Source organism: Triturus cristatus, chromosome 1_2 (genome assembly GCF_964204655.1).
Source record: "Triturus cristatus chromosome 1_2, aTriCri1.1, whole genome shotgun sequence".
NCBI lineage: Eukaryota > Metazoa > Chordata > Amphibia > Caudata > Salamandridae > Triturus > Triturus cristatus.
In genome coordinates, this window is record NC_140580.1 from 375,572,444 (window position 1) to 375,644,532 (window position 72,089).

Here is a 72,089-nt window from a genome sequence, read left to right on the forward strand (position 1 = left end):
TGTCTCTAGGCTCTGCCACTGAGTTGCTAAAGATGGAAATCTGCAGAGAATATTCAGGGGCATAGTTTTGGAGGCTGTTTGGGGTGTGAGACCCCCCATAAAATGCATTCTTGGCTTGGGAGTTGGGTCAGGGGGTCCTGAGTCGTGTCTTCTATGCCTTTGTTGGTTTTTCTCAACTTCTTCCTTTGATTAAATGGTTTTAACTTGTTATTTTTTTTTCTAGACAGAGGCCCACATAATGCAAATAAGAATTAAACCTGTTCCTCATGGGAATAGTGTATCCCCAACCTTGGTCATCTCTCCACTCTTCCGTATGTTGTTTATATATTTACACCCCTAAATCTCACTAACTAAACTACGCCCCTGAGCATTTGTAAAAGCATTTACATTCTTTAGTTTTCATTCTTGGTTTATTTTTTCTCAGCTCAAAAAGCATTTTCCCAATTCCCCACCACTTTTGAAGGTGTTGCCTCCACTTCCTCTACTTCCAATTGCTGGAAAATAATTTACTCCTGGATTTGTCAGAAATACGTTTCTCACCTTTTCCGAGGTATGATGTTGCGAGCGCAGAAATCTTGTAAAAGTTTTCCACAAATTGTGCCACTTTAAACTTACTAGAGAACCTGGAAGTTCAATGCTTCTCTAGGTCGCTGAATCCTTGCCACTTTTTTTTAGAATAGACTGAGCTTTACACAACAAATACATTAATAATTGAATTTGTTGTTCTGTCAATAAAGAGAGGTTTGAGTGAAGTTTCAAAAGTTTATTTTCTCTTTTTAGGAGATTAGTCGCTATTTTCGTTCTTTTTGCTCAAATTTGTGGCAAATCGAATACAGAAATAATAAGAAATAAGACTGGTTAGAACAAGCATAGAGAAATAAAAACAGCGTGCTCCATTCAGAGTATAGACAGTATTCTAAACTAAAGGACCTATCTTATCCTAACAAAAACCCATAAAGAGTTTCTTCTTGAAAAGAGCAAGTAGATTTTGGAGCAAAATCAGATAACTAAGAAAAAGATCTAACTACCCATAAAGGGTAGTTCTGGAGACTCAGCCGAGTACTCTGGACAATTGCAGTAGCAATCGTCTATGCAGGTGTGAAGGAGCGAATCACAGCTGTAGCTATGAGCAGCATAAAACAGAAAGTCTCCTCACAAAGCTTAATGAAAACAAAGAAATCGCCGTAAGCAGTAGCTAATGGAAAATAGAGCTGGCACAGCAAAGTGCTAAGGGGCATGGCAGGGTAGGTATGCAATGAACGCCACAACATGAGTGCCTCTCTAGCTAGGAACACATACTCTATAGAAAGCAGCTAAACATGTTGCAAAAACAGATGAATGTGACATCAGCATCCAATGGGGAGAGATCTTTCAATAGTCTGTCATCTTCGTCGTCAATTCCCATGGTAAACCTTCATGTCAGCATGACATTAGTTAGAGATGGCTACGACGTACTGCAAAAAGTTACATCTTTGAAGGTCCTCATGAGAACCTTCTGCAAACCTTCTCTGTTAGCTGTCTGGTGTCTCATCGTATAACAATGAGCTACTCTATGAAATGAAACATTAAAATTCTGGAACTTTCTGGTTAGAGCACAAAATGTAAGCTGCAGCATGCATTTTCTTTTTATTAATACTCTTGTTCATTATGTATATGTGGAAAGAAAACAATGTAAACACAGGCAAGTCATACAGTGTGAGGAAAGAGGAAATACATTCTTTCAGGAAATGGCACATTTCACAAAAGGTCAAGCCCTAGAGTTCTATTATAACCTTAAATCAGTATTTTATGAAAAACATTTTGTTTTCCTAAAGGGATATAGTAGAATAAAAAGAATAGTGCAGCCTAGTAAGTGGAGAACGCATAAACAACATTTTTCACGTTTGCACATTAGATAAAGGCACATTTTTCTAACATTTAACTCATTATGCATTGTTCATGCTAATATTTAGTGCATTTCTAGATTATTGTGTGGTGAAATTTTCTTTTAAAAAAGTTCAGCTTCCACAAAGTGGTCAGAGAGGAGTATATGAAGACCCACAAATGTGTAAGTGAGGCTGTGCACAAATTTGCATGCCATTCCTTCTCTGAAAAGTCCACTTCAAGTCCCTATGAGTAGATTTATTCACATTCTCCATTGAGCAAATGCATTTATAAGTGCAAAACCAAGTTTTGAAAGAGTTGATTCACTGTTAAAACAGACTGTTTGCACATGCAACCAACACTCACATGTGCATAAAGCTGTGTGAATTGGACCTTCTTTGCATTAACATTTTGTGTGGTTTCATCAATTCTTGTCATTGGGCCAGAAACCAAAGCCAAGAACACCCTCAGCCCTAGTGGGAGCAATGAGGGAAACTTGTGAAATTAAGGGCTCTTAGCCAGGGGATCACCAACATGCTTGGTAGGCTGGCCCTTTCCTTAAACTCCACATGGTGCTGCTTGATGTAGGCTGTGCTTCTCTGGGTTACTGAGCTGTGGGTTCCACTTCTAGAGAGTGCTGTTCGGTAGTGATGCTTCCTATATACCTTCTCAGTTAAACAAGTAGGTTCCTCCCTTCAAGGATCTTCCACGTAGCACTACTAGGATGATGCAGTTCTTCAGGTTGGTTTTCCACTTGACAATGAAGCTTGTCATCAAGGAACTCCTCTACACTGCTTTGCTGAGCCTGGACACTGGTTCGTATTGTGCGCAGTATTAATCCTTGTTGGGCAGATTCAGACCTGTATCTCAGAGCGAGCCCAACCTTGCATTGGGTAATGTCTGGTTTCAGGGAAGTGGCATATTTCACACAGTCTTTTCAGCTACATCTTTTCTGATCCGAATCTTTGTCATAAACTGGATAGATTTGGATGCTTCCTGGCTGAGGATAAAAAACAATGGCACAAAGGGAGAAGGATCCTCCTAGAGGCTACATCAGGAAACTATCTGCAGAATATGTCTAGTGAAGAATGAAGCAGGGAAGAAGTAGGAGTTGTCCCTACGCCTTGAAAGGGGTTACTGTCCCCTCACCCATTCATGTGAGCCTCTCTTGCTTTAACTAGCCTAGGAGTATTCCCATCGTTGATACCAAAACACTTTAATTGGATTCTTACTTGCCCACATCAAAGCATTGCATTCATGTTCCATTCTGCATCCGTCGCACTCTCACAGAGCAAATATGCTAGCGCCATCCATGTCCCCTATAGATGGAGCAAAGATCTTGCTTGAAAAAACCCAGGAGCACTTTCAAAACAGGCCAGTCTGGTAGGCAACTCTCCTGCTGACAGCAAAAGAGAAGAGACTCTGCTCCTTCTTCTGTAATTAGTTGCTTCCACCACTGACAGTTCTTCTCACCCTGATGAGAGAAAAAAGGAGCATACTTGGGAACACATGCACTTAAGGGAATCGCAATTAAGGACTCGCAAAAGCCTATGCATGTAGGAATCGCAATTAAAATAGCGATTCCTTAACATTCATTAATTGCGACTCACAAATTGCGAGTCGCAATGAATGGCTTCCCATTCATTCCTATGGGCCTCCAGGCCCATAGGATTGCATTGGAGATTGCGGGAGCAATTTGCGAGTACCAGTAGGTACTCGCAAATTGCTCCCGCAATTTCTAGGGTGCAAGGGTGTCAAAAAGACACCCTATTGCACCCATGTATTTGAACTCTGCACACATGTTGCATACACACATGCTCTAAGGGCATGTGGGTGTGTAACAGGAAACTTAGAAAAAAGCAAATAAGTGCATTTTTCTAAGTTTGAGCAAATTACCATGAAGTCCAGCTTCATGGTAATTTGCTCCCGCTAATAGCAAAATCGCTATTTTTTTAACTTTAATGCATTGCATTTAAGGAATCTCAATTAGGGATTCCTTAAATGCAATCGCTATTTAAGGAATCGCTATTTTGAGATTCCTTAAATTGCGATTTTTGCTTTTGGGATGATGCATTCCAAATGCAAAAATACCGGTCGCAAGGGGGCAGATTCTGAGAATCTGCCCATTTGCGACCGGTTTTGGGGTTGATGCATGTGCCTGTTAGCTTTTTTCATGTCACAATTTGCGACCGGAAAAAAGCATTTTGCGATTCTGTAACCTATTACTGAATTTCAAAATGTGTCAGCGCATCAGTATTAGGAAGGGGGGAGAAGTTAAGGGTGTCCCTTTCTAACAGGGACTTGCTGTGGAATGTAAGATTATTTTGAAATGAAATGCGGTCACAAAGCATTCGCATTTAACCCCGAGCTTGAAGGTGGTGGTAACCCATTTGCAAACGGGAAGGGGTTACTGGGTGGCCACTTCCACTTTGCTAGTCTATGAAAAAACGTTTTTGAAAAGCAGGCAGGACCACTGCCTACTCTTAATAAATACAAGAAATCTTTTCATTTTGTTTTTGAAATGCATCCCATTTTCCGTTAAGAAAAATGGATGCATTAAAAAAAAAACATTTGCTTTATTTAAAAGCAGTCACAGACATGGTGGTCTGCTGTTTCCAGCAAGCCGCCATCCCTGTTTTTTTAGCAGGTCCCAATGGCGGAAAATTGCAACCTACCTCATGAATATTAATGAGATACGTCATGTGCAACCCCATTAGGAATCGCTAAATGTGTCAAAGTCAAATGAGTACATATGTGTTTGTGATTACGAACAGCAAATCGCATAATTTTGCTATTCGGTAAATGCAAAATGCAACCTATGTAGATGTGGCCCTTGGTGCTTACCTCCAGAGCCTGGCTCTGAGACTCGCACTATTTTACAGATGCCCTCCGTGAACATGCGTGATTAGGGTGTGTGCTGATAGGAAACATCTGAAACTTACAGACATTCTTTAATTGAACTTAAGGGCAGAGGTGCATGCTCTACTGTGCAATGCAGGAGGACACTTCCAACCCAACAGATGTCTATTACAAGTAGCTAACCATCACTTTGTCATTCCCCTAGACACTGTAGAGGCACAAGATGTAGACAATAGTTACCAAGAGTCAAAGAGTGCATGATCTCACTTTCACTACCCCTAACTTCTTGATCAATCTGTGTTTGCAGTTGTGATTTACATTTTGACTTAAAATGTTTCTCACTGAATTGAGTTAACAGTGCTGTGATTTTGAGGTCGGTGTCCACAACTTACTGTTATTTTTTTCTTTATTTCAAGATTTTTTAAATTTCTTCATTAAGGACTAATAAATAATTAAAGGGGAGCACATCATATAAACACCACACAGTTGCAATGGCTTACATACAACTTACACCATGTAGTTCCAGGTCTAGTAAAAATACCCGGAAACAAATTATTCAATCTGACACAGACCTTAAATATACCCACTATAGATGTAAAAACATGGGACAATATTTGGAAATTTCCACACCTGTCTGAAATACCCTCGTTATTGATGCAATGTAGATTCTAGTCAGTATATAGGTTATTGATTTGGACCCCACAAAGATTATAAACATTAAGCGTATTTGATTCTGATAAATGTTGGAATGTCGGTGAACAATCTGGTGACCTAAAGCATTCGACATTTTACAGTAAGCTGGTGCATCTGTTCTGCGAGAAGATCCAAACACGTATTGAAAAGATCTTTCACACACACATACCATTGGATCTGTCAACAATCATTCTTGAAATGTCCGCTCTATCCCCACCTCCACAGTTGAGCCATCATCTACCATTAATGTCAAAATTGACTTATGGTATTTCCGTTTGCACTCAAAACCTTGACCACTATAAACAAATCCTCACTCTAACTTGCTACACACAAAACTAAGCCCTGTTCCAAACATGACCTTCTTGGCCATGACCTGTTCCTAAACATGCCCAGATTTCACTGCATTGGTTGAGTAAACTAGATGCTATATATGGCAAATGCAACAGCAAGGATGCCAATTGCTAGGAGTCTGCACCCACATTCCTTATGCATCCAATGACTAAGCTGCTCCCTATTTGAAAATTACTAATGAATAAAAAAAGTTGGGATTCAGAACAGCAAACTGATCTTTTGGGGATTACAGTCTCAGCATCTGCTACAACTTTTGTGCCCAGACCTCAGAGGATCTGAACTGTTTACAGAAAGGCTGTTAACTCCTTTCCCAATATTAGACAGTCCTTGGGCTGCCTGATTTTTGAGAAAAGGAATTTGAAGTGAGAAAGCCAATGTTACCAACCCAAGAGATTATCTGGAACCTTTCTGCTGAAAACCAAACTAGAATGACCTAAAACCCATACTGCCACTATCCCTAAAGGCCTATGGTTGTCACCCTGGAACGCATATTCTGTAGCCAATCTCCTGCCCTAGCTCAAAGCTCATGTGAGGCTACACATTTCCAAGGATGACCCAGAATCAATAAGCAGTATCATTCTCTGGAATTATGACGTGTGAGGCTCAAACATTTAGTATCACACAAATTAGAGCACGCTATTACTCACTGATATAAGAGATGGGCCTAGGTAAGTGCTAACACACTAAGGTGCAAATCTACTAAAATTGTGTGCATGGTTTGCTTTTTAAAAGTGAGGGAAACCATCACAAAATATTTAGTTGGAACTGACTTTCCAGTGCAAAACTTTTTTTGCAGTGGAAAGTTGCCCGAAAGTAATACAAAGTTTACTTTTTGTACTGGTTTGCATTACATCACGGAGGCATTTTATGAGTGGGGACATGGGTGTTACCATGCAAACACCCATGTTTTTGTATGCAAATTACTATCTATTATCAATGGTAGACAGGGTGTTGTGTCAAATAATAATGCCCCTTTGAGACAGGCTGTGAAGAGGTGCAATTATTTCTCCAAGCACTTTCACCTTTACATGTATGCTGTACTGTACAGAACACAACCAAAATGGCAAAAATATAAAAGCCTGTCCAGTCATAGTATTTTGAACAAAAAATGTATACTTCTAGTGCAGTACCCATGCTAGAGATAGCATAGACACATTTGCACTATGGCTAGGCAGCCTGATTGTGCACCAGCACTAGGGAGTGAGCAGGACAGTGCCATATCTTTAGCAATGCTTTATTGGGGTCAGAATTCAAACCTCTGCATTTAGTTGAGGATACACAACAGTCCTTGTAAGGTGTTTTCATCAAAGGATCCAGTCTCCTGTGATATCCTGATTATCATCATCGGATTTATGTATTTTATACTATAGGGTGCCTGGCAAGATATTGATACTTAAATGGTGTAAATGCTTTTACCTGTAATTTTATCTTTTTATCTATCTCCTGACAATTGCTGCTCCTTAACTGGCACCTTATGCGTAGATTAACTAATAGCTCTACCTTATTAAGGCTATCTTAATCCCTTGTCGTCCTCAGGTGTGGAAGAAGTGAGAAAACTATGTCATTTATGTATCATGGGTGTACATGTCTCCTTTGGCCGGAGCAAATGCTGGTATGCATTTGGAGACAGCATGCATAGCTGCACGAGAGGGGGCTTCCCTCACCTAGTCTTTGTCCTTTGTACGGATGTATGGCATGATACATGACCAGTCTCTCTACTGTCCTCTTCACTGAAACCAAAGTTGGTGGCAGACCTCCCTTTAAAATCTGCACCTCCCGCTCTTCTTCTATTGCTGTTGATGAGCAAACAACACCGATGTTTGCCAGACTCTGACACAGAAACACAAAATCATATTGATCAATTTGTTCTAGTCTGATTTGTGACTCCTAAATCCAGAGGTCCAAAGAACTGATGGAAAACAAAAATGTTCTTCTCAATGATTGGAGGAATGGTTTGAATTTTGAAAAAGTCAGCCATCTGTGGGGTGTGACTTCCCTCAATGGCCACCACAGGACTAAAGCTAAGGGCAGACATGAGCTAGTACTTTGTTCCTCGACTAGACTTGAAAAGGACCATGTCGACTAGTGCGAAGCATTCATGATACCCAGTGGGGAGTTCTTGGTGGGTGGCTGCTCTCTCTCCAGGCTGCACCCAGGGAGACTCCTCCATGAAGCTTTGCCAATGCACCCTTTCAACAGAATAAGAGCTACCCTTCCTGCAATCAAGGCAGGACGACACTTTCCAGGAAAAAGGTTGCCCAGATTTGCCAATGGCTCTCATTATTTCCTCTGCTAATGCAACTCGACCCATCTAAGGGCGATGAGCGGCCATGTTTTCAGCTTTTTGTAGTAGCTATTCCACTATGCTATTCAGCTTTTTATTCCCTTCTCTACCAGATGTGTAATACGGTATGCCCAAATGTGAGATGCTCTTTAGAACTGTTTTTTTCCCTTCTCTTCCTCTTCATTCTCCCTCCTTTTTTCTCTTCCCTTCTTTTATCCCAGTCCTTCAAACGATGTTGCCATCTCTCGTCCTTCCTCCTTTCTCTCTTTCAATGGGAAGATGTAGAACCATACATACCATTATTGTTTGTAGAATCATTATATCATGGTTTCTGATTGTACTCCTTCTTTAAATGCAAATATAAAGAACATTAAAAAAAAAGGTTTCCCTGATTCCTGGAAGATCTGAACAAGGTCTAGCTAACTGGAGAATGTGTGGGGAAAATGCTTCAATAGAAAAAGAACGCCCCGGAGACAGAAGATGCCGGCAATTAGCCTAGAGAGGTGAGGAAAAAACAAATGAACAAACACCTACCTCTTTCGGGAAGCTGAGCTACAACGTTGCCTTCACCAAGCTGGTAAGTGTGCTCTGTGGGAGGCCATCCTGATTCTAAAGCAATTCGAACCATCTTTTTAGCACATACAGTTCAGGAGATATTGTTCATTTATTCACATTTTGAACCCTAACCTTAAAGTCCATTTCCCAATGGTAGCTGGTAAAGCTGTTAGGTTTGTAAGTGCCCGAGAGCACAAGAAAGTTCTGACCATGATCAGTTGATTTTGAGGTTCAGTTAGCCTAAAGTTATTTAACCCTACGTAACTTCAAATGAGGTGTTGGTCCACTATTAAATTACCCATGTTAAAAGAAATGACAACCAATTGGGTCCTACACTGTTTTTTCAACTTTAATTTGAAGGCTTTGATGACCAGACACAAGAAAACGTCACCTTTGATTTCAATGCTGGGACTCAGGACAAACCTTGGACTGCAGCATTGGCATCAGCGGATGGGGCGGGACCTTGATTCATTTTTTGGGGTTAGATACTTTTGATTTTTTTGGGGTGTGGAACCTGATTGGCTGAGGTTGCTACATTGTATCCTTTTTGTGAGGAACTTCTGCTCCTTTGACCGGAGTATCAAAGAACACTGCGGGAACATTTTAGCGAAAGACTTGATACGTCTCAGAAGTTCCTCCATCCCACACTGTTGAAACCAGTCGATAGCATTTGCCATAAGGCCAGTGTTACCAATAATGTAACTTCTAGAATTATAGAGCTGTAATGATATGCATGCGTCTTATTTTGGTTGCAATAGGTGTTGGCACCTTCAGGTGTTTTTGGGTATCGTATTTACGTATCTACCTTTAGTTGACAATCTTCTCGGAAATTATAACATGAACTGGTCTTTGATCGTATTCAGTATTATTTACTGTCGTTCTGTATGCGATAAGACAACAATCTAGGTAAGAGATTGCTAAGACGAAATAAGGCTTGAAGCACCCCTATAATAAGGCCTAAAAGCATTAAAAGCATGAAGCCACATAAAAAATCTGGGAAAAACGCTGATGGCTGTGTACATCATACAGAAGAGCATGGCATTTCAAAATGTGCCATTTGGATCGTGTGCCCTTTAAACATTATCATTGTAAAAATGTTTGTAAAATTGTGTTAGAGATGCTGACATTTATTCCTATAAAACATCATAAAAAGTCGAGCAACTTTTTAAGCACTTTACGCAATTACAGAAAAAAAACATACCTTGATGCTTCACCAGACTTGCTATCTTAAGAAAATAGCACCATGTCAAAAAATCCACTATTTAGTCTAAAAAAATCCCTAGACAAACAATCCTATTTAAAAGTTTGGTCGTCAGGGAAGCCTACTAAAACAGTATCCTGTCTGTAACAGCCATCCACCAGTATTATAATTGCGTTATAGTCAGGGCCACTGGATTTATGCGATTGTGAGGCTGCTGCGACTTACGCATAACTATAGATTTGCCACATAATCCTTCACCTGCTGCAAAATCTGCAGATTTTAACAAAATCATTTTTTCTTTCTAGCCCAAAAGGTTCAAAAGTTACTAAAAACGCAACAACACATGTTGCCACGCAGTTAAAGGCTCCTTGGAAAGTAGGACTGGTCACCATTCTGTTGCTTATTGCTATGTTTGGGTGTTAAACTGGCACTATAAATGTGCAATAAATGCCCAAACAGTTTTAATAAGTTTAAAATTGACAAAATAATGAAGTCATGCTATAGAAAGAAGTGCAGCATAATGCTGCATTATTTGCCTTTTTCTTGCCGCATAATTTACTCAACCCTGCCGCATAATTTGGCCCTCCACTGCACATAATTCCAGTGGCCCTAGTTATAGTCGATGGCATTCTAAATACTGCACAAGGGCTACCGTCCCGTTTTCAGGGAGTGCCACCTGTCGAACTCTACAGAAGGACCACAGTAATGGGTAAACCCCAAATTAGATTGCCAAACAGCCCCCCAAGCCTTTGACTCGAGGCAGAGATTCCAATGCTTATGCAAGGATCTGGGAAGGGTTACACTCTAGGAATATGATAGATACACACCAATACTTCTTAATAACTGAATGTACGGTCATTGCCTTAATTTATAAAAGGAATAGTACTTTTGTACACACAAAGTAAAATATTGTACATGAAATAGTAATAACCGTAGAAAACCTGACCTGTGCAGTTCCTTCGTAGTGAGAGTTCTGACATCGAACTCTGTTATGGCACTTATGGGCTAAGCACTATTGTTTCTGCCAACACAAGTGTCTATGGCGAATGCTAACCTATCCAAGATGTCGGCGATCAGAATCGACTTAATGAGCACAGAATCTATGCTCATGGGCTGATGACCATTTACTTCAGTGGGGACAAAGGCACAAGGGTGCTAAATGTTTGTGTCTCAAGAGACAGCAGAAGTCCTACCCCAAGAATGTACAAGATGATCAGGAGCTGGTGCAACACCCTTATAAAAGATATGTTTGTAAGGATGATTCACTTTGTTACTCCTCAAAGGGAGATGTATCATCTCTCGTTGAACAGCACAGATTGACGTTTCAGGTCATGTTGTAGGAATCTGTATGAGGTGTCTATGCATATGATACAAAACATCTCAAGTCCAAAGTAAAGAAAAAACCACAAGCAAAACCCAAACAATATGGCCACGAAAGCCCACCCAAGCCTAGCAACTTGAAATTTGTCAATAAAAAGAGTTCTGGAGTAACATCCAGTGCCCACAGCAGTTCCCTAGCCTACAGAGGGAGACTACGGATGATTCTGGTGCTTACACACCAACATTCCTATACTAGAGGACACGAGTCTTCAATGCCCCATAAAACCACCGATTGCAGCAGAGATTTTATGGTGCTAGAATAGGCCGAGGACACAGACTCTGGCAACCCCTCCTGCAAGGGCCAAGCTGGAGGCAAGTAACTGGGAATTCAACCTAATTTTGTGAGCACTTTTTATGACTTTGTATTTTTGTGCCAACACATCAACAATGTGCAGTATGCAGTTAAACACACAATTTCATGTGCATAGACTGATTGCTTTTGAAACACGTATCCTATGATGTGTAGAAGTGCGTTTTCTTAATGTATGTTATCTAGGTCATATTTCTGTGCAAAACGCCATCTTGACTAAAATGAAAGCCCACTCTGTCATTAGGATGGAATTAATCTCTCTCATTCATTCAGCACTTTCCCCCATGCACTCACTCTCCACACCACTTCCACAGCACACAGTCAATCTGAATTATATTAGGATATTTCCACATGCATTGCTGTTCTGTTCAGTATACAATGTCTCTGGCTCGGATGTAACTTGCAACATGCCATGTATCCCTCATATTCATTGAGACCTATTCCTTTGCATTACATGTTATTGTTAATGTATCTTCTGCTGTTCGAGCATCCTTCGATGATATTAGCATAGAGGGTGCTGAATTATCATTCATGTAGTGGATTAGTACTTAAGTGTTAAGGTAATAGCGTTTATTGTTATTGTGCTCTGATTTGCTGAAAAAAATATATATTTGTTCACAGCACGATGATTCTGCAAATTTTCATCTTCTATACAAGAATTGTGTATGAATACCCTTGATTTTGGGAGTGAGCCAGAAGACTTTACTATTCTGCTAGGGATTCTGTCTAATTCTTTCTTGAATATGCTACCCATTGAGACTTAGAATGCTTCTTGATTTTTGCCTATTCTGCATAACTCTACATTTGAGAGCCTTCATGGTACTGACTGTAGCACTTATTTTTTAATTTTTTAATAAAACCGTTTAACCTTCTTGTTGATTTAGAACTCAATTATTGATTGGGTCCTTATCATTAATATGAATTATTTATTGAATTGAATTTCAGATTTTTGATGTTTGGGAGGTTCCTTAAGACAGGGAAGTAATGTACCTCATAGAAATGATTTTTAACACTGTCTCCGATTTAGTAACTGTCGTAAAAACTGATATAGGTACATTTTGGGGTGTCTCAATTTCGGGGTACACTTTTACTCCCACAGTTGTCTCCAGAACTTCTTGACAGTTTTCAATATAGTCAACTATTCAGGACATTGGGTGGCCTGTCCAAGCAACCTCTCTGAATCTCCAGGCTGGTGGTTGGAGCAGCGGTGAGGGATCCTTGAGTTTTCCGGAGGCAAATTGAAGATGCGTACAGGTTTCCTTGTAGCTCTCTCAGGGCAACAGAAGAGAAAGGCTTATGCTTATCAGCAGCAGATGGCCATGGATCTTACCTGGGCCCCATATTATGCAGACAGATGGTGCAGGTGGTATGCTCAGCAGATGGGTGAGGAGACTACGTGCTCCAAAGGTGGCGGAGTACCAGAAAAGGTGCTGTCTAGTGTTGTCTTCTCACAGGTAGTGGCATCCCTCTTACAAGACAGGCACAGCAGCTTTCTTCTTGAGTTTCTTCGGTCCAAGATTATTTCCAAATTGAAAATAAAGGCAGTCACCAGCAGAGTGTTGCACATGGAACTTGGTGTGCAGTTTTGCATTGGAAAAAACCTCATGGTCCAGATGGCAGTATTCATGGCCAAAGTTAGCCAATCAGCACTTCTGCCATGTTTACATTCTAAGGGTTTTCCCTAATCACAAAATGTATGGATGTTGCATGATCATGTCATTCTAGGGTCAGGGACAACAGTAGTCTCTAACCAGCCCAGTCTGGTTTGTATTGAGTCACGGGCAGCAGGCAACATCTCACAGAGGAGGCAAGCATGGCAGGAAAAAGGAGAGGGGGGGCTGGGAGCACTATAGCAGAGATACTGCTTCAAAGTACAAAGGATGAAAGCCTGACACCCATAGTAACAAGGGAAAATCATATCATTTATGTCTTTCCTTTGTAGTCGATGATAAGACAAAGAATATCAGTCACATGAATACAGGATCCAACTTTAGGATTAATTCACACAATTAGTTTTTTATTAATTTCTTATTAATCATTTTTATTTTTTGTCTATTTTTGATTTTTAGTTGCATGATTAATATTAATTCACTTTTGATTGAGAGAGAGATTGCTTCACTGTTAATAATTTGCTAAGTTATTGTAACTCACAGCAATGTTCATGTTCAGTTATCTTAGACCTCCTTTTAGTGTATGTTATCTTAAAAAAAAAAAGATTTTGTTAGGTATGTACATATTAAATGAATTGTCGAAAGAGCGTTTAAACTCTAGATCACAACTATGTTTATATTTCTTATTTTAGTAACCACTGGTATGAAAATCCTGAAGAAGGCTTTGCCGAAACGCGTTGGTATTTTATGAATACTGCCAGTGTCTTCAAATATGGCTTTGATCACATGTTCATTTGCATAAGGACAATGTAGATTATTATGAAATTAATAAACTGTTAGATCAGATATATTTGTATCTTCAAGTTGTAGTCATGATATATTTTCCTCAGGTTATACCGCAACTTAAATTGACAGGTGGTTCTAATTTGTATAAAAAATATTTATAATGTGTATTCATTCATGTAGTGAAATCAATTTTGTATGAATTGTATTTATAAATATATATATTTTCCAATTAAATTACTTTTTTATCTTCAAAACAAAAAACAAAGAGAAGAGTAATAAAAATTATATATTTTTTTCAAGATATCTGTCATGATTTTTGTGTCTCTAGAGTTTACATGCCCTTTTAGGTTACCATAGCACTTAACCCGGTGCATAGTGTTTTCCAAATAACCCATAGTAACAAGAACACTGTATCGTTTACAGGGGAGAGAAAAGGGAACACATAGAAGAAATCCTCCAGGTAACAAAAGCAGCCTCGCACAAAATCCTGTGGCATTTCAAGTTGCCACACACAAGGAGCCAAAATGGACCCCACACAGAGATCATACTCTACCCTCAACTCAACAGATGTGCACATGTACCCTTCATACATATCCAACATATGAGGATGGAAAAAAGCGTCAGGTATGGGACACTGGCTGAATCTTTTAAACGGGGAAGGCTAGAAATCATCTTCCTGGAAGGGTACAAGGAAAAACGCCTATTCTTTCATGATGTATCACAGTCCGACTACTGCCAGTCCCAGCTATGAGGGTTCAATACATTTTTAATTATTGAGCCGGCATGAGTGTGGGGTTCGTAGGAAAAATATGACAAAAATGAAAGAAACCTATAGGGAAACAACAGACGGCAGGGTGGGTCTCTCCAGAACCATGAAGGATATTTTCCTTCCCTACCGAAGCGCTGGACCATGGTACTGCTGATGTGCCTGAGAGATTTCTCATTCATCAATGCACTCCCTAATGTATCTGTTACGCCTCCAGATGTCATAGCAAAATGTTTGGCATTCTTTTTAACAATAACTTGTGTTTTGCTGTTTATATCTGAATGGCGATTTGAAAAATGCCTTGTGCCCACTAAACAAGGCAGCATTTATAAACACACTAAACATAAACAATAGAAGACGTGCATGGATAAATAAAAATCCACTCATGTCCGATTAATATGAGCTTCATCCATTTGGAATTGCTGTGCATTTTACAGCTCTGGAATATGACTTGGGAAGCCAACGAACTGGTTCACCCCTTGTAGTCACTGTTCTGCAATTTTCCAGATTGGCCACTAAATTGTGCATTAAAGATGGAAAATTGATGGTTGCCACCAAAAGATCTCTGGTCTGGTCGTTTAGGAGGGCACAGGAATTAGTTGCTAAACTGCATAGACTGGAACTGTTAACCCAAGCTGAAACCCTGACTCCCTCAATTGATTCAATACTTTCCCCTATTTGATAATATTGTTTTTGGTAATGGGTAATCATAATAATAATAAAAGCATTAATAACAATAACATTATTATGATTATTATTGTTATTATTATTAATAATAATGATGATAATTATAAGAATAGTTGCCATTATTTGTATTTCCTTGAATAAAATTAATAAAATAAAACTATTATAATAATAATAACAATACGCATTATGATAATACTAATAAGTATTGTTTTGTATTATTTCATTGAATAATAATAATAACAACAATAATAATTCAATAACAACGCCAATGATAATAACATCATCATTAGTATTATTATTGCTATTATAATTATTAATAATAACAATAATAATAATAATGACAATATTGGTTGTCGTTATTTTTTATCATTTCCTTGAATAAAAATTATAAAATAAAGCAGTAATGGTAATAAGTATATTATTAATAATAATAATAATAATAATACTCAACAATTATTCTTATTAAGATCATTTTGATTGTCATAAGTCTTGTTAATATTAATATTGTTCATCGTTATTATTCAAACCTATGATGGGCCAGTATAAGAGTTCTTCGCGTCCAGCTCTCAGTGTCTGCGAGGATACCTGCCTCTGCTCTCATAATGACCACAAGTTTTCATGCCTGTGACGGAGGCCTTACTATGTGAAAATACAGCTGCGGCCAGAGCCATTCATTGAAATCCATAGAGACTCGTGCCTCCAATAGCAGGACTCTTGGAGCTCTTTCTCAAATAGTGTTGTAGGATGTTTATTTGGCTGGACACGTTTTTAGTAGACATTTTGTTCTGTTTGTTTATGGTTACTGGGGATCTGTGTTTGTTATGTCACATTGTGACAATGCACAGAAGCTGTGGCAGGCTCATGTTTCCTTGCTGTGGTGTATTATGTCCATTTGGAGAGTGGGGGGCTGGTTGACTACAGAGTTGTGGAGCTGTTTTTCGTAGTCTGTGCTTTTTGTCACCGGCCCTGGTGAATGCTCTCTTGGAATGAGTAGGGCTGTGCAGGATACATGCCGTACCACGGTTTGCTTGATGCGTGTGACTTTTGTATCAGATGTCTGGCATATACTGTGTGTTGCATCATGCCTGAGTGTGTTGTGCTGTGTATCATGGTTTGGCAGTTGATGTGCACTGCTTCATGTTCGAGTGGGTGTTTCGGGGTTCTTTGGTTGCATCAAATAAGGTTGTAGAAGAATAGCCCTTTCTGATGAAACCTGTGTGTGTGATTTGTCCTGGGCCGCCTGAATCTTCTTGAACTCGAATCATACATGTTTTCGGGTGACTTATGTAATGTAATGTAATCGTACACTTGTAAAGCGCAACTGTCACTCCAAGGAGCACAATGGCGCTAGGTGGATCGCTGAGTTGGAACTTAATCTGGGCATCTGAGGGTGAAAAGAGGAGTCAGATAAGTGCTCTGCATAAGGCGTCAGAGTATCCAAGTTTTTAGGACCTTCCTAAAGAGAGTTTCAGATTGGATATGACGGAGATGGTTGGGGAGTTGGTTCCACGCTTTGGAGCCTATCACTGCAAGCAATTTTCCTCCTTTTGAGACATATCTAAATGCTGGTGGTTTTAACAGATTGGTGTTAGATGATCTAAGGCATCGCAGAGGTAGATAATGTGCAAATCTGGACCGGAGATATTGTGGTCCTGAGGAATGAAATATTCTGAAGGTGATGATCAGAATCTTAAAAAGGACTCTTTTATGGATAGGTATAGTGTAGTGGTGTAGTGTTTCTAGGGCCGCCCATGCAGATGATCTCCTGGGCCATTTTGGCACTAGACGGGCTGATGTGTGTTGAACCATTTGGAGTTTGTGTAAGACTGATTTGTTGGCCCCTGCATAGAGGCTGTTGCAGTAGTCCAATCTAGACATGATTAGGGCCACAGCAACTGCCTGTCTACCTGTAATGGAGAGAAAATCGAAAAACCTTTTGAGTGATTTAATAATATGAAAGCAAGACTCAACTACTGCTAATGATTGTCGGTTGAAGGATAGGGCAGCATCAAATTTAATTCCCAGGTTTCTAGCTACTTTTACTGTGTTGGGGGGTGGGCAGTGTCAGCTGGCCACCATATATTGGGAGAGAAGGCGTTCCCTTGTTCCAATGGTAGGATTTCCATCTTTTCTGAATTGCACTTTAGATGGTTGGTTTTCATCCATTGGAAAGTTGCCGTGAGACATAAGCGGACATTTTCTTCTGCCTCTGTGATGTTTTTATCTAGGACCAGAATTAACTGAGTATCGTTTGCATATGAGATAGTCTCGATGTTAAAGGATGATATCAAACTGATCAATGGGTCCATGTAGGCATTTAAAAGCACCGGGCTGAGAATAGACTCTTGAGGGACACCGGAGAGCAGGGGTTTTTCTGTTGACTTGTATTGGCCAAGAGTGATGACTTGTCTGCGGTTCTGCAAGAACCCTTTAAGCCAAGCCAGGGCTATGTGGGAGATGCCTAATGATTCGAGACAGTCTAGGAGAATGACAAGTGAGACCGTGTCGAAAGCGGCCGATACATCTAATTGAACTAGAACCGCATTCTTTCCTTGATCAAGGGCGGCTTTGAGAGATTCCGCCATGTACAGTAGGGCTGATTCTGTTGAATGCTGGGATCTGAAACTGGATTGGTTAGGGTGTAGGATTTTTGCTGCTTCCAGGTAGGTAGTGAGTTGGAGGTTTTTTGGTGGCTTGCTAAGACATGGGAGTAAAGAGATAGATCAGAGATTAGTGAGGATGGTGGGGTCCGCAAGTTGTTTCTTTTGTAATGGCTTGACTGCTGCAAGCTTCCATTCTGTAGTGATTTTTGCTGATGAAAGAGAGGCATTAATTATTTCGTTTATGATTGAATTTACAGTATCAATTATAGCGTGTAAAATTGAGGGAGGACAGGGGTGGAAGGGGGAGCCAGATTTAATAGCAAGAATCGCCTGGCGAGATTGGTCCAGGCTAATGAGCTCAAACGTTTGTAGAGTCTGTCTATCTTTGTCTGAGACGATGTTGTTGTTGGTGGAGGGACCAGGGGATACAGTAAGATCTAACTGTAATGCTTTAACTTTCTGTTCAAAGTAGTCTGCTATGCTATCGCAAAGAGACTGCGATGGGGGAATCTCTTGTTGCAATGATTTTGGGTTAGTAAAAGCGTTAACTATCTTAAAGATAGTTTTTTTATTTGAGTTTGCCCTTTTAAGCACATCTGGATAGTAGGCTTTTTGGGCTTTTTTAATCTGGGAGTGGTAGCTTCTAAGAGCTGTTTTAAATGTGGTTAATTTTGTCTGCTCATAGTTCTGATGCCATCTGCGTTTTAGGGTCCTACAATGGGCTTGTAATTCTTTCAGAATTTGAGTATACCATGGGGCGGAAGCTTTCTTTTGTGGGCGTCTATTTTGAGGACCTGGAGCTGCGAAATGGTCCCTCAAGGTGTGCATCCACTGCGTGAAAAGTTGGCTGTCAACTATTGGGTCTCCTGACAGGTTTGGTGTGCAAACTAATGCAGCTTGATGTGAGTCAGGGTGTGCTGTCATCTCCTTCCAACTGGGTGTGGCCTGTTGGAAGGTCGTGCGCCACTTGGTGTTTGACATGCGCTGGAAGCCGAATCTGATTTCTAAGGGAATCATCTTATGATCAGACCAGGTTAGTTTAACTGGGGGCTTGACTCCGAAGGTTTTAAGGTTGGAGCAAATACTGTCATGCGTGTGGCCAGCGTTGTGAGTGGCGATAAAAAAATCCACTGCTCCAGGCTGAGTGTGTCCATGATTTCCTTAAAATGTGTTGCCCTTGGGTCATTGACTGTGTCAAGGTGGATATTGATCTCTCCTAACAAGGTAAAGTTGGAGAATCTGAGGGTGAGTGAGCTCACCAATACTATCCAAAAAGGATTTGTAGGGGCCTGGTGAGCGGTAAAGCAGGGCTCCTGCGAAAGCAAAGGAGTCCTATAATTGGAAACAGAAACAAATGCCCTCTGCTCCTTTGAGGTCTGGTAATTGGGATACTGAACACTTCAATGAGCTACGATAGATGATTTCCAGGCCTCCCCCAAGTTGTTCTGGTGTATCTAGTCTATGGATAAGGTAGCCAGGGGGAAGGGCACTGACTATATCTGGGTTGCACCAGGCCTTCAGCCAAGTTTCAGTTACAAAGAGGCAGTCTAGTTCGTCGTTTATTATTAAATCATAGATATGTTGGGCATGCTTGCACAGTGATCGAGCATTTATAAGACCCTCTTGTAGGCAAGGTAATTTAGCGCTATTTTCGGGTGATATGTCCTGTGTATGCCTGAGGGTTAGTTTGCAGTTTTTACAACAGATTGGCTTTTTCCAGTTTGCGACATTCAGGGAGTTTTTACATTGTATGTGGTTACTGTTTAGGGCTAAGAGAAGATCTCTTTTGAAGCAATTACCTGGTGGAGAAAGGGCAGCATTTCTGGCGCTGGATGCGTTCCAGACGTGGACGGGTGCAGACGGGCTTGCCTTTAGCGTGCCTTTGGCGCGCCCGCGGGGCACACATGCCGTGCCCACTGCGCACGTCCGCTGCACGTCAGCGCCATCTCCCAGTTTAATACTGTGAGGCGGGTCGCTCTGGGAGGAGACTAGACCGTCTCCCTCCGAAGATAGCTTCTGCCACGGGGGCTACCGGAAGTGAGTAAAATTAACTATTGGTCCTCCCTCCACTCAATCAGCAATTGCTGTGGTGGACCGTGGAGGAAAATAGCGGTGCGTAAAAACAATGATGGGGTTGTGAGGTGAGAACAAAGAGGTTAAAAAATGCAGAACGCAAAATGCGCAGTGAAATAAAGATAAAGCATTTGTTATATTCCTTATTTAGAGGATTGCTGTGACTTATGGTGTGCTATTTAAAACATATAATCAAAGCAGGAGGCTTAAAAAAGCAATTAGCACTCATCTGGCACCTAAGGTACCTTTTTGCAGATCATCTGCTGTGCGTCAGCGCCATTTCCCAGTTTAATACTGTGTGGCCGGTCGCTCTGGGAGGAGACTAGACCGTCTCCCTCCCAAGATGGCTTCCGCCGCGTGGGCTAGCCGAAGTGAGTAAAATAACTATTGGTCCTCCCTCCACTCAATCAGCAATTCCTAGGTTAACCACATCTGTTGGGGGCTGAGTACTAGTGAGGGCAACAAGCTGACTGACTGATCATGGAGGTTGTGAGGACAATGTGTCATTTTATTGACTTGTGAGCTTGTTGTGTGCTTGGTGGGAAGTCAGAATTAATTTAAAGGGACATTTCATGCATGGAACTTTACCAGCACACCCACCATTGTTTAGTTAAAAATTGCTTTCATGCATAGGAAGTTTCAGATACAGACATGACAACCAATAAGAAATAAATTAATGTGATGGAAAGAAAGCAGTTAGAATTCAGAGGCCATGAACCTTGCAATATCATATCAGTATCAGTTAAAGATAGAAAACAAAATTCACATTATTTTTATTTTTATTTTTTTATTTATTCAATGCGATCTTATATAGCACGAACATTACCCGAAGGTGTCAGAGCGCTTTACAAAAGAACCAGTTGCATTACATAAGGATTTTGGATTACATGAGTAACATAAGAGATACAAACAGAAAAAATGCAAATGTACAAGGTGTAAAGTCACTCAAGGAAGAGATATAAACAGGAAAAAATTGCACATGTGCAAGCTGTAAAGTCACTCAGGGAAGAGATACAAACAGATAAACTCTAAAATCACATAGGAATGGTAGTAAGTACAAAGGTCTACTACATATACTAGTGGTTAGAGTTCTATATATACAAACAGTAAATTAGCTCAGGATTACATTTTAACAGCGATTAGGCTTGGTTAATTATATATTACATATATATATATATATATATATTCACTGAAAAAACCATAGGTTTCACACATGTTATAGTTAGCGGAAATTTTACTGATAAAAAACCAATGAAATTCCCCCGTTATAGTTAGTGCAGGAAACTATAACTCACGCGACCGCAATCCTCTGCTGATGCTAATACTGTATTTAGACACTTATTTGCCCATGTCTTCTTCCATAAATTTTTAGCTATACATATATTACAAATATTTTTTTTTCATAAAGACACATATGTCATCAGCAGAAGATTGCGGTCGCGTGAGTTATAGTTTCCTGCACTAACTATAACGGGGGAATTTCATTGGTTTTTTATCAGTAAAATTTCCGCTAACTATAACATGTGTGAAACCTATGGTTTTTTCAGTGAATTTGCAAGGTTTTTTAAATACTAATTCCTAACTATAACGTGTGTGAACCTATGGTTTTTTCAGTGAATTTGTACGGTTTTTTAAATGCTAAGTTACTTTACGCCATTCGTGGCGTGCGCGCCCACTTAACGCAGTTCGTTCCGTGCGTGCACGGTGCGCTTCGCGCACCACGCGCCCACTTTACGCAGTTAGTGCCGTGCACGCACGGTGGGCACGCGGTGCGCTACACGCACCGCGTGCCCACGTTACGCTAGATGGGCCATGTACGCACGATGCGCTTCGCGCACCGTGCGCACATGGAGGACATATTATGCGCTTCCTTGTGATAGGTAATCTGTTGAAATTTTTTTGGGAAATGCTGTGCTCTTATACGCCATGCACAAATGGTGGCCTTCGGCCACCATTTGCACACGGGGTGGAGAGAGTGTCGATTTTTTTAAAAAAAATGTTTTACCGTACGCGTACGGTAAGCGTACGGTAAGCGTAATCGGCTAAATTTTCGAAAAATAAAATATTACCGTTTTTTGCCTTGGGGGATCTTTGAAGACTCAACTAATATGGTTATGTGCATGGGCGCTGTCTAAACAGCCCCTTTATATGTTTTTGGCATTTGTTTATCAGCTCCTCCCTCAGAGTGCGAGAGAGAAAATGGCGGCCGCCGCTTCCTGGTATCGACCGATTCGAATGTTTACTAAGATCTAAGGGCCAATCAGAATCGCGCTCGCGCACGCCACCGTACGCGTACGGTAAGCGCACCGTAAGCGCACCGTAAGCTGGCTCAGATATATATATTGATTTAAAGGCTATTTTCTCAGAATCTACTGAACAGATTTACACCAAACCTACAAAAGGCACTTCCTTGACCTGAGGACTACCTCTCTGCCAAATTTCAAGTAATTCTGTTCAGCCGTTCGGGCTGTAGCTGTGTCTAAAGGTCCTATGGAAAAATGCATGGGAAAAACGCGTTTTGGGACCCCCCTTTTATCTCAGCCCCCGCTTGACGAATCCCCCCGAGACTTTCAGGGTAGGAGCGGAGTGTAGCGCCCCACCTATTTTGAAAATTTCGCAAGGATTCGTCGACCGGCGCAAAAGTTATTCAAAATAGAATGTTGCGGATTTCCTATGGAAACGTGGTCCTAACTATAACTACCTACTGGCGACCGCCAGTAGGTAATATATATATATATATATATATATATGCTTCAAAAATAAAGCCCCACTCCGACTTCTGTGCAAACACAAGACTTTATTCATCTGAAGCAGCATATATATAACTCAAGTCCTGACCGGTTTCGGCGTCACCACGCCTTGCTCACAGGTGAGTTCAATATTTACCATGTGGTCACGACACGAGGCCATAGGATCAACTACAGCCCCCAGCATGCATCATCGTTGCTTTGTAATCATGAGGCATTGCTTAATATTCATGTTTTCCCCAAATAGCGTTTTATGAACAATGTCCCAACAACGTACCAAATTGTAATGTGCACGCATTCCTTCTCACAGCAAGTGCACTTTTATGCTGCCTCTGTCCATGATGAGGGTTAGCACTGCGGAGCTTCCAAGAGGAGAAAACTCCCCTATTCCCTTTCTCTCTGATGCGCTACCAATACTTCTGGCAATCCTTCGTTTGGTGCGCGAGAGCGTGTCATGCCCCCTCCATAAAATCCAGCACAACATCCTCCGTTTACTGGGGGCCACCGACTCTGCAGGGTGGGCTCAAAGGTTGCAGGAGCGGAGAAGCCTGCATATTCAATGCTTCAAAAATAAAGCCCCACTCCGACTTCTGTGCAAACACAAGACTTTATTCGTCTGAAGCAGCATATATATAACTCAAGTCCTGACCGGTTTCGGCGTCACCACGCCTTGCTCACAGGTGAGTTCAATATTTACCATGTGGTCACGAGGCCATAGGATCAACTACAGCCCCCAGCATGCATCATCGTTGCTTTGTAATCACGAGGCATTGCTTAATATTCATGTTTTGCCCAAATAGCGTTTTATGAACAATGTCCCAACAACGTACCAAATTGTAATGTGCACGCATTCCTTCTCACAGCAAGTGCACTTTTATGCTGCCTCTGTCCATGATAAGGGTTAGCACTGCGGAGCTTCCAAGAGGAGAAAACTCCCCTATTCCCTTTCTCTCTGATGCGCTACCAATACTTCTGGCAATCCTTCGTTTGGTGCGCGAGAGCGTGTCATGCCCCCTCCATAAAATCCAGCACAACATCCTCCGTTTACTGGGGGCCACCGACTCTGCAGGGTGGGCTCAAAGGTTGCAGGAGCGGAGAAGCCTGCACATTCAATGCTTCAAAAATAAAGCCCCACTCCGACTTCTGTGCAAACACAAGACTTTATTCGTCTGAAGCAGCATATATATAACTCAAGTCCTGACTGGTTTCGGCGTCACCACGCCTTGCTCACAGGTGAGTTCAATATTTACCATGTGGTCACGAGGCCATAGGATCAACTACAGCCCCCAGCATGCATCATCGTTGCTTTGTAATCACGAGGCATTGCTTAATATTCATGTTTTGCCCAAATAGCGTTTTATGAACAATGTCCCAACAACGTACCAAATTGTAATGTGCACGCATTCCTTCTCACAGCAAGTGCACTTTTATGCTGCCTCTGTCCATGATAAGGGTTAGCACTGCGGAGCTTCCAAGAGGAGAAAACTCCCCTATTCCCTTTCTCTCTGATGCGCTACCAATACTTCTGGCAATCCTTCGTTTGGTGCGCGAGAGCGTGTCATGCCCCCTCCATAAAATCCAGCACAACATCCTCCGTTTACTGGGGGCCACCGACTCTGCAGGGTGGGCTCAAAGGTTGCAGGAGCGGAGAAGCCTGCACATTCAATGCTTCAAAAATAAAGCCCCACTCCGACTTCTGTGCAAACACAAGACTTTATTCGTCTGAAGCAGCATATATATAACTCAAGTCCTGACCGGTTTCGGCGTCACCACGCCTTGCTCACAGGTGAGTTCAATATTTACCATGTGGTCACGAGGCCATAGGATCAACTACAGCCCCCAGCATGCATCATCGTTGCTTTGTAATCACCAGGCATTGCTTAATATTCATGTTTTGCCCAAATAGCGTTTTATGAACAATGTCCCAACAACGTACCAAATTGTAATGTGCACGCATTCCTTCTCACAGCAAGTGCAGTTTTATGCTGCCTCTGTCCATGATAAGGGTTAGCACTGCGGAGCTTCCAAGAGGAGAAAACTCCCCTATTCCCTTTCTCTCTGATGCGCTACCAATACTTCTGGCAATCCTTCGTTTGGTGCGCGAGAGCGTGTCATGCCCCCTCCATAAAATCCAGCACAACATCCTCCGTTTACTGTGGGCCACCGACTCTGCAGGGTGGGCTCAAAGGTTGCAGGAGCGGAGAAGCCTGCACATTCAATGCTTCAAAAATAAAGCCCCACTCCGACTTCTGTGCAAACACAAGACTTTATTCGTCTGAAGCAGCATATATATAACTCAAGTCCTGACTGGTTTCGGCGTCACCACGCCTTGCTCACAGGTGAGTTCAATATTTACCATGTGGTCACGAGGCCATAGGATCAACTACAGCCCCCAGCATGCATCATCGTTGCTTTGTAATCACGAGGCATTGCTTAATATTCATGTTTTGCCCAAATAGCGTTTTATGAACAATGTCCCAACATATAGAAAGTAACAAAAATATCACCCAATATTATTGGGATGAACATTTTAATGATTCTAAAACATTTTTAGACCCAGTCAGAATCTAGTGTCTGAGGGATTTGACCTGTTAGACATATGTATGAACACTAAGGGACTGATTACGATGTCAGGTGGAAAGCCTCCACCCGGTGGTCAGAAGCTTTCTGACCGTAGTCGGAGGCTTTCCAACCGACACTGTCAGTTTGCATTCCGACCACCGAATTACGATGTCGGGGATCGGAGCGTAAACAGGCCGGTTATTTCGATGCGGTTCCGACCGGCTCTCGGAGTCTTCCGACCGGTCAGAACCGCCCTGTAATCAACTATGGACGGCGTTTCTGCCATCTGGATTACGGTATTGGTTTCCAACAGCCTTTCCGTGCCGGTCTTTCTGACACAGAAAGGCTGTCAGAAAGTGATTTGGGGGCCACTAGCAGGACCCTGTGCCTCCGCGGCCTATGGTTGGTAGCCGAGGGGGTACCCAGGGTGCCCCCCTGTAAATCCCTGCACTGTATGGTAGGCACCTTGGGTGCCTGCCACAGGGTGCATTGTTTTCCACACACACCCTTTTCTCTATGGGAGCCTGTGTTACTACCAGTGTATGGCCGTAACACAAGATCCCATAGTGAAAAGGGAGTATGCGACCGAACAGTGTTCATTCGCATCTAAATCATTTGGTCGGAATTGCCGACCGGAGGTCGGTTGGTCCCAAGACCGAGACGGTGTTGGTTGGAGGCAACTCTGACCGACATCGTAATGAGGCCCTAAATTTCCAAAATAGACAGTGGACCTTACTCTGGTCAAATGTATAACGTATTGAATAAAGAGTGTAAAGTACCAGTTGTTCACACTCAATTAGTATAAGGAGGTAGCAATCATATATTCACAATTTTGACACTGACAGGCATATATACAAGCCCCTATCACCACCAAAACATCACTTTTAAAGATGTTGTGGTGGCCATACAGTTAGTAAGCAGCTAGTTAGACTATGAGGATGGGGGCAGGCTGTGCTCCTGAACAATGACTGATTAGCCTTTAATGGTCCACTAGTCCAGTGAGTGCCTGCGGTACAAGCCCCCCCATACCTCAAACAGAGGGGGATATATCAGAGATGATCACCCCAAAAAAAGAAAATATCAAAGTGCTCCCTCCCCTGAGCTTGAGACTATCCTGAAGTCTAGGGTACCTGGATGGGACCTGACGATGAAGTCTGCCTCCAATAGAGTGAAGGAGAGTTTTCTTGGAAACAGGTACTGTGGGTTTTGCCACTAACACTCCATTCAGGTCTACAGATCACCGGACTGAGCATATCTTTGTTGTATATATTGTTAGGCCTGGGGGCAGTAACTACTGACTACCTTAGTACTCTTGTCCGCCCTCTTTTTTTGGGCCAAGTGTGGCGTTCCAATTTAACATGCAAAAAATATACAGGCGTCTGAGAGGGGAGATAATAACCAATAATAAATTAGGGCTGCCTATTGTCTGGATCGTGCATTTGTATCATGTTTAGCAGAAACAATGAGCTATTTAAAAATAAAAAAAGAGAAGAGCACTAATATATAGTAGTTTCAGCTTTGTGTACACAAAGTACAGTTAATTAATTTTAGTTTCTGGGTGGCTCAATGGGTTACACTTTCATACCTGAAGCATACCTTGACGTGCAGTTAATACGTTCATACTCCAACAAGGCACCTTCAGCCTTTCATCCTTCTGAGGGTTGATAAAATAACCACAATTAAATTGGGTAATAGTAAATTATTTTACGTGTGTGTGGGTGTGTAAGAGGATGTGGTGTGCATGTGTGTTTGTGTGAATGCATGTGTGTGCTTGGGTATGTTTTTGCAATAGCAGTTGACATAGCATCATCCCTTCACCCTCTTCCTGGACACAGAAAGATTGTCGTTAATCTTAAAATACACAAGACCCTCCTTTTTGCCAACAAATGTAAACATAGATCTGCGGGTCAAAGTAAAACAGTAAGTAGTTTTCAGGGTGAAACTGTTTCCTAAACTCTACTGACTTGGGATGGTCTTTAAAAGAATATTAGATGCTGCGAAAATAAAAATTCAAAAGGACTCATTAAGTCCCTCTGGTCTGCTGAATCCCCTTCAATTGACCTGGGGGTGCATCACCCACCACACCCCTAATTCCGCCTCCACTTGGGAGATACCATAAAATAGTTTAAATAATAATCCCAAGCCCTGGATAATGATTTTATTAGCCAATGGACAATAAAATTGCCAAATGATCAAGCGAGGTGTCAAACTTCATGCAGATGGCAACTAGAATTCTGTAGCAGGTGCTCAACCCACTGAGCCATATGCGACTGCACAGGGCTAAGGGGGGGGGTCACTTGTTACTGATCTCAGGATGAGGTAAATGCATACTGTGCTAAGCTGTTTGCTTGTAATTGCAATGGAGGTCTGGGCACACGTAGCTGTTTCTGGGCCTCCTCCCCCATTTGATGCTTCCACCCAGCTCATCCTCGCGCTCGGGAGCCTGGCAGAAAATCCATAGGTTTCTCGCCGAGGAGGAATTCCATTAGGTGCCAGATATGGAATCCGTCCTGACGCAACGCGGCGGCTTCTCTGTGAGAAACACGAGAAATGAAAAATCAATGGCAGCAGATTCTCCTCCTGAACCGGTTGCCATCACGGTCGATCGATGCCGAGGGATGAGCCGAAGCTCCTGCAGAGGTGTACGAATCTCAGACCCCGAGCACGCCTGCCTCCCAGAGGCATAGAGATGGCGGACAAAGCTACGCCACTGACCGCGCACGCGCTGTACGAGCGCACGCGCTCACACAACATACGACGCTGACTGATGTCGTGGGTGAGTCACAGTGACACTAATAACCCTTCCCAAGGCTTGACGTGCAACGTTTTACATTTATCCATGATGCACTTAAGCGTGCCTTGCCTCCCCCTTGGAGTGGCTGTCTCGGCACGATGGGAGTTCAGGCCTGTCTGACTCAAAAGATGATGTCACCCGCTGAAAGGAGCTGGATTCAACGGGATTGAATGGCATTCGGCATGCAGGGGGGGATGAGTAATGGACGTGGATTCATGCAACTGCCAGGTGTAGCTGAAGTGAACTCACACAACCTTTGACCCCAGTGATATCCCACCCTAGGTTCACCCCTTGTTCCATCCTTAGCTGCACAGTTATAGCCTCTGAGTTGCAGCCTAGTGGTTAGGTGCATGGAGTGGATAGTGCAGACATTTAAATTGTTCGATTGCTCACTGGTAATCTTAATTACTTTGATTCTTCCTTTCTCGTCCCAGTAATAATTTAGGGGCATATTATCAAGCTCGGCGTTAAAATTATCGCCGCTTTCGCGATAATGGGGTTGATAATATGCTGCAGAGAATTCCAATAGAAGCCCATGTTGACATCAGAACATGGGCTTCTATTGGAATTCTCAAGGGCATATTATCAAGCCTATTATTGCAGCTTTAGCGGCAGTTTTCTGCCGCTAAAGCGGCGATAATTTTAACGCCGTTTCTTGATAATATGCCCCTTAATGAGTTAATGTGCCCATTCACCATTTACCAAACTGTTTTCACTTTCTATCCCCAGTACAGTGATTTATCTATAAATCCGCTCCCTTTTCTCAGCACTGCCTGTTCTCTACCAAGCGCCTAGCAAAAAAAAACAGCTTATGAAGGAAAAACAGGGTGGAAACGAGGGTTGGATGTACCGGGATGAGTAGGGAAGAATCGGAGTCATGAAGATTACCAGTAAGTAATCCGAACAGTACCTTTTCTTCCTCCTCATCCAGTTCCTTTCTTGATGAGGTATACTCAAATTTATATTGGGAGGGAGGCAAGCCAAACGGAAACCAATTTCTTGTGTGTGTAAAAGGCTGCTTTATTGAAACAGGTGCATATCACAATGATAAACACTGGCAACTGCCTTACAAAACTAAAACCTCACTATACATAAAATAACTGATCCCCTGTCCCCCCCATCCCTACGATCCCCACATCAAATCCCCCACCCTGCCGATAACAATAATAACATTACATAACAACCATATTATACAATATTGCATTTACAAATCCTGCCCTCCAATGACCCAAACCCCTACCTGCCTTTGTGCAACTGTAACTACCAAACATCTATTCTAAACTTAGACTACCTGCCTACCCTTTCCCTGCCCCTGCTCCCAAACTACCAACACTCAACTAAAAACTTCTGCCAATCGTGGCTAACTTTTAACAACCCTGCCTGCACCTCTTCCAAGCGATGAATATACAATTAGCAAAAAGCCCCTATGTACCTGTCCCAAAAAAACGGCGTAAATAGGAAAACAACAGACCCGAATAAAACAGACCCCAAAAAACCAAATTGGAGGGTGGGAAGGAGGGAAAAAAGGCTAACTCCCCCTACGCTTCTAGCCACCAGGTCACCAAACCTAAAATGGTGGCTGGGAGCGCGCCAAAACCAAAGATATAGCCTTGGGCTATAAACCCCCATTGGACTACAATTGGGCTATACCCCAAGACGCCCAAACCACAATATGGCCGCTAATCGGCTCGCCCCTACCCCCTCCCAATCTGCCCAGGGGGCAGACCTTACCGGGTTTGGCTGCCCCCCAAACCCCCCTTGAGAGGGAGGGGGGCAAGCCAAACCGAGACCAGTTTCTTGTGTGTGTAAAAGGCCGCTTTATTAAAACAGGTGCATATCACAATGATAAACACTGGCAACTGCCTTACAAAACTAAAACATAACTATACATGAAATAACTGAACCCCTGTTTCCCCCACTCCTACGATCCCCACATCAAATCCCCCACCCTGCCGATAACAATAATAACATTACATAACAACCATATTATACAATATTGCATTTACAAATCCTGCCCTCCAATGACCCAAACCCCTACCTGCCTTTGTGCAACTGTAACTACCAAACATCTATTCTAAACTTAGCCTACCTGCCTACCCTTTCCCTGCCCCTGCTCCCAAACTACCAACACTCAACTAAAAACTTCTGCCAATCTTAGCCAACTTTTAACAACCCCACCACCCAGGAAAAGGCAGGAGAGTAGGCTGGGACACCGCCTCCCCATTTTCCTGCCCCCTGACCTCATAGGAATGCCCCTTTAGCGCCTCTGAACATTCAACATCCTGGCCAAGACCTCTTTGATTTCCAACAGATACAAATCCATGCCCATCCGCGACAAGTGAACTCCCAGACCACCAACGTTTTATCAAGGCCAGGTCCCGCTTCATGCTCCTCATTAACCCTAATCCCATTTCCCTGACCATGTAATTCTCACCCAGATGGATCAACAAGATGTCGGGGCACCTACCAGCCACCAACATAACGTTCAAAACCTGCACCAGCTCCCTCCAGCGCATGCTCCCCCTTCCCCTCCAGGAAACTATAAACAAATCTTTATTAAAAACCCAGATTTTCTCCAAAGTAACTGGCGCTGGCCTGGACCTGTGCCCACTTCACAAATGAATATCCCACTATCCAACTTGACATCTCCTTGGCGAGGGGGCCAATCACCGAACCTGAAATGAGAAAAAATGAACAGAGGAAAGAAACAGGACGCGCTACAACCCCCCTGCTGCGCTGTGAACATATCGCTTGTAACAATCCGAGAACCATCTCCCCAACCTCATAATGTCCCCCCGCCCCCAACCTCTATTACTTGCTTCCGATGCTGCCCCAATCCTGAAGGAATGAGTCCCAAAACCCTTGCCATCAAACCCCAACTCCGCAAGCCCTTTTGGCAAAACTGCCGATAGCTGAAATGCTGTGGCTCTCCGCCCATTCACATGTACAAAAACCAACCCAGCTTGACCGGCAGCCAGTGCCCTCCACTTCGCTTCCCACCTGCAAGGGCAGGTTAACTGTGGCTCAGAAGCCTGGAGGGACACCCATTTACCCACGCTCCTCTGATCCGTTTTAGATTTCTGCAGCCATATGCAAACTCTATCCTGATACGTTGCCACATCTCCCTTTCAATCCCGCCCCCCAATTTTGTATCCAACAATTCCGACACTCGAAACACCCCAAAAAACATCCAAACCATCATTGTGGAAAAAAGGCACGACTCGTAACTGTCTGTACATAACCCAGGCAAAATCCGAAGCACCCTACCTAGCAAAGTCCAAGACAAAGCGTTCCTCGCCCTGCCTACCCGGCCCTGCTCCCGAGCCCACCCTTCCAACATCCGCGAGCCGATTTCTCCTGCAGAGGGCGCGTAGCCCCATAACAGCTTACATACAAATGCAATTCCCGCTAGCTTACCCGCAATCGTCACCCTTGTAATCCCTTCGTCAATCAAATCAAGCATAAACTGTATCACATCCTCCCTTCTATGCTCCAATGAAGACCGCCACCGTGCCCCAGAGAGCAGAAGTTCTTCCCAAACTAGCCTGTAAGCCGTCCTCGTGGATTGTGCCAGGGACCCTAAAACCAGCTGCAACATCTTGTGTTGCCTACGTACCACAACTGCTGCGGCATGGGGGTCGGAATCTTGTCTGCGTCCCTGGATAGCCCAAAGAATCTCCCCCACTGTGAATGAGACAAAGCATCCGCTATGTCATTGTCCACCCCTGGTACATGCAATGCTCTAAAGGCGATATCATAACATAAGCATCCCAAAACAAAGACCCTCAATAACTTCAAAACCTGTTCATCCCTGGCAGACTGGCGGTTCACAATCTCCACAACCGCCATGTTATCAATCCTGAAAGTCACCTTCCTGTGTGCCAAGTGTGCCCCCCAAAGTGTGACTGCTACCACCAGGGGAAAGAATTCCAAAAATGCTATACTCCTACCCCCCAGCCCACTCTGTAACAGTAGCCTCCCTTTCATCAATGAAATCATTCACAGAACTCCCTTCCGGCCATGGGTAGTGCTGGATTAAATGGAATTGCCCTTGTTCCTTTTTTGGGCACCACTCCTACGGGAGACACAATCAAATTTTCCAGTGGCCAATCGTCAAAGGGGCCCGCCATGCGGCCCACGCGCACCTCTTTGTCCAATTCTCTTGCACTATCTCAGGGTGTGCTTTTGCAGATTGTAAATTGTCCGCCCACCTTCGCGTCCAAGGTCCCCCATACCCTAGTCTAAAGCCCTCCTGAAACCCTGCCTGCAAACGTTCCGCAGCCTCCAGGTTGCCATACCCCCGTAAGGCTGCAATCAATTTGTCTGTTCTAACCGGCGTACAAGCCCTTTGCCCCAGGCCCCTTAGCCCCCGCCCACCTGCGAAAGACTGCTGCTGGTGTCCACCACCATTAAAACCCTCTGACTGCCATTGCTGACCCCCCTTGTTGCTGTCCCTGCCCTCCCCCAAAGCAGTTAACCAAGGCGTGTCTGCCTCCACATTTTGAGCAGTCATGCCGAAATCTACAAAACTCCTGGGCACACAGTTCCTTATTAAAATCGCAGCAAGCCCCCCTGATCCAGTCTGTCCTCTACCTGTACCTCCCACCCCTCCCCGCGTGGGTCGCCCCTGAAAAGGCCGATACACGAGCGGTAGCCCGCTGGCCGTGAAAATAGTCTTGCCTGCCCGGGACGCCTCCATCATGTGTTGCACAGGTCTGTATCTAATTTCCCCCATTTTGTCTCAGTGTCCCACCCCATGCGTGCCCGAACTTCCTCGTCATATTGGGCCCATGCATGTCCACCCCTCGTAATCTGGGCCTTCCTGATCACATCCATGTACTTAAACAGCGCCACACACCTCTCAGGGTATTTTCCGCAGTATACACTTGCATATATTAAGAAGGCCGCTGTCCAATTCTCAATTGTGAGAGGCACCTTCGGCCGCTTGGCCAAGTCGTACTCTTCCTCTTTGGATCCGTCTTTCGCCTGTACTTCCCTATGCAGAAGTTTGAGCATCTCAACATACTTGCCCTTCCAGATCCGCTCCTAAGTAGCAAGCATTAAGTGCACGCCCAAAGGCTTGGTTACTCCCATGTAAGGCAGCTCCTTGCTCTCCAACTTGTTATCTGACTCAACTGCCGCTAGTACCACTGCATCTTTTTTGGCCTTAACATCATCCCCTGTGCTCACTGATGCCTTACCTGCATCCTCTGTGCCCACTCCCATGGTCTTAACATCATCCCTTAAGTTCGCCAACGCCTTACCTGCGTCATGCGTGCCCACTCCCACATCCAAACCATACTTGCCTTTTCGCAGCATGCCCCCCCACCCCCCGTCCCACCCTCCAACCCCCACTAATACAGGCCGCAATCCCTCAACCCGCTGTTTACCTGGCTCCAAGGAGGATGCCCTTCGTCCTGCAGACCGTCTTGCCAATGGAGCCGACCGTTCATCCAACCTCGATGTCCGACCCGTGGGCTCTGCCGGGCGACGTGACACCTGCAACCCACTGGACAAAACATTACTCAGCCCCCCACACCCTTGTCTTCACTTTCCCATAACTCGCCCTCCTCAAGGCTGTCCTGTTCGTAATCTAACTCTTTGTGCTCCCTAAATCCCCATGCCGTCTCAACCGGAGGTGCAGACTGCACCCTCCGAGCCCCACTTATATGCCTTTTGTCCGGGCTCCTGCGTCCTCGATGCCCCGTGGACCGCTGGGGCCCATTGGGTGTTGGGGCCGGCAAGCCCGCCCACGGCCTACTTATGCCGGCCATGCCATGATCCCACGTCGGTACTGGGCACGCCGCGCGAGGCTCTACCCTCCCTTCTCCTCTGCACCCTTTGAGCCGCTCCCAGCTCTGCCAAGTCTGACACCTGCTGTTGCTCCACCGCCTGAAAGAAAAAGGAATGGTCTGGTGTGCTGGGCCTACCTGCCCTCTCTCTCCCATCCCAGCTCCTCTTCCTGCCCGCCCCTAGTGTACTAGCTGCCTATGCCTTCCCTAAAGTACTAAGATCCACCAATTCCCCCTGGCCACCTCTTCCTCCTCGTCGTCGCTCCACTCCCAACCGGCCATGCCCTGAACCCCGGCCCAAGTGGGCCCAGCACCCAACCCCCACCCCTCGCCCCCACTGGCCCCTGCCCCTAATTGCCTGTGCCCCTCTACCCCCATACCCACTGACCCCCCCGCGACAAGTCCTAGTCAAACTGGCCCACCCCTTCTACACCCCACACCACCTCATTCCAGGATGCGAAAATATCCAGACCCTCCCTGTCCCTGCCGCCCACATCTGACTCAAGGTCAATAGGTGAGGCCTCCCCCTCATTCTCCACTAACCAGGTACTACCCCCTCTCACCCCATCAACCTCCCCCCTCCCGGGGCAAACCTCTACGCCCCAGGCCCCCCTCCACACTTCATCTACCCCATCCTGCCCAGTAGGGGTACACCGGGCCAAAATCTCCCAGCTACCCCAACCCCTTCCCTATCTGCCCGGGGGGCAGACCTCACCGGGTTCAGCTGCCCCCCAATTTTCCCTCTCCTTCACCAGCCAAAGGAACACACCAAGAAAAAACAGAATAGAGCTGGAAGAATTTTATTCAAAATTCACTTCATTTACTTCATACAGAAATGTAGGTAAAATCATTTACCTGAACCCTAGTACCCAACAAAATGGGAAAACTAAGCAAAAAATGTCTCTAATCCGACTTGGATCCCCTGCAGACTCTCAGCAGCCCTCAGGACCTGGCGAGGGTGCAAAAAACACAACAGGTAGTGGAAGAGGAAAGGTCTTTCTGGGAGCATCCCTGTACTGGGTCAAGAAAGTGAAAACAACTTTAGGAAGTGGTGAGTAGTGAATGTGAGTATTGGTAAATGGACCCATTCACTAATTCAGTAAGTACTGGGACGAGGAAGGAGTGTGGAAGTAAAGAGGGTTTTAGAGTCATGTGCTGAGAGAAATTAAGCTGTCTGAACCTCCACTTCCCCTTTGCTCTTTAATAGTCTGCATCATGCACACACATTAATTTGGAGGCACATAATAACTGGACTCAAGAACTAAAAGAGGCACTTCAACTTTGACTTCACTGTAACATTTACCACAAGTGATAGTTTCAATTTTTCCCAAATTATCAGGAGGAAAAAATCCTGACCAGAGTTGTACCCGTTTAAATCTGATACCAAAGCTGGTGTGCCCCTAGAGGTTTACATAGTTTGAACCAAGGAGTTTAGTTCCTGGTGTCTGTACCCTACTAAAATTGCTTTTCTTTAGTGTCTTGCCGGGATGGGACTATGTCCCCTCGCATCACCTGTAGCACTTCCTTGGAGGAGGGCCGCCAGCACTTGTGATTTCGCAATCCAGCGCTTAAAAGCGCTTTCTATTTCCCGCAGCACGGGACGGGCCCGGGCAAAGACCGGGCCAAGAGAAGGCCTGTCTTCACCCGTCATTGTCAGAAAGAGGCTGGGCCATCCTTCTTGGCACCCCTGTTGGTTACTTCACAGCTGCTCTGGGCATTCACTCAAAGTATATCAGTTCAGTGGTATACATGCATGGAGCTTATGCTTCCCTCCTTTACTTTATGCTTGTAGTCTTGTACTAAAAGGAGCTCCCTTTACCCCTGCGATGACACAAACTCATGGCCGTACAACCATGGACAGCTTTCTTGCCCATGCCGTAGGCATTATCTCTAAGGAAATTGAACCAGCTGAACGCTGACTCTCACTCAATTGACGAAGTTACTCCATTTATGTCGCCAGCCCGACAGACCCTTAGTGATAGCTTGACTGGCAACCCTGCTTGTCCTGAAGTATGTTCAGTTACAGAAAGTGGTTCTTTTGGAGGGGAAGGCTTGAACATTGTCAAACTGGAAACTAGCTCTCTTGGCTCTGACCCAGCGGCTAAGCAAAGGAGAAGAGCCCTGAAGCTGAAAAAGGAGATCCCAAAAAGCCAGATAATCTCCAACTCGCTTGGCATGGTATCCTGCTTATCCTTGTCTGATCCTTGTCTGATACTGATTTCTGAGACATGCATTGGTGGTAAATTAAATGATTTGCTTGATGCAAAACTGCACATCCTGTATCAAAATGCTTGAATAAAAAGCAGTGAGGGATGCAGGACAGGACCAGCAAAGTGGCCGCAGAGTGTAGGATCCTCAACTCAAACTCATGCAGCTGCTTAGTGAAGGAAAAGGGAAGTTCATGTTAATCTAAATGGGCAGAGACTTTTCATCTCTTCCTGCCCATCTTCCAGTTCTAGCGTCATAGGGGAAGTCATACTATGACTCTGCCCCAAGAGGGCCGACATCCAGTTCCAGCTAGAATCCAGTTCTGTTCAGTTCCTCTCCCATTGATTAATCTTCCCCCCCCTCATGTCCATATGTTGCCATGCTGGCAAATGTGCCTAGTCCAAATCTATGCTTGAATTGAAAAATAAGGTGACCCATTGGCTCAACAAAATAGATCTTTTTTGTGCATAGAGTTGGGGTGCGTGGGCCGCCTAACCAGAGCTTTAATTGAGACTGCAAAATTGTACATTTCTGCCAGCCTATGGTTGCTGGCAAACATCTGGCACCAGGCTCCAACCATCCCCATGCTGGATGCTAAACGAGCCACCACCCATTTATTACATTATGTGGACCAGCCTTTATTTGGAAATAGGTTTATAGTGTTATCAGCAATAGAGGCTACAGACTGACGGAGCTGTGGGTAGAGCGATTGTCGAAAACTTCCCGGTCTCTGCAATAACAGTCAGCATGCCCTTTGGTTGTAAAATTACTCTCCCCCACTGGAAATGTCGGGCAGTCTAGGCCCACTCACCGGACATGAAAACTTGAACAGTGAGGCTGGCCACCATACCTCTGTATTAAGTCTAATGGAAGGAAAAAAACAGCCCTCTGTTAGATATGTTCCGCCTCTGCGACCTCCAGTATGGAACAGATAATAAAACACCCATATCTTGAATGTAAAGTTTAGATTGTTATGCTGGAATTTTGCTGTGTTGGCATCCAAACTATTGAATGAGGACTGGTATGCTCTTATTAACAAATATGATATTATCTTCCAGCAGGAAACGTGGGTGCTGGATGAAGTGATGGGTATACATGTTTCAATCTTCCAGCTTGTCCATTACCTTCAGGAAGGGCTATGGGGGCTTGGCAACTTAGTTTAAAGTTGATATTGGCTGTAAAATAATCAAGATACAAGGGAGGGAGAAAATATGCAGGTCTTTGACTTGAGTTAGGGCTCTACTTTTAGTATAGTCCTGATTAACTTCTACAATAATGATTTTTCTGCCAGCTATAACCAAAACCTCCACGGGCTAGTCGCTCTTGTGGAAAAATTACCAGATAGCAATTTTTACCCTGGTGCACCATTAAATTTAATATTAGCGGAAAATTTTAATGCAAATGTGAGTACTGTTCCTACTTTAGAACCTCAGCTTTTCCCCCAGATTCAACTGAATTCAATTGGGAAGATAGTATGGATATCAGGGGATGTGCGCTATACAGCTACCTGGTAACCTATGACATAGAGAGCCGCCAATAATCGTGAAACATCTACCATCCCAACATTTGTGGAAGCAGGCTAGGCTCTGTAATCGATTACATCTTTCTTTACAGAAGTACACATTCACTTGTCTTGGAAGGGGAAGTTTTAACCACCATATATAGCGATCATAACCTGCTAACGATTTCCATCAATGTTCCCACAAACAGTTCCAAGTGTAATGTCAGGTCTAAGCAGCCATTAGCTACAAAAGATGCTGGGCGAAGACTAGTCTGGCATTCGGTAAATATGAAGTCCATAATGGGTAAAATTACAGAAGGGTGTGGAGGGTTGATTAACTCCTATACATCAGAGGAACCTGGACCTAATGCAACCTTGAGAAGCTTTGCTGAACTAATCTGTTGTATAAGAGATATGCTCATGAGGCCCATAGGTAATAGCAAGAAACATAATAAATCCTGGTTTGATAAGGCTTGCAGAGTCGCAAATAATAAATTCAGGAGGGAATTGTAGCAGTCACCTTGGAACCAGGAAGCAAATAGGGTCTGTAGGAAGGAATACTCTTTGGTATTAAAGAAAAGAAAGGACGACTTGAAGGATGAAAAGTGGGAAACCCTGGTATCAGCCTGTCAGGCCAAGGACCCTCAGGCTTTCTGGAAGGTGGTACGTGTTGGCCTTGCTCCAGGTTTGTTGCTTGACAAAGTGAGTAATCATATTGGTCCTGATAGGTGGTTAGACCATTTTAGTAGAATTTACACTTCCAACACACCTTGGACCAGATGTATTAAGCAGTTTTCCATACGCAAACGGCCCAATTCGCAGAATCAGACCGTTTGCAACCGGAAATATGCTTTTTTGTATGTATCATTCCCAAATTGCAATTTGGTAACTTGTTACCAGATCGCAGTTTGGAATTGCGAATACATACCAATTTGATATTAGAAAGACGGGTGTTTAGGGCATCCCTTCCTAATACCGAATCTTATTGGTATGTGAGAATGTTTAGCAACCAAAAAGCAGTTGCTAAACATTTGTATTTTACCATCTACTTCAAGTAGGTGGTAACCCATTCACAAACGGGAAGAGGTTCCCAAACAACCTCTTTCCCTTTGTGAATGTTTGTAAAAAGGTATTTTAAGAGCAGGCAGTTGTCCCACGGACCACTGACTACTTTTAAAAATTGAAAAGAAAGCTTTTCATTTTTCTTTTTTAAATTCATCCTGTTTTCTTAAGGAAAACGGGATGCATTTAAAAAAAAAGATTGCTTTAGGTAAATGAAATCACAGACATGGTGGTCTGCCGCCCCCAGCAGGCCAGCATCCCTGTGATTTTAGCGATTCCTAATGGGTTACAAATTGTGATCTACCTTATTAGTATTCATGAGGTTGGCCGATATGCACCCACTAGGAATCGCTAAATGAAACTCTACGAGTTTCACACATTAGGAATAGCAATTTCCTATTGCGATTCACTGAGAATTAGAATTAAGTAATAGCTATTCCCAATATTGATACATCTGACGCCTAGTCGGGAAAGTGTTATAGCAGATTCTATGGTACCATTGAACATCCAATTCTCGCCAGATGAGGTCCTTGGGTCTGATGGTATCCTTATGGACATCTTTAAAGAGAACCCAGGGTTCTGGTCACCCCTGCTCACTAATGTTATAAACTCCACCTGTAAGGTTGGTGTCCCAACTTCCTGGCACAAATTGTGCCAGTGTTTAAAAGGGGCACTGTACATGACCAAAAGTGTTATCGCCCAATCTCATTACTTGACTGTGCTACCAAGATAATAGAGAGAATAATGGCACGATAGAGCAATGTTTAAACCTTCACCTTCCCGTGTCCAAATATAGGTTCGCCAAGAGTAGCTCCCTTCAGTTGGCATCATGGATTTAACCGGTGCCTATGACTGCATAAGTAGGTCCGAGCTCTGGGATATTTTAATCTTCCTGGCACTTGAGGAGGACTTGCTGTGATCTTTTGGGAGTTCTTCACTAGAATTTATCCTCATCCTAGGTACGGGGATGGTGACATGTGCTCATCTTGTTTCACTGTGAATCGGGGAGTTCGACAGGGGTGTGTGCTGGCACCTATCTTATTTTTGATATACATACACCACCTTGAAACTGAGTTAGTGAATGTGGGAGCGGATGTTCTACTGTTTAATAATAAAAAACCTACACCAGCACTCTTATACGCAGACGATGCAGTGTTACTTGTAAGGACGGCCAATAGTTTAAAGACACTAATTTCGACTTTTCTTGTATTTATGAAAAAGTTAGATATGGAAACACTTTTTTTCAAAACCATTTGCCATGGTTTGTGGCCCAAAAAACACAAAACCTGTTGTATGAGTATTGGGGAAGAGTAATTGAGAAAGGGAACCTATTCTTGTACCTTAGGCTATTGTTTGACAGGGCTTGCACCTGGGCACCTTGTGTTGGGAACATGAAAAATCATTTTCTACAAGCCGTTGGCTCAACCTTTGCTCTTGTCTCATTGATAGGGAAAAAGTGCATAGCCCCCACAGTAGAGAATGATCTATAGGAGGAAGTGTCTCCCCATTTTGACTTATGTCTCGGGGATATGGGGCTACAGGGATGTGGACATTATTCAAACTGAGGAAAATAGAGTATGTCGGCGTGTACTATGGGTCCCTTTTTCCACATCTCAGTTTGCTCCTCATCAGGAACTGGGCTTTGGAGAATGTTGAAGATCTGATTGAATTCACCCCCCTGTTGGCTGTGGTGTTTGATCTAGGAGGACGAGGAGGCTGGTCTAAACCATGCCATCATTTCTGACTGCCTTTCCTCCTCATATGGCTCTAGAATCCTCTGGCTTAGATATATTAGGGAGACAATATGTGCTCTAGGTTGTCTACAGTTTTTTGAGAGACCATTGACTATCTGCAAGAAGGACAAGGGCTGGATTAGGAAATGTTTCTTGTCCACAGGAATGGCATTAAGGGAGGGTATGGAATTTATGAAACCTTCTGTTAGAGAATACAGTCTTTTACAGACTCCACAGGGGACGGCTCGCTATCTGAACCTGGTCTCGGACGGGAAACGGCCACTACAACGCGGCCGTTTCCACACATAACTTAACCATGCATGCATTACAACGCATGCGTGGTTACCACGAATAGCCTTTACCATGCATACCTTTACTACGAGATACGTTGTAAAGGCATGTGTGTTAAAGGCTAAGATTAAAAAAGGGAGCTTGGGGGTCCCCCCCCCCCAAAAAAAATGTGTGCATAAAAAAGGGGGCTTGGGGGGGTTCCCCCCCCCCGAAAAAAACCGCACCTGTTTAAGTAGCGATGTGGAGGCAATCGGGAGGCAATCGGCGTCGTTAGAGGAAACGGAAAGACACATCCGTTTCCTCTTTACGACGTGCAACGTCAACTCGGAAGATCAAGGAGAAGAGACGACGTGGAGAGGTAAGGGGAATTTTAGATTTAAAAAAATAACGCAAGGGTCTGATTTTATGGTTAAGGGCAGGGGAGGGGTATTTGTAAGAAGGGTTTAGGGGTGGGGGAATAACCTTTACCAATAGTATGCCCTTACCATGCATGAATTTACAACGAAAATCATTGTAAAAGTATGCATGGTAAAGGAATATTTGTGGTAAAGGTTATGCTTGGGAATGGCATTCGCATTGTAACGCATGCGTGGTAAAGGCATGCGTTTCAACGGAATGCGTTGTAACATCATACAACCGTCACGGACACTTGGTAACAGATGTTGTTGACCCGAGTTAGGCAAGGTTCTATTAGGTGGTTGCTATTCTTTCCCCAAGGACAGTTCACTCCCTCTGATATATCTATATGGCCGTGTGACACGACATCTCACCAGACCTTGTTGCATTTTGTTTTATTTAGCAAATTTTATCTCCTCCTCACCAAAAGGTTCTTAGTTCCTGCGCATTGGAAATTTAAGTTCAGTAAATGTAGAGCACTGATTTTCTTGCAACAATTTGACTGTCCCATTGTTTCATGCAGTAGGCTCCATTTAAAATGTGCACTGCAATTGCGTCACTCTATGATGTTTTGATGAAGAGATTTTACAGCTTTTTTAACCTTATGCTGTAAGATGGTACCATGTGTCTGTGTGTTTTTTTTTTACTTATTATATCTATTCTGGTTTTAACTATTTACAAACTTTAACTTGTATTGTGATGCATCCTTTATGATCTGGTTTTTACGAGATTGAAGAAAGAATTTTGATTTGATTAGATTTGACTTGGTTGGGAATTATCTGCCCTAATACACCCCCAACACTTCCGTCTGGCACGCTGACTTTCAGTGTGGCCGATGTGTTGCTTCTTCTGATTCTTCCATGTTTGTCGTGTCCCCATTCATAGGCCCAGGAAGCAGCACATGGAGAAGGACAGATATGTGAAAGGAGTTCTTTATTTTGCAGCAGAAGACAACAGTTGCCCCCAGCGGCGGCTCCTTCATTATGACGGAGGAGTGTCACCCCGCCTGCCACCAGTGTAGCAGGCACACACATTAATAAAATGGTAATAAATAGAATTTTATTAATGTGTTTAAGGCTCTCGCTGTTACAGCACAATGCCGGGGGCGGGGCTTATCAGTGGGATTGCACTAGCAATGCCCCCTGCCAGTGTGCAAGTCAGATTGGCTGGCCGCCTACACTTCCGAGCCTGCAATCCCAAGGCTGAGAAACAGCTGAGTTATTGCAGCCGCAGGCCCCAGCCTCAAAATGAGCGCTTGGCTAGTCTGGTCCAGCCAATCCAGATCCAGGGTTGGCTAGTTTCACCTTGTCCTAGGGCAGAAGTCCTTCCCCTTCCGCCAGAGTCAGTCTAGGAGAGCCAGGAGGAAGGACACAACATCCAGAGCCTGCGACAGGGAGGACACAGAAATGAGCGTCGGGTGGCAGGTAAGTTCCTTGTATTTCTTTTATGTGTGTTCTATGTTCCCCCCTCCTCCCCACCTCCCCTTTGTCCCCCCTCCCCGCCACTCCAACCCCACACCAGCCGTGACTGTTTGCTCCCGTCCCTTTGTGCCCGTGCCCCAACTGGAAGTGGACTGGAAATGTTCAGTTCCTGCCTTCTCCTTTCTGACTGAAAGCGGTGTCCAAGACAGTAGCCGATGTGTGCAGGGTCAAAATACCCTACCTCATCCCATCACTACAACATCTCCCCCTCTGTTAACACAAATGAACACAAAATAACACATTTCACTGGAGAAGGGGAGGGAGAGAAACAGAGGAGAAAAAGAGAGAGAGAGAAGAAGAGACAAAGGAGAGAGAGAGCGACAAAAGACAAACGGATGATATCAATGACAGCCATGCAGTGTAACCATGCATTGCAGTTCTTCAATGAGTCATTTGGGCTTCCAAGTCTCTCTTCATTGGCACAGGCTTTTTTTTTACCAAGATGACGTTGGCCTCCTGGCTCCTACCCTGCTGCCTCAACACAGAGTGATCCATCCCCAGTGGAAGGAGCTGTGTCCTTTGCTCCCGCATCCGCCATTCAATGTCTGTGCTTCCGTCTCCTTCATCGTCGTCTGATATCCAACACTGTTTGAAGTGGGAGCTGTTCCTGGTGATGGAATAAGGAACCGCCACCACTGGAATCATTGTCTCTTTGACATTTGTTACCTTCAGTGGCTGACTGGAGAAGAGATTATCTGACTTTTGCGTTTGACTTTGGTGCACGAGGACCAGGTTTCCAAGATTGAGCTTGAAGGTGGTTGCGTGATGTTGTGTGTAGGCCTCCTTTTTCATCTTTTCCAGGGCCTCCTTTTCATCTCCCCGTGGCCTTTCGCTCTCAGGCAGGGGTAACTGTACCCGTGTAAATCTACCTATATTTCCACTCATTCATTCTCAACTTGATTGGGCCTAATTCCTAATACGATGTATGTGTACTTATCGGCTTAACGACTCCTGTGCTGATATATTGGCTGAATAAGGGTTGGTGGTCAGAATATCTGGATTTGGCCCCTCCCCACCTGCCCATTTGGCGGGCACAGCGATTGATTATAAGAGTCTTGTTCACTGCAGGTTCACTTCCACCAGTTCGCACTTGCCCATATATTACCCTTGGCTCAGCATCACGACATTGGCCACATGATTGCAACAGGGATAGGCCTTGTATAATATCCACCGAGCACTATCTACACTAATTTTGTGACTCTTCACTGAGCACGTCAATTTTTTTCCACCACGTACAGTCACTTTTTTGCAATATACAATTGTGAATATTGCACTCATTGTGATCATTCTTCGCTGAACCGTCCCTAACCATCTTTTCTTCCCCTCTTCTTCCCTTTCCTCTTTCTTCTGTTTTCCCTTGGCCCTATACAAGCCTTCTCTCGGACATAATTCCTTCTGTCCTGATGATGATCCCCCCACGCTAAGGCCCCCATTAGGATAGTGGGCGGACTTAAGTCCGCCCTCCAACCTAGCGGTGTTAGGCCCGGCCGCCAGTGGTTCCACGCTGCCAATTAGGATGCAACTGCCACCTTGGCGGTCACATCCTGCATATTCAACATTGTGGCGGGCAGTGCTGTAAGCAGCACCCGCCACAATCTTGAAAATGCATGTTGTGCATTGGCATGCACAATGTGACAGGCACCGCGTGGTGCCTGCCACCTTGTGAATGCCAATGAGTGCAGCCCCCCAACCCCCCACACCCCCGGGGCCTACAACGGGCCCCCAAAGTAAACTCTGCATACCTTTCCATGGCGGAGTCTCCGCCATGGAAAGGCATTCCACCGCACACATCATAATATGGATGGCGGTGCCTGGGAGGCACCGCCACCATATTATGTGCCCCTTCTGCCCATCAGGCAATTGTGGCGATTGCCTACCTGCGGAAAAGCAGCGGACTGTGTTTCCAGTCCACTGCGGTTCCCCCCCGCCATGCTAATGTGGCGGGGGTGAATGCCGTCCGCAGGGGTGTTATGATAGGCGGATCACCACCGCCAGTCGGGCCGTGGCGATCCGCCCGTCATGCTAATAGGCCCCTTAGTTGGGATTGAAACGTCCTAGACACACTACATCTTGACTCTAATCGCTTTTGCCTTAATTTTTGTAGAGCACAAGATGTCTTTTACAATGTGACTACTGTAAATATGTAAATTGTTGTCAAAGTCACTTTATTTGTATATGCCTGAGGTTTGGAAATCTGGTGATTTTTAACCCCGTTTTTACCCACTGCACTTTGTTGAATAATTTGACTTTTTTGATTATTTGTTTAAAAAAATATTTCTCAATTTGATAATTTATTTAGCAGATCATTATGATGTTCTGTGTAACATTACCTATAATTACTTGATAGGGACCACTGTCTCTTGCAATATCCTGGTCACGTGCGGCAATTGCGGCATGCTCTGATGGGCCTTGTCCTTCAGCTGAGTCAGGTGAGTTCTGCCTTTTCTTTCAAGAATGTTTCAATGGACACCACCCCGTGGAGCTGTGTGATGTGTTGCGATAGTCCCGATGTACTTGGCACTGGGCTTGGTCGACTGAAATCTCCACCAGCTTTGCTCAGTGCACTGCCTTTTTGATGTTGTCCATGAAACGCTCCACCATGCCATTGGCTTTGTGGCCATAGTAGCATATACCTAGTTAGCCCACGAACCTGCAAAATTCTTCTACTGAGATAGGGGGTCTACTATCCATTTTTTAACATGAGAGAAGCTCCCTACACTGCAAATATCTCATCTAAGATAGGTAGGGTGGCCGCTGCTGAAGTGGATGACAAATGGTTCACCATGGAGAACCAAGTGTAAGATGACCAGTAGGTAGTGGCCGGTGTCCAAGCTCCATAGAAGTCCATGGCCAGTGTCGACCACACAGCCTCACGGAGGTCTGACATCCTTAGTTGTTCTGGCTTGGACAGCCTCCCTTTGGTCTGACATAGAAGACAGTTCATGATCATGTCCTCCACCAGGCTGTCAAGGTCTGAGAACCATATATTTTCCCTTTGCATTTTTTTTTGTTGCCACCATTCTTCGCTGCCTGTCATGCTAGGCTGACTACGTGCCGGCAAAGAGTCTGTGGCGGGACTACCTGGGTACCTCAAACTCCCTCGCTCCATTTTGGACAGTCCTTCCTGCTCATTTTTAAATGCGAGTAGTTCCTCTCTCTTGACTTCTTCGCCGACTGGACTGTTGTTGTTCATGTGTCTCCACCTATGTTGCCTTGTGATCTCTTTCACTGCTTCCAGCATGACATCATTCATTGTTTCTTGTATCAGTTCCTTCTCCGTATTCTGAGTTGGAGTGTTTTGACACAGCACAAAGTTTAGGTATTCTTCAGCCATGGAACATTCCTGTGTTGTGCTCGGCAAACGGTGTCATGACAGGTAATCGGCAGGTTTGTGTTCCTTCTCTAGTTTGTGGACAATATTGAAGTCATAGTCCATCAAACATATCCCCCACGTCTCAAAGCATGGTGGAAGCTCCGCATTTGGGCTGCTGTATATCGTAACCAGTGCCCAGTGATCTGTCACAATTGTGAATGGGTTCCCAAAAATGGATATTTGGTAATGCTCACAGGCCCACACAAGCTCCATTTAGCCAGCTGATCATGTCATTCAGATGAGGGCCTGGGTGTCTTTCCCTTTCAATGGCCATATTCAGCAGACCCATGTCTACACAGATGCGTATTCATTGTGTATTTTTCTTTGGTACAGCAACGATGGGGGATACCCATGGAGTGGGCTCTTAGCCAGTTCAATGATGTCTCATGCTAGTAGGAAGCTGAGTTCTTCCTCAATTTGCAGTTAGAGGTGCACTCGAACTGGATGGTGATTCTGAGCCACAGGTTTTCTCACTTCATTGATATGAAGGGTGACTTGCGAGTCTTTTAGCTTTCCGAGCCCTCTGAAGAGTGATGGGTACTACTTCACGATGCTGTGATGTTGGGACACATGATATGTCATGGCCAGAAGTTGTGCAGTGACAATGCTGAGCAAACACGGTGCAGGGGTGTCTTCGTAGAACGTGCACCTCTTTCTGCATGAACATTTCCTTGTATGTGAGCGTCTCCGTAAATTTCCCGAGGTTAGTTACCATGTGTTTTGCGCCCCATGTGAAGGCATCAACAGTGGAAGGCAATAACTGAGCTTCCTTTTCATCTTGTTGTACTCCAATGCACACATAATGTTACACATGGCTCCGCTGTCAAACACAAAACACACTGCATGACTGTCTACCCGGAGAATGACTGTAGCCGTCTTCTTTATTTTTTTCATTTATCAACTAGCTGGATATGCTCTGAGTGTCCATATGAAACCATGTCTTTGAAGGGTTATAGTCTTTCATCGGACACTTATTTATTTATTTTTAAAAGTTTTGTATAGAGCGAACAAGACCCCGAAGGGTATCAGAGCGCTTCACAGTAAAGGAGGGAGGAACACAGTAAGGGGACATTGAAGGGAGGGTAACATAATGAGGTACTAATATGTTACAAGGATGCAAGCAAAAATTAGTTAATAGGCTAAGGCAGGGAATCATAATTAAATAGAATACAATTGTTAGGCAAAACCGCAACAGCAAAAAAGACATTTCGCAAACAGACGGGCCATGACCAATTAAGGCAGGAACCTGTTCATTAGGATTGTTTTTACTTCATGTTTGAAAGCAGCTGTGTAGGGGATACTGTGAATTTCCGGTGGGAGAGAGTTCCAAATCTTAGGTGCCCAGCCAGAGAAGGCTCTGAGCCTCGTTTTCTTTCTGTGAAAGGTCTGAGGTTTCAGTAGTAGAGAATTTGCACTTCTTGAGGGTCTGCCCCTCCTGATAATTCCAGTTTTTGAGCCAAGTAGCCAGGGGATTTGAAGTGGAGGGCTTTGTGCGTCAGACAAGCAATCTTTAGTTGTGTTCTTGCTTCGTAGAGTAACCACTTTAGAGCTCTTAAGGCTGGGGATATGTGCTCATTTCTTTTTTTATCGGTGACCAGTCTGGCAGCAGCATTCAACGGGGCCCTGAGAGAGGCCAAGGTATATTTGGGTAGGCCACAGAGCGTCGAGCTCCCATAGTCTAGCCAAGGTAGGACTAGTGCTTGCACCACCTGCTTGAAGTCCTCTTGAGGAGGAATGGTTTTATGTTTCTAAGAATGCTCATTTGGTGGTTCGCACCCATGCAAGTCTTACTAATATTTTACTTCATGTTCAAGTGTGAGTCTAGGGTGATTCCACGAGGTTTAGCTGAGGCAATGATAACCGGGGAGGAGTTGAAGGTAGAGAGGTGTTTCATTCAGAGGTCAATCTTGGGGGTGTGTTTAGTAGGGGAAATGAGAAGGAATTCTGTTTTGGTGGTGTTCAACAGAAGGTGGTTTTCAGTTAACCAGTTTTGGGTAAACAACAGGGAGGAGTACACTTGAACTGAAGTAGAACCGGTGTCAGTGAACGCACTGTGATTGCATGTGTATATGTGCCTTGCATGATGACTCAAAGGTTTTTCCCGACCTTTCGGGCCGAATTCAATCTGACTTAATGTGCCCTCCTCTGCAGACATTCGCAAAATGATTGTCCCTATTGCTCTTGTGGCATTTCTGTCCCTGAGCTGGGTAGGTGCCAATGTGGGGGTACTCCAGTCTGCAGCGATAGCATGTTCTCTCTCGTTTGATTGGTGTCTGTGTTTTCTTGTCATGTCTGGTGTTGTCCTTGGCCATGCGGTCAAATCGTTCCAACATTCACGTTTTCCCACTTTCCCGGTTGATACAGTGCATCATGGCCCTGGCCTCTGACTGTGCCATAACTAGTATCTTCTCCAGCCTTGTAACCCAGTTGAATGACACTCTTTAATGATGTGCAGCCGAATGGCTTCCTCGTGGAGTTTGTCAAACTTGCAAATAAGTTCTGAGTTTTCGCAATCGGGTTACAAAATCGCTGAGTGATTTGTCTTCTCTACGGCCGCCCGCGCATGCGCATTTGTGAGGAAGTCGTCGGCGAGAGAAGGAAGAGGGAGCCCCGGGACGCCGCAGCTCAGGTAAGTTATTTAATTTACTTAAACCTTGTTCTTTAAAAGTTTAACATTATTCTTAATGTACTTTAAAAGCGGGCGGCAGGGAGGCGGGTGACGGGCAACTCGCTCCGCCGTGGGTGTGCGTAGCTTGCATGCCCTACGCCTACTTTGCGGATCGCGAAGTAGGCAAAGCTACGCACACTCCGCGGCCGGAGCATAGCACTACGCCCAGGGTTAGTCTCCATGTACGGCACGTCACAGCATCCGGAACAGAAGCATATCAGCTACGATTCGCGCCACAACTCAATTCATGGCTACGAGACGGACCAGCTTGCAACGGGTACGAGACGGAACAACAAGCAGTGTGTACGAGATGAACACATCATGAATCCCATCGCGCAGGTCATACCAGTACTCTACATCTAGGATCAGGAACAGACACGGACGGCGCAGACGGTAACTCAGACACCTACCACACAAACAAACGACACGTACATGCAAAATGGCACACACACAGGGGATCCACATCCTTGCCACTAACAACAGGCCACCATAGAGGTTGTGTGGCCAGCACCACTACCACCCCCCCGTCCCATAGGGCTTATGTTGCCCATCCCCCCTGCCACCCCCACCCATAGGGGATCTGTTGCCCATCACCCCTGCCACCCCCACTCATAGTGGACCTGTTGCCCATCACTCCTGCCACCCCCACCCATAGTGGACCTGTTGCCCATCACTACTGCCACCCCCACTCATAGGGGACCAGTTGCCCATCACCCCTGCCACCCCCACCCATAGGGCTCATGTTGTCCATGACCCCTGCCACCCCCACCCATAGTGGAACTGTTTCCCATCACCCCTGCCACCCCCACCCATAGGGCTTATGTTGCCCATCACCCCTGCCACCCCCACTCATAGGGGACCTGTTGCCCAGCACTACAGCCACCCCCACTCATAGGGGACCTGCTACCTATCACTACTGCCACCCCCACCCATAGTGGACCTGTTGCCCATCACCCCTGCCACCCCCATCCATAAGGCTTATGATGTCCATCACCCCTGCCACCCCCACTCATAGGGGACCTGTTGCCCAGCACTACAGCCACCCCCACTCATAGGGGACCTGTTGCCCATCACTACTGACACCCCCACCCATAGGGCTCATGTTGCCCATCACCCCTGCCACCCCCACCCATAGTGGACCTGTTGCCCATCACCCCTGACACCCCCACCCATAGGGCTTATGTTGCCCATCACCCCTGCCACCCCCACTCATAGGAGACCTGTTGCCCAGCACTACTGCCACCCCCACTCATAGGGGACCAGTTGCCCATCACCCCTGCCACCCCCTCTTATAGGGGACCTGTTGCCCATCACCCCTGCCATCCCCACTCATAGGGGACCTGTTGCCCATCACCCCTGCCACTCCCACTCATAGGGGCTCTGTTGCCCATCACTACTGCCACCCCCACTCATAAGGGACCAGTTGCCCATCACCCTTGCCACCCCCACTTATACGGGACCTGTTGCCCATCAGCCCTGCCACCCCCACTCATAGGGGATCTGTTGCCCATCACCCCTGCCACTCCCACTCATAGGGGACCTGTTGCCCATCACTACTGCCACCCCCACTCATAGGGGACCTGTTGCACAGCACTACTGCCACCCCCACTCATAAGGGACCTGTTGCCCATCACTACTGCCACCCCCACTGATAGAGGACCTGTTGCCCATCACCCCTGACACCCCCACTTATAGGGGACCTGTTGCCCATCACCCCTGCCACCCCCACTTATAGGGGACCTGTTGCCAATCACCCCTGCCACCCCACCCATAATGGACCTGTTGCCCATCACTACTGCCACCCCCACCCATAGGATGGGTGATGCACCACACATCCATCATACTCCAACATTAGGTATGTCAGCAAAATACATCCCCCCTAACATCATGACAACAGTGTGTAGTCTGTGACAACTGCCCACAACAGTGATTATGACTTCGAACATACAATGTAACTACCATCACATGTGTGACCAAAAAATGAGTGTGACCTACACAAGGCAACCATCACTATAGCACTGTGTCAATGTAAAAATAACACCCCCTCACTGTGTAGAACAAAAGTTAAGTGTGGGGTTCCAAACTGCAGCAAATGTCGGGCATTGTGGTGATGGGGTCTAAACCCCCCCTCATCACAGTGACCAAAAGGTAAGTGTCATCATGGTCAAAGCTGCAAATGACAAACAGCATGTATGATTCCCGGGCCCAACACATGAAACACGTTTGTTGCAAAGTAGTGATTGTGTTCCATACCCACAGAGATGTGGCGAGCCTAACAGTGCTGTGAAAACATAACATACTCTCGGCCATGTGCAGACAAGCACCACACATGGGGGCTGACAATGCATACAGTGTACAATGACACAAAAGCAGAAGTGACCATCACAAAGCATACACACATCCCGAAAATAGACACACAAATCAACCTGTGTAGACTGTAGGTGTCAGGTCACAAACTCCCATTACATGCCAGCAATGGCACCTAACAACCAGGATGAATGTGCAGAATGATGTGATATGACTCACAGGGACAGCAGGGAAAATCACAAAAACAGCATCCAGACAATGGTCCACAACAGCAATACCAATGCACTGGTGCAGATGCACAAACACAAACAGACAAACTCACACTGCACATCTGACACAACGTGTGTGTGTGTCTCAGTATCCACAGGCAAGTACAAAACACATGAGGGGGGCTGAATCACAGTGACACAGATGTGAACACAGTGCCATACAAAAGTAACCCATCATTGGGACCCCCTTAGTGGGCAATCAGGCATTGTGAGATGAGAGGGAGCACAACAGACACATGTGACACAAGCTGGAATGAACACAAACTAACACAGCAAGAGACTGACACACAACAGCACTACCCCCAGGGACCAGACATTGGGGTGACACAATCATGCATGACACCTCCACTGTGATGACAAAGGTAGATGTCGTACAAACTGTGAAACCCAGACATGTGTCCTGTGCCACAAACGTACATCACATCTACACAATCACAAATCACTCAGCATGGCCCGTCATCCATGGACAAACGGGAGCTAGGGGCCCATCCATGCAAACATTTACATCAGTCCACCCTCAACACCACACACCCTGAACTGCACCAATGTGCATCTGTGAAGCACACATGGACAGGTGACATTGCACATGAACCCATGACAACCACAGGAATGTTGGGAGGAACTAAGCTGCACAGACTCATCACACAAGGACAGTTCACAACCCTGGTGAATGACAGACATACTGCACAGTATGCGGTACATGCCCATAATGTCAAAGCTCAAGTAACCTTCAGAATACCTGCCACAGTCCCAGGACAATACAGAAGCCAAGGCGAACCACAAGGCACACATGGTGACACCTGCAAACATTAGCCCTGAATCGGAAAAGTGGGAGCAGTCACACACACATACACATGTCTCAATCACTGAAAGGTATCACCTAGGGAGAACTACATGATATTGTGAACAAACAAGTGCCTTGGTGACCCCTGACTGTATCCCATCTGTTTCTGACAACATCATCACAAATCAGAACTGACAAATCCCAATGATGAAACACCAATTAACAGTAATGTGTCATGCACCCACACATCCGGTAGCCCATGGCAAAGTTGTGGGATGAACACTGTACCACTCAGCAAGCATAAACAACAGGAACATATCAAGGGAACACTGCCTGTGTATGAAAAGGGATGTTGACACACACACACATGCTCACACAACACACACCATGGGCCCAGGCTATGTCACAGAACAACACACTTAGTTGAGGGGACCCAACTCCTGTGTAAGCCCAGCTGTGCCAAACATAGTCACAGCACATCTCAGTCATGTCAGCAGAACACTTGGACATTCAGCCATCAGTAACCACACAATGAAGGCTCTGGTCACAACAGCCTGGGTACAGGAGTCTCCCTTAAGTCATCAGCACATACTCAACACATATGTACAGTTGCTCCTATACCAATGATGCCCACACCTGTAGGTCCAGTGATGATGCACACAAAGTCAGGGATATAGACAAATTGGACAATGGGAAGCACATCATATGTGCATGTGTGCAAGCCACAGATATGACCATGCAAATGAAATGTTCACAGAGATGTCCACAAATTGTTGATCATGACACACCCATTTAGCTGCAAAGCATGACATGGATACCGACCAGAATAGGATACATATCTCATGGACCACATGGAGTACCTCACATCAACACCTCAGTATTCAACATTGGAAATCAAGCATTACAGATGCAAGGTCATGCTAAACATCATCAACCTAATGTACAGCTAAATCAAGTTCAAAAGGATAAAGAAAAAAGCTTTATTCAGCATATGAAAATTTAAACGTCGGTTCAAAACAAAGGCCAATGGCCAGTCCATTATCAAATGACAAGGAGTGAACTTGAGTGACAACTGTCACACGTTGCTTGCCTGCACTGCTAAGGACAGGGGACATCCCCTCGGAGGGGCATACATGGGGCAGGCCAGGCACCGCAGGGACAGGATCAGGGCGCAGCAGAAGGAGGCAGTGAAGGGGTGGTGGATGCAGGAGAGTCACTTGCAACTGCAGTGGAGCTGACTGAAGTGGTGGGTGCAGTCACAACTGTGGAGCACAAGTCAGATGGGGTGGATGCCGGCACAACTGCAGTGGGCAGGTCAGATGGAGTGGATTGGGTCCCCACTGCAGTACCCAAGTCAGACGGGGTGGTTGTGGACTCCATTGCAGTGCCTACATCCATGGGAGCGGAATGGTGTGCAGGTGAGGTCGGCAGGACAGAGGGGGGACACGGTCACCACATCAGTGGCAGTAACCGTCTAACCAGGTGTGGAGGAGCAAGTGGTGGGGGGGAGGGCCTCAGCATTTTGGGGATGGTGTATCTGTGGGTGGGGGAACCCGGGGCAGGATGTGGCGGGGGAACCTCTGGAGTGGTGGCCTTGGGGATGGAGGACGGAGACTTCGTCGTGGAGCTGCGTGGCGGGGGTGGGGTCTTGCTCTTCCGGCTCAGGGGTGACTTGCGAGTGGGGTCCTCAGTCTGACTGCGCCGAGGGGAGGGTATCCAGGTGTGAAGGGCACTCCCCTCTGTGTGTCGGGACTACTTCTTCCCCTTGTAATCTGGATCTGCTGGGTCAGTGGGGAAAAGGCCAAGAGGAAGAGCTTCTGTGGAGATGGGGTTGCAGGTGAGGCAAGGGAAGGGGGCTGGGAGGGAGAGGTTTTGGAGGACTGCGGAGTGGTTGTGGATGACTGTGTGAGTGTCTGCAAACCATCCCCTGTGAGTGTGGTATCAGTACCCCGCGCTTGCTTGTGTGTACGTCTAGACCTTGGTTTGGGTGTTTGTGTGCTGCCTGTGTCTGAGGCTTTGTGAGACTGTGCAGGTGTGTGTGTGCTTGGGACAGGTAGGGTGCTAGGAATCATGGGTGGTGCAGGGGTAGGAGTGGTGTGGGACTTTTGGAGGAGGGACACTGCTGCCATCAGGGAGGAAGCCACAGACTGATTGGTCCTCTGTTGGGCAGACATGCCCGATGAAATGCCCTCCATGAACGACACCAGTTGGGTCAACAGACTGGTGTGTGCATGGAGGACACTCAGCATTGATGTCTGCCCTACATGGATCTGTCAAAGTAAGTCCACAGACTCCTCACTCAGGGCAGCAGGGGACACAGGGGCAGGGGGTGCGGTGCCTGGCACAAAGGAGACATGCTCCTGAACACGGGAGCCTCCACGGACCTCTGGGATGGGAGCCGATGGGAGGGTGGTGATGGCGGTCATGGGGGCGTTGGCGGGGACAGCCTCAATGGCTTGGGATTGGTGGATGCTGACACCCGCCTCCACAAGGGAGTCATCCTCTGAGCTGCTGTGGCCCTCAGCTAGGGTGGATGGTGCTGAGGACTCCTCGGTGTGGCTCCACTCGCCCTCCGTGCCACTGGGTCCCCCCGACTCCTCTCCTTCTGTCCCAGTCAGGCTCTGTGGCTCCTCCTGGTCCGTGGAGCTGTCCCCTCCTGTGGCCGTGGATGTATCTGGATAGAAATAGGAAGAAAGAGAACAACATCAGTCACCTGCACTGACTGCACACACCACAGTGAGTACATCACATCACAGGGCAAGGCCTGGCATCATCAGCTGAACACTGCTCAAAGTGCCAACACTGTTTAGAATAAGCCAATTGTCATTCTCACCATCAACCATGGCACACATATCCCTCCTGGACTTGCACCCATATGTCTGTTGCATATTGGATGCTAATACCCCAATGTGTCGACATGCACCACCCACACATTTGTTGGACATGCAAGTGAACATGTAGTATGTCACTATACACACAGCACATCTCTTGCCACTGACTCAGTACAGGTGCCCGGATGAAGGGATGGGCAGAGACTCATTTCACATGCTTGTGATGCATGCCAGCAACACACACTATGATGTTCACATGTCCTGATAGTCAATGCCACACTGGGGTGCATGGAGCACACTTGAACACAATGCAGGATCACTCATAGCAAGTTAAATGCCATGGCACTGGCATGCCTGGAAAGTCAGTCAACACTGTCTCCTGACACAGGGGCAGGGCATCCAGACAACAACCGGATGCACTGTGTCACAATCATAGCTCAGGGGTAAAGCAAACTCTGCAGATGACAAGTGCACTTGCCCATCCCCTGCAAACAACATATCCAGGACCCAGAAGACCCCACATCATGCAAATCAGACATATGAGTCTCTGCAAACACAACTCCCTGTACATTAGCACATAACAGTCTGCTGTGCATGTAACCCAGCTGTCTGAAGTGCATAGTTGCATACACCATTGTGCGATGTTAAATGATCACACACATATATGTCACACAGGTCTTGTCTCTCACAGTCACATCTCAAATGTCCTGCAGACCCTCAAAATCATTAACACCCCAGTTGTACGTAACAGGAAGCCACACCATAATGACACAGAGGCAGACACCTGAAAGCACATGTCACTAAGCACAACCTGTAAGTTGAAACACTGGAGTGGGACAACAGTGTGTTTCTAAATGCCCTTGAATAGGCATGACTGCCCAGGTCTACGTGAAACAGTGTTTGGCCCTGGACAGTAGTCAGGTGGCTAAGCAAGTGTGACATACTTGATATACATACTCCTGAGGCCCACAAATTGGAGTTCCCTGCTGCATGGGTTTGTTTGAAATACCCCAGCCACATGTGGCGAGTCAGACAAGCAATTGGAACACATATCAAGGGCACACACATATCACATGTCAGATCCCAGTCAGTGGGTAAACAATTGACCCACCCATGAAACACACACCAGAGTCACGGTAACAGATGCTGTCTGGAAGCTGAAGCATAGCTGACTGCAGGGAGACAGTGCCCTAGTGACATAAGCAACAGACTGTAGGGGCCACACCTGTGGAACAGATGAGGAGGGTGCACCACACAGTTGAGGGACCTGAGTATTGGACTACAAAACCTACGTAATGTGGGTGTGTGAGCAGGCCAAAAGACTGCAATTAGCATGTCAGACATAGTACACAGATTAGGCATTACCCACTCCTTGCTGCTGTCTGGCCTTCAGCTGCCTATCCAGGTCCCGGAAGACCACCACCAGGATCCTGTGCATGTGGGAGGTCAGGGATCGGTGTCCGCCCCTCCTGCGAGGAGGTGACAGCTTCAGCTGGACTCTTGCGATCCTCCGGAACAAACTGCCCGGGCAATGGTCAGCCATATCTCCTGCTTCTGGTGGGCATCAACCTGTGAGGATGACAAAGGTAAAAGTCCATTAACACACAAGCCACATATGTGTGCTGCACACAGTTGGATATACATGTAGTCATAACAAAGGGAGATGAGTGACACAGGTAGTGCCCCATGGAAAAGGACAAATGCCCTGCATGTCTGACATGTTAACAATGCCTTGGAAGTTTAAGCTAGCACAAATGCACTTTAGCAGCAGAACACCTGTTCACTACATGTACATACACACTTTGGGGGATGAAAGTACTCAGTGAGAATGCTTGCCACTGGTGTACACACTGCTAGTACTGCTAGTCAGACAACATGCATAATTAGGAAGGCAGTGGACTGCACACTCACCTGCTCCCCTGGTTTCCCATGCAGCTTGCTGTACTGTGGAAGGAGCCCGTCCAACAGGGCATGGTTCTCCTCCTCAGTGAAGGCTGGGGCCCTCTCCAGAGTACGTGCCATAGCAGGAGCCAGAGGATGCAGAGACAGCAGCAGTGGTAGCAGGGATGTGGTCCAGTAGCATGTAGTGCAGGCAAGTGAGCTCCCTGGGGGCCAGCCAGCCTTATATCTGCACTGCAGAGGCAGACTCTGTGCCATGTGTCCCCAGTGATAGGTCCAACACAGTTGCATTCTATGAATCTGGCCAATCCATGGAAATGTAAGACTCGTACACGTCTTCCGCATCGTTCAAATCTTCACCTTCATGAAACCCTAGGAATTGCAACATTGTTGTAGGCATCCAACTGAATTTCCAGTGCACAACTCGTACAAATTTTGAATCCGCATCCGTCTCCATGACAGTCCGAGCCAATGGGTGCACACACACGGATCGGTCAACTGACTGTACAACACGTATTTTGAAAATACACATGCACCCGTCTCCATACGATCCAATGGCCAAGGCGAACGCCTGTCTCGGAACATGCCTGCCAGACGCGCATGCATGATAGTCACCTGCGTCGGACCTCATTGCAGTCAATGGCAAAGCGTACGCATGGCTCAGTCATGCACCTTGCAATGCGTCCGCATTGGCACCCGCGTCGGACCTCATTGCAGTCAATGGCAAAACATACACACGGCTCGGTCATGAACCGTGCAATGCGTACGCATTGTCACCCGCGTCGGACCTCATTGGTGTGACTATTTGACGGCTTTAACACACAATTACTTGCGAGGGACATGTGCACACCTACCACACTACAGCATTGGCCACACAATGTCCCATGGCATGTAAGGCTGCATTCCCTGCGTGTTGGGGGGGCATATTTGGTTTGTTCTGTGGCACTTTTGTTCAGCCACTCCCAGGCTGTGCACGTGTTCATGGGGGCATAAGCCTTTGTGTGTTGTGCACATTACCACTGTGATGTGCAACTGTACAGTAATGGGCATGAGTCATGGACACTGTTGCAGGTTGGATATGTTTAGGACATGTCACATACACCTTGAGTCCTGGGGGTGATGGCATGTACGTCACAGTGAGACCTGTAGCCACAATTCTGATGTGCACCCACAGTCTGTGTGCATGTTGTGTCTCAGATGTGGATGATCAAATGAGCCCAATGGGAGACAGTCTCCACATACATGTGGTATGTGCAGCAACCTTGATGGTGTGTGTCTGTCTAAGAGACGTACATGTAGGGCCTGCAGAGACAACAGTGGCCACTACCTGTGGGCCTCACGCTTGCCTTGTGGTGTGTACGTGTACGCCATGTCATGAAAGTGTTGATGTGGAAATACAGGGACCCTGGGTAGCTGCATGGCAAAGATCTGTGATGCCTGGGAGACATCAGGCCTCACTTGTCACTGTGGTGTGTTTTTGTAATGTCACAGCAGTACATAAGTAGGGTGACACAGCCCAATGATTGGCCATTGCACTACATGGGACTTATGTGGACATGTGGAATTGAGATGTGAGGTGATGGTCATGTAGGTGACATATGTGTCCATGCCCAACAGCACACACCTCAGTACATTGTGTAATGTCATGATGTATCATGTGATATTGAGCCTGGTCATGGCCACATGGGTGGATGAACCGAAAATCTTCCTTTGTGCATCTCAGTTCTGCAGGGCACCAGCTGTCCATCGACCGTTCCCAGACCTTGGAACCATGCAGGAACGCGACTGCATCCGACGTTACCGCTTCACCAGGCCACTGATTGAGGAGTTGACGGAGCAGTTGGCTCCACATCTGCTACCTGGCCGGACATACCCTACAGCACTGACCCCAGAGGTGAAGGTGATGGCAGCCCTGGACTTCTTTGCTACCGGTACCTTCCAATACACTGTGGCTACAGCAGGTGGGATGTCGCAAACTATGTTTAGTCATGTGCTACGCGATGTCTTGGAGGGGATGTTGCATTTCCTTGACCTGTACATCAAGTTCCCTAGCCCAGCTGAACTCCCTGAAATAAAGGATGCCTTTTATACACTGGGGAGGATGCCGAACATCAACGGATCTATTGATGGTACACATGTGGCCCTGATACCACCAAAGGCACATGAGCAGGCATACCGGAACAGGAAACATTTCCACTCGATCAATGTTCTGGTGGTATGTCTAGCAGACATGTGTATCACACATGTGTGTGCATGGTTCCCTGGTTCTGCGCACAATGCCTACATAATGAGGAGTAGTCGCATTGCAACACTGATGTCACAGATGCCAGATCAGCATGCCTGGATTGTCGGTATGTACTGAGTGTTTGCCATTGTGTGTGTTTGGCAATGTTGCATTCCGCACTCCTACAAAACTCAGCTAATTGTTCAGTTTTTTGTGTGTAGGTGACTCCGGATACCCCAACATGCCGTGGTTGCTGACACCCCTCAGGAACCCTGTGACACCAGCCGAGATGCGCTACAATGAGGCACATGGTCGGAGCAGGAGGGTGATTGAGCGGACATTTGGCCTCCTGAAAAGCCGCTTTCGCTGCCTGGACAAGACCGGAGGGGCCCTCCCATATGAGCCTGCAAAGGTGTGCAAAATTTCCCTTATATGCTGCATGCTACACAACATGGCAGTGCGGAAGAAGGTGCCTCTCATCCAGGATGACGATGACCGACCTCTGCCACCTGTGGAGGATCCCGGCCTGGGCCACGATGTCATTGATGATGAGGATGAGGGTGACATCTGCTTACAGCTCATCAACAACTTCTTGACCTGAATGTGAGTTTACAGGGTTGTTATGTCAATGTATGGAGTTAGCCTGGAATGTGTTGTGGCTGCTCTGTTGCAGTCTGAGTGTGTCCGTGTGCCACTTGATTGGATGTGTGCAGTGATGTGTCCATTCAGGTGGTGTGTACTCTACAATAGTGTAGTACTGCTAACTTGTTTCTGTGTAGGTTTCTTGTGACATGTTTTGTGAATGTGTATTGCATTTCTCTCCTGTTGTGCTGTGCTTTTGACTGTGTCTTGTGTCTGTCCTTCCCAGGGTACTTTGCCTGTTGTTTGGTCAACACTGACCCCCATCACCCAGAATCCAACACCAGTGTGGGAGTAGTCAATTGCCATCAAGTGATGTGCCACACACCCCTGGACTTCAATTCTCAGACACTCTGTGACCGTGTGTCCACCGTAATGTACAATTGCCTTGCAACTATTTTTGAATAAACATGTTGCTGATGTGTAATGAACCTGTGCTATGCTTTGTTAGGTGTGTTGTCTGTCTTCCACATCTGAGTGACATTTGCTTACGTCACCTGTGGACTTGTTACCACTGACTGTGGATAGGTGTTGTGTCTGTGCATACCTATGTGTTCCTGGTCAACATCATTGTGTGGGATGAGTAACATGGCCATGGTGAGTATGTGTTGTGTTGCCATAGTGGTGTGTCTCCCTCACATGTGTCACACCACCATGACTCACCTGACGGTGGTCACATTGTTGTAGTATTTGGCATGCACTGTGTTGTTTAGCAGATCGACATCTCCATGACACGTGACAAGTTGGAAACACAACAGAGGCAAGTATGGTGTACTGGTGAGTTTATTTTCGAACGTGTGTGGGGAAAGTGCACAGGATGGTGGGTGCTGTAAATTGGTTTTTAAATCCAAAGTTCACAGTAGAGATGGAAGTGTTAGTAGATGAAATGTCCAGAGTAAAGTCCACAGTCATCTGCTACATTGGACCAACATGAACCCTCCATGTCATGTGGGCGAGTTGTGTGCGATTGGACAAGGTGAACGGGTTGCGCACAAAGAACATTGTCCAGAACAGGTTTAGAGGCCCTGGGGGATGTGCTGGGACATCAGGCTCTCACATGTCCTTCTTCGGACGACCCCTCTTCTTCTTGGGTGGGGATCCTCAGGTGCAGGCCTCTGCGGTGCAGGGGATTCTCTGCCAGAGTCCTCCTCCCTCCCTGTGGCACTGGCAGATGGTGTGGCAACAGATGTTGTGGCCACACAGGGAGGTGTGGACATGTTTGTGGTGATGTGGCGGAGGCATTGGAGTATGTCCCGATGCACCGGAGTAAGGTCATCCCACTTTGCCTCCATGTGGGCATGGTGGGCAGCCTGCACCTGTTGTATGATCCCCACTACCTGGCCAAATCCTCCGGTGCTATCCTGGTACGCATCTATGATGTGTGCCAGTTGGGGGTCATCATGCAGTCCAGACCCCTCTGCAAGGTGTGCCCTCTGCCTCCCACCCCTCCCAGCACCCCTATCCACACGGGCAGTACCAGCGGCGGGCCGCACAGGTGACACTGGGACCCCTTGGTGGTGTTGCTGGTGGTGTTGCCTGTAGCTTCCGGGGGGTCCTGTGTCCCTGTGCTGTGGGTGTCCAGTGGCCTTGGTCTGTCCGTGTTGGCAGGGGTACCCTGTCGGTTTCCAGATGCTGGAGGCATGGGTACAGGGGGTGCAGATGTTGATGCTGCTGCATGATGACTCACACCGGAGGGGCCAGGTTGTTCGTCGTCATCCGAAGAGGACAGAGACAGAGTCAAACCAGAGAGCTGAGTGTCCACCAGAGTCTGGGACTGGGAATCCTCTTCATTTGGTGCTGTGTCCCCAGCACCACCTGTGTTTGTAAGAGACACACAATGTAAGTTATGTTTTTACAGGCATCAATGGTTCACAAACATGTCATATTCTACTGTACGAACGGATGCCCACCTGTACACTTCTTTTTTCCGGCTTGTCACGGACAGAGATTGATATTGTTGTTGCACATTGCCCAGCCATTAAGAAACATTTCAATGTGCATGTCGAAGTGTGTGCATGCCCAGCTCATGGATAGATTTGTCTGTACTTGACCATTATTACTCAAGGGCCATCACGTTGCTGACACAGGTGTGTCATCCCTGTACACATGTGAGCTTCCACTGGGGATATGTTGTACTATTAGGGCATTTGTGGTAGCAGAGTTTGCTAGTCTTTGTGTGCCACATTGGTGTATTGGTACGACCTGGTCACAGTCCGGTATGCCTGTGATCTCTTTGGAGGAAGTGTTTTCTTCCAGTGTTCCTAGTTCCCATCTCATTTCATACAAGTGATGATGTCACCATGGTTAATGAGTCTCGTGCTGAGTTTTGTACATGCATATGTGATTTGTCTTGTCAATGTTCCCCATGTTGACATGGATTGGGCAAGGTAGCACTCTAGCTTTTCAATGTTCATGACGATGAGGGCCGTTGGTGTGTGTGTTGCAGTTTGGCTGCTGTGAGTAGCATGTCTCCTCAAATGCAGTCCAGGTTTGACCTTGTGTCTACAGTGTCTATGTCAGTGAGTGGTGTGTTGTGTGAAGGATGCCTATGTTTCAGCAAGATGTAGGGGTGGAATGCAGCTCACAACAGCACTGAGTGTGAATGAGACCATGCTATGGTGTCGGCTATATTGGTGTGTCAATTCCATTCACTGTCAGGTGTCCCCAGTCAATGATGCATATGTGAGTTCCTGTGTGTTTTGTACAATGTACCATGGCTGTGTGTGCGACCGGGTTTTGTTTGGTCAGTGCATATGTGTGATTGCCAGCCACATCATTTTTCAGGCCCAGTGTCAGACATCTTGTCAGTCCCTTCCCACGCACTGTGGGGCGAGCGTGTTGTCTGTGACTGCAAATCCCATCATGCTCTTGGCTACACCCCCCTTCCCAGCATGCCCATACTTCCTTCCTCTTGACTCTGTTTCCCTGTGAGGGGGTATGACAGCAATGGCAAGATGGCTGACTGTGAAGTCCTGGTGTTTGCTGGTGCCCAGTTCCCAGTATGGCCTTGTGCTCCCCACAACAGAGCCCAGTGTCAGACATCTTGACAGTCCCTTCCCACTCCCTGTGGGGCGAGCATCTTTCAGTGTGAGCTTGCTGGGCCAAATGGGTGGGTGGGGATTGTCTGTGACTGCAACTCCCATCATGCTTTTGGCTACACTCCCCTTCCCAGCATGCCCATCCTTTCTTTTTCTTGACTCCGCTTCCCTGTGAGGGGGTGTGACAGCAATGGCAAGATGGCTGACTGTGAAGTCCTGGTGTTTGTTGGTGCCCAGTTCCAGCATGGCCTTGTGCTCCCCACAACAGAGCCCAGCGTCAGACATCTTGACAGTCCCTTCCCACTCCCTGTGGGGCGAGCATGTTTCAGTGTGAGCTTGCTGGGCCTGGTGGGAGGGTGTGGATTGTCTGTGACTGCATCTCCCATCAGGCTCTTGGCTACACCCCCCTTCCCAGCATGCCCATACTTCCTTCCTCTTGACTCTGCTTCCCTATGAGGGAGTGTGACAGCAATGGCAAGATGGCTGACTGTGAAATACTGGTGTTTGTTTGGCTATAAGTCCAAAGAAAGCCCCTGTGCTTCACACAGCAGCACCCCGTAAGGTGTATCTTTTGCTGATATTTCACTGAGGTGTAGGTCAATGCATTCTACCCGGTGAGTTGTGTGGAGTTTGTGTTGAGGGGTGTGTGTGTCTCCACATGCTGATAAGTATGGTCAGACATCCCACCATAAAACGTGCTTCCATTGGAGGGCGTGCAAGTTGTCTTTCAGGATGTCAGGCAGTGGTGTCCTGCTTCTGAGTTGCACACAAGCCCTACCAGGGCCTTGTGCTCCCCACAGCAGGACCCAGTGTCAGCCATCTTGTCTGTCATTTTCCACGCCCTGTGATGTGGGCATGTGTCACAAAGGTCTTGATGGGCCAATTTGGAGGGGGAGCATTATCTGTGACTACAAACCCCATCATGCTATTAGCTACACTCACTTCACCTACATCCCCACTATTCCTTCCTGTCAGTCAGCTGCACTGTGCGGTAGTGTGTTTGTGGTGGCAAACTGTCTGGCCGTGTTTATTTGGCTTTGTGCTACTGCCTTGATCTATTTGTTTGGAGGTTGGTGCATGTCATGACACAGCTGCAAGTCACTATGAGATGGCAGGTATTGTGTTTGTCTGACTAGCATACACATCTTGGGATGATTATCTATTGGTTACTGTGGCTTTGCTTGCGGTGCATGATTTCACTGTCCCCTTGCCACACAATATTGAGTATGTTGTTTGTGTACTTACCAGGCTCTGGTATGTCTGTTAGACCATGGACGCTCTCTGGTGGTCAGATGTCCCGTACCTTCTCCTCCCAGGTCCTGAAGTAGACTGGTTTGGCAGGAGGGTCACCGCTGGTACGCTGACTCAAGGCGCGATCTTTTTCAATGAGTTTCTTGACCCTCCTGCGCACATCATACCACCTGTTCTGGATATCGTCCTTTGTGCGCAACGTTGGTGCTTGTGCATTCACCTTGTCCACAATCCTCGCCCACATCTTTGTTTTCTGTGACATGGGGGTCCTTTGGACCAATGTACCAAACAAATGTGGCTCTACTCTGATGATCTCGTCTACCAGTACTTCTAACTCACTATCTGTGAACTTTGGATTCTTCTTTGGGGGCATGGTGATGGGTGGTGGTGGTGAGTGATAAGTGTGTGAGGGTGCAAGTGAGGGTGGGTTAGTATTGGTTTAGCTAGCTGTATGTGTGAATGCTTTTGGTGAGGTGCTGATGGTGTGTGAGTTGTGTGATGGGTGAGTTGTGAGTGTGTCTGTGGTTGCTGTGTGATAGTGTTTGCTGCTAGCCGTGTCTCCTATTTGCAAAGGATCATGGTAGTGATTGATGTCCTTTATATAGGTGGAGTTGTGGGTGTGTCTTTGTCCCAGTTTTAAAAAAATATATATTTATTGGCTTTGTTATTGCTTGTTGGTCCTTTTGTTGTCTATTTTCCTTTGTGTTTTCTAGGCATGAAGGAGACGTTCTTCTGACCGAGATGGACGCTGATGTTGGCTCGTGCGGGATTCTCCGCCTCGTTCATGCTGCCTATCTTCTGTGTTTCATACACGTCGTTCGCGGAGATTTCTATTACTTGTGGACCCGGTTTTCTGTGCGTGTCAGTCAAGCGGCTTGGGCTCCGTGTGAGTCGGTCTGGTTTTACACGCATTGCAGCGTACTGGGCGGGTCGGACATCATGGGTACATGTGGGTCGGGTTCATTCCGGGTTCGTGTCGGTCGGTGAAACTCGCGTCGGTTTTCCGACTGGATCACTATTTTCCCTATGGCTCGGTCGTACGGCTTGTATTCCGTACGTGTCGGTTGTAATTTACACGCGTTGCATCGTACTGCACGGGTCGTACGGTGCCGTTCCGTGTTGGTCGGTCTCCGGTCGGGTCCGTGTCGGTCGGTTCATTTTGCGGCCGGAATCGGAATCGGCCCCTAAGTGTCTCTTTCTCTATAGCTTAAGGAAGAAGCAGATATATAAGCATTTCTACGATATGAAATTCTGGGGGTTAGCATCCTACATATCATCTTAATTATTCACTTTCTGGGTTTGAGGACCCCACCCAGGTTTCAGTGGCTATGCACCACACATAAAAGCTATAATTTAATATCATTCAAATTTGGGCTAATACTAGGCACATTAGGAGTACAGGCCCTGTCTACTTATAGTAAACTTTAGGATTAGTGGACAAAGTGAATATCGCCCAAAGTACAGGGGTCAAAGTAAAGGTAATTTCAAGTGTTATATATATATGTGGAGGAGTATTGTAGGACAAAGTAAATGTGGGGAAAGAAAGGTATGGGTAAGTAAATATAGTAGCAGGTAGGACATACAACCATTCGTCAGGCTTATATTAATGCTGTGACTTGACAGGTTGTCTCTGAGAAAGGACAGGTTTTACGTGAGAGTGCGTTTATTATGTTATCTTATGCAATGTTATGTGCATTGTTAAAGTGAGCATTCCACCCGCGATGGTATCCTAGCGCTGATAAACAGAAGGTTTGTTTGCTGCTCTGTCTCAGTCTTGTGTGAGAGCTAAGAGGTCTATTAGGATGGCTGTCGGATGATTGCCACTGGACCGGCGGTCCCATTAGCATGGCGGTGACGACAGCGGCGGTGAGATTTTCTGCCTGCCACTTTTCCGCCGGTAGCAGTCCGCATGCTTGCCTGTGGGCGGAGCTGGACTGCTAAAATGGGGCCAGTGCAGGGCCAGGCTCCGCCGGCATGATTATGATGCTGGCGGAAGCCCGCCTTTCCGCGGCGGTGGAGCCGACATGGAAATGCATGTGGAGAATGTCTCCGGGGCCCATTGCAGGACCCCAATGTGTTTGGGGGTGTCGGTGCACTGGGGGGTAACCCCTACATGTCCCTGTACCAGGTGACAGGCACTGTGTAGTGCCTGCCACGCAGTGCAGGGATATGCTGGACATGCTTTTTTGGACATCGCGGCGGTGCTGCTGGCAGCAGCAACTGCAAATGTTAAATGCCACGATAGTACATTTCAGGCTTAAGGAGGAGGTTAAGAGAAGGCATGGCCACTGGCTATGGCTCTTCAGATGTGAAGTACAGCGGTTAACAGGAGGTTTGCTGATCGGACGTGTCAGATGAGGTGTGGAAGCTGACAGAGTTGATCAGGTAGGTGTGGCCTAAATCATGTAGTACTTGGCGAGTTCAACATAGATTTTGCTGTAGGGCGTGTTTCTGTAGTCTAGCATATGTGTGTGTCTCTGTGTAGGTTTGTGGTTTGTCGGTGTGGATATGCAGACAGAATATCGAGTTGGAAATGTCGACTTACACAAAAATCGAGAATAAATATTGTGACAGAAATATCGACAGTAAGAATATCGTGGTCAAGAATATCGACTTTAAGGTAAGAAATATTGTTTTTTAAAATATCAAAGTCATTAATATCGTTTGCGAAAAAAGATAGATGTTCAAAATATCGATTTTTTAATTAGTGTTTTGTATTTAAGTATGTATTTTAAATGTATGTGATCAATATTTTTTGTATAACTATTGTTTTTGTTTTTTAATATATGTGTTACATTCTTAGTACTTACCAAATTTATTTTAAATACATTTTGCATTTTTTGTTCCTTAGCAGGTTGTGGGTTTATAGAGGAATACGGTGGGAAGTAATTTACTTATAATAAATTAATGATTATTTTTTATTTAGTAATATTTATTTAATTTTGATTTTATAGTGCTCATTGTGGGAAATAATTATTAATTAATTATTAATTGGTGGTTAATTAATATTAATTAATTGGTAATACATTATGGTAATTGTGTTATTTTTTTAGGAGTGGGTTGGAGGGTTTATAGTGGTAAAGGGCGGGAAGTAATTTAATAATGATAAATTAATGATCTTTTTAAATGTATTAATATTTATTTAATTTAATTTAGATTTTATAGTGCTAATTGTGGGAAGTAATTTATTATAAAGTAATTATTAATTGGTTGTTACTTATTACTAATTAATTGATTGGTAATTCTTTATGTTAATTGTGTCATTTTGTTAGGAGCGGATTGTGGGGTTTATAGGGGTAAAGGGTGGAAAGTAATTTATTTTTAATTGATTAATAATAATGTAATAATATTTAAATTTTAAATAATTAATTAGCATTCATTATTTAAAATTTAAATATTGCAATTGTGTAATTATTTTAGATGTGAGTTGTGGGGTGTATAGTGGTAAAGGGTGGGAAGTATTTTATTTTAATTAATTATTAAGTAGTTGTTAATTGATATTAATTTTTTATTTTTAAATTAATAATGGAATTTGTGTAATGATTTTTAGGTGTGGGATGTGGGGTTTATAGGGGTAGAGGGTGGAAAGTTATGTATGTTTAATTAATTAATAATTAGTTGATCATCAATATTAATTTATCAATTGATGATTAATTAGGGTCATTGTTTTTTTCATGAGTTTTGGTTTTATAGGGGTAATGTTAGGGGAGTAAAATAATTTTTATCTGTTTTAATTTGTTTTTTAATTAATAATATTTCTTTAATTGATGGTTAATTATGTTAATTATGGAGGTACGTTTTTTAATTTAGATGTGTGTTGTGAATTGTGCGGTGTTATAGGGTAGGAAATAAAAAAGATAACCTTTATGTAATAGTTAATGTTTTTGTTTATAAATAATTTCTAATTCAATATAGTTATTTGTTTGTAAATAATTTTCAAATTTATTTAGTATAATATTTCTAGGTATTTGTCATATATATTTAACATTATAATATGTTTCTATTTTTTCGATTTGTTTAATATTTTTATATATATTTTTTTTTTTATAATTTGTGTTGGTGATGTTTGGTTTGTTTTTAATTTTGAACTGAAAAGAGTAGGAATATTCATTTTTACCCCTCAGCTATCCAACACTTTCCCTATTGTTGCACTAACTGGAGTGGGAATAATATTTTCTACCCCTCCGCTATCCCACACTTCCCCGACTGTTGCACTCACTGGAGTGGGAATAGTATTTTTTACCCCTCTGCTATCCAACACTGTCCCTACTGTTGCACTCACTGGAGGGGGAATAGTCATTTTTGCCCCTCCGCTATCCAACACTTTCCTTACTGTTGCACTCGCTGAAGTGGGAATAGTCATTTTTACCCCTCTGCTATCCAACATTTTCCCTTCTGTTGCACTCACTGGAGTGGGAATAGTAATTTTTACCCCTCTGCTATCCAACACTTTCCCTACTGTTGCACTCACTGGAGTGGGAATAGTATTTTTTAACCTTCGCTATCCAACACTTTCCCTGCTATGCACTGACTGGAGTGGGAATAGTAATTTTTACCCCTCCGCTATCGAACACTTTCCCCACTGTTGCACTCACTGGAGTGGGAATAGTATTTTTTCCCTTCCGCTATCCAACACTTTCCATAGTGTTGCACTAATTGGAGTGGGAATAGTATTTTATACCCCTCCACTATCCAACACTTTCCCTACTGTTGCACTCACTGGAGTGGGAATAGTAATGTTTACCTCTCCGCTATCCAACACTGTCCCTACTGTTGCACTCGCTGGAGTGGGAATTGTCATTTTTTACACCTCCTCTATCCAACTCTTTCCTTACTGTTGCACTAGCTGGAGTGGGAATAGTCATTTTCACCCCTCCGCTATCCAACACGTTCCCTACTGTTGTACTCACTGGAGAGGGAATAGTATTTTCTACTCCTCCGCTATCCAACACTTTCCCTACTGTTGCACTCGCTGGAGTGGGAATAGTAATTTTTACCCCCCTGCTATCCAACACTGTCCCAACTGTTGCACTCACTGAAGTGGGAATAGTACTTTTTTACACATCCGCTATCCAACACTTTCCTTACTGTTGCACTCGCTGGAGTGGGAATAGTCATTTTTACCCCTCTGCTATCCAACATTTTCCCTTCTGTTGCACTCACTGGAGTGGAAATAGTATTTTTTGCCCCTCTGCTATCCAACACTTTCTCTACTGTTCCAGTCACTGGAGTGGGAATAGTAATTTTTAACCCTCCGCTATCCAACACTTTCCCTACTGTTGCACTCACTGGAGTGGGAATAGTAATTTTTACCCCTCCGCTATAGAACACTTTCCCTACTGTTGCACTCACTGGAGTGGGAATAGTATTTTTTACCACTCCGCTATCCAACACTTTCCCTAGTGTTGCACTAACTGGAGTGGGAATAGTATTTTCTACCCCTCCGCTATCCAACACTTTCCCTATTGTTGCACTAACTGGAATGGGAATAGTATTTTTTTACCACTCCGCTATCCAACACTTTCCCTAGTGTTGCACTAACTGGAGTGGGAATATTTTCTACCCCTCCGCTATCCAACACTTCCCCTACTTTTGCACTCACTGGAGTGGGAATAGTAATTTTTACCCCTCCGCTATCCAACACTGTCGCTACTGTTGCACTCACTGGAGTGGGAATAGTAATTTTTACCCCTCTGCTATCCTACGCTTTCCTTACTGTTGCACTCGCTGGAGTGGGAATAGTAATTTGTAACCCTCCGCTATCCAACACTTTCCCTACTGTTGCACTCACTGGAGTGGGAATAGTAATTTTTACCCCTCCGCTATCGAACACTTTCCCTACTGTTGCACTCACTGGAGTGGGAATAGTAGTTTTTTACCCCTCTGCTATCAAACACTTTCCCTAGTGTTGCTCTAACTGGAGTGGGAATAGTATTTTCTACCCCTCTGATATCCAACACTTTCCCTATTGTTGCACTAACTGGAATGGGAATAGTATTTTTTACCCCTCCGCTATCCAACACTTTCCCTAGTGTTGCACTAACTGGAGTGGGAATAATATTTTCTACCCCTCCGCTATCCAACTCTTCCCCTACTGTTGCACTCACTGGAGTGGAATAGTAATTTTTACCCCTCCGCTATCCAATACTGTCCCTACTGTTGCACTCACTGGAGTGGGAATAGTCATTTTTACCCGTCCGCTATCCAACACTTTCCTTACTGTTGCACTCGCTGGAGTAGGAATAGTCATTTTTACCCCTCTGCTATCCAACATTTTCCCTTCCGTTGCACTAACTGGAGTGGGAATAGTAATTTTTACCCCTCTGCTATCCAACACTTTCCCTACTGTTGCACTCACTGGAGTGGGAATAGTATTTTTTAACCCTCCGCTATCCAACACTTTCCCTGCTATGCACTGACTGGAGTGGGAATAGTAATTTTTACCCCTCCGCTATCGAACACTTTCCCTACTGTTGCACTCACTGGAGTGGGAATAGTGTTTTTTCCCTTCCGCTATCCAACACTTTCCATAGTGTTGCACTAATTGGAGTGGGAATAGTATTTTCTACCCCTCCACTATCCAACACTTTCCCTACTGTTGCACTCACTGGAGTGGGAATAGTAATTTTTACCTCTCCGCTATCCAACACTGTCCCTACTGATGCACTCGCTGGAGTGGGAATAGTCATATTTTACACCTCCTCTATCCAACTCTTTCCTTACTGTTGCACTCGCTGGAGTGGGAATAGTCATTTTCACCCCTCCGCTATCCAACACTTTCCCTACTGTTGTACTCACTGAAGTGGGAATAGTATTTTCTACCCCTCCGGTATCCAACACTTTCCCTACTGTTGCACTCACTGGAGTGGGAATAGTAATTTTTACCCCTCTGCTATCCAACACTGTCCAAACTGTTGCACTCACTCGGGTGGGAATAATACTTTTTTACACATCCGCTATCCAACACTTTCCTTACTGTTGCACTCGCTGGAGTGGGAATAGTCATTTTTACCTCTCTGCTATCCAACATTTTCCCTTCTGTTGCACTCACTGGAGTGGGAATAGTATTTTTTGCCCCTCTGCTATCCAACACTTTCCCTACTGTTGCAGTCACTGGAGTGGGAATAGTAATTTTTAACCCTCCGCTATCCAACACTTTACCTACTGTTGCACTCACTGGAGAGGGAAAAGTAATTTTTACCCCTCCGCTATCGAACATTTTCCCTACTGTTGCACTCACTGGAGTGGGAATAGGAGTTTTTTACCCCTCTGCTATCCAACACTTTCCCTAGTGTTGCACTAACTGGAGTGGGAATAGTATTTTCTACCCCTCCGCTTTCCAAAACTTATCCTACTGTTGCACTCACTGGAGTGGAAATAGTATTTTTTACCCCTCAGCTATCCAGCACTGTCCCTACTGTTGCACTCGCTGGAGTGGGAATAGTCATTTTTACCCCTCTGCTATCCAACATTAATCCCTACTGTTGCACTCACTGGAGTGGGAATAGTATTTTTTAACCCTCCGCTATCCAACACTTTCCCTACTGTTGTACTCACTGGAGTGGGAATAGTCACTTTTACCCCTCCGCTATCGAACACTTTCTCTACTGTCGCACTCACTGGAGTGGGAATAGTATTTTTTACCCCTCAGGTAGCCAACACTTTCCCTACTGTTTCACTCACAGGAGTGGGAATAGTAATTTTTACCCCTCTGCCATCCAACACTTTACCTACTGTTGCACTCACTGAAGTGGAAAATATAAAGATTTTTAAATTGTTTAATGTTTAAATTTATAATATAATGTTTTTTCTTAGATTTTATGTTATTGGTTTACGTATGTGTATATATATATATATTTGTAAATTGCTATATATACAATTATAGAATAAATTAGAATTAATAGGTCATTAATTGTTTTAAAGGAAATATATATATATTACATTTTATATACGTATGTTTAAATTTTTATGAATAAAATGTATTTGTTATATTTGTTAAAATGTATAATAAATCTAATTTATTTTTTTAAAGTTAATTTTATTATTTAATATATTTAATATATATTTTATACATATATTAAAATCGATATTTTGTCCAACTATATTTTTTACATCCCCAGAAAAATTCTCGAAATTTTTGTACTTACCATAATAAATATAGAATGTCGATATTTTTGACATTGATATTTATAACTCGATATTTGTGTATGGGGATATT